The following is a 72,089-nucleotide window of genomic DNA, read 5'->3' on the forward strand; positions in this document are numbered from 1 at the left end:
TATATATAGTATAGATTTTAATATCTTTAAATAATTATATAAAGAATATGTGAAAAAAATCCAAATGTGGATAGTACTATTAAATTGATAATTTGAGTTTTAATTGAATTATATATGTTAAAATAAAGATAACAAATATATCCCATAGGAGATCAAAGACAAAATTAATGAATAGCGCAAATAAAATTAATCAAGTGAAATTTTGTGAAGAGTTTGAATATTTTATTTTGATTGGTATTGAATAATTTTCATCAAAGTAAAACTTTTCATGAAAAATATAATATTAAAAAATTCTATAAAAGCTATAATTAAAAATGCAATAGTTATACTTTAAAAAATGTAATATATATTGATTGGTATAATATTTTTACTGATTCTTTCTCATAACAATTTTAATAAGTAAAATGAATTTATTTAATGCTATGTGTATTACACTTATCATATATATATATATATATATATATATATATTCTAAATTATGATATTGATACAAATAGAAATTTGTATAAAACAACTCATTCAAATTGAACTAATTCTTAGGGTAGACATAAGTTTCTATTTTATTATTTTTGGGCTTAAATTAAAACTTGGACATCATACTCAATACAAAATCATACCATTTTATTCAATCATCATCCTACAATGCATTATCTCTATTACATCATCCTACATTATCAGATTGACCTACTTAAAAAAATACATGATATATTGTCAAGATACCATGTTATCTGTTGTGTATGAGTTTTATATTAAAAAACATAATGGCCAACATCTTGTTACAATGTGAACGTTCCAATTTCATTAGTTTTCATTGACAATAATGGATGAAGTTGTTAGACACTTGAAAAGTCACACCTTATACAATTATCTAAACCCAATATTAGGGTAACATGCAGAAAATTTATATTAACGTCCACCCTAAACAGTGTTATGAAAAGTATAACGTTTTTCTACTCTTCCATACCATTCGTGGCTTATGTAAATGAAATTGTTATAAAAGGCTAGCTCAACCTACCATTAGAAGCATGTAGACAGCCAAGCATTGCACAACTCTCTCTCTCCGTTCTAATATCTTTTCACCAAATATACTTCCATAAAAGTTTTCCCTTTACCATATGAAATGAAACTACTTTCGTTTTATCTACAAAATATGAAGCTGTGGATTGTACTACTGGCAGTAATATGTACCAGTTGGTTATCCATAGTTGAGAAACGGCCCCGCATCACTACCATACAAAATGAAAACAAGCCTATTGGTATTTTTAGGGAGGTGAGATTCACCACCCAAGGTGCCAATAGAAGATCCTATCAGATATTTATGAATGAACTGTATGATGCCTTGACAGAGCGTGCAGATAACGGCGGAGTTATACCAGTATTGCCATCTCCGTTGCCGGAGCCTGATGATCACCGACAATATGTTCTGGTGGAACTATCGAATGAGTACCAATATTCCGTTAAATTAGCTTTGAATGTCAGCGATGTGTATATCTTGGGTTATCATCCAGGTGATAGTGATACTTCCTACTTTTTTGATGGAGTTGCGGAGGATGTACGTAATGCTTTGTTCCCAGACAGCACTGTAAGAAGAGATCTTCCATATACTGGCATGTATGGGTCACTTGAAAATTTTGCAGGAGTGAATGACAGAAGAGATATTCCTTTGGGAATCGGCGAACTACATCAACATATAAATTATATGAATATTATAACCCAACCTGATAGCAGCACCCTCGCAAAAGCCCTTCTAGTTTGTATCCAAATGGTTTCAGAAGCTGTGCGATTGAGAAACCTCCAGCATAAAATACTTGAAGTTGCAGATCCTGATGCAGATGGAAATTATGGAGTGTATTATCCAGATCTACTAATGACTCAGTATGAAGGTGCCTGGGGAAAGATCTCCGAAGCCGTCCAATCTACAACAAATGGAATCTTTACAAGACCAGTTTCTTTAAAAAAAAGTGATCGTGAATTTTTCGATTTGAAAAGCGTAAAAGAAGTGATTTTCATAGTTGGAATAATATCAAAAGAATGCAATGAAAGAGGAAATGTGCAGATTTTTCCAACTTCAACATCAGCATCTGAGTCTCCTTCTTTGTTGCCTATACCTATGAGATCTACCAGCTTGGAAAGCAACGATGACACTTGTGAAATAGCGTTAGCACCTACCTCGTATATTACTGGACGAAATGGTCTGTGTGTTGATGTATACCAGGAAAGCTATCGTAATGGAAACAAAATAATCTTATCGAAATGTGGACAGAATAAGGCCAGTCAACTGTGGGAGTTAAGAATGTATGACAACACAATCCGATCCGGCGGAAAATGCTTAACCACTAGCTATGTGATGATCCATGATTGTGAGACGGCTATCTCTGATGCCACCAAATGGGAAATTCAAAGCGATGGAGCCATAAGAAATCCCAAATCTGAGCTTGTTTTGACAGCAAGCGAAGATAGTTGGGGTGTGATTAATCTGGTTGTTGATAAAAATATTTATGCTTCTAAACAAACTTGGTATGCCAGCAATATCACGAAGCCACCAGTGACCACCATTGTTGGTTACCAAGGTCTTTGCTTGCTAGCATTTCAAAGTTCGGTGTGGCTGGAGTTTTGTGTAAGTTACAATATTGAACAACAGTGGGCAATATATCCAGATGGTACCATCAGGCCCCCAAAGAACCAAGATGGGTGTCTCAAATATGCAAATGCAGAAGAGGACGTAGTCCGCGTGGGAACATGCGATGGAGGGGCTGAGGAAAGGTGGCGATTTCAGAGTGATGGCACAATTTTGCACGTAATGACCAGAAAAGTTATGGATGTGAAAGATACCACTGCCATCCTTCCTGAGATTACAGTCAATAATTACAACAGACGAAATACCCAAATTTGGTTTCAAGTGTAATCATAAAAGTGAAGCACATGGTACGAGAATCTAACATCTTTAATGTGTTAAATGAATAAATTGCTCCTACCATTTTTACTCGCATTTTAATTGTTATTATGCATATTTTCAATTTTCTATCCTTTCGATTTTTCATGTTTACTTTGTCAAGTGAAGGCTTAGGAATATTTTTAGTAGTCCCTAAAACCTCTAACTTTTATAGTGTTTCAAGTTTCACTATATAAATTATGTGTAAATTATCTCTAAATTTATTTTAATTAATTATTTAGGATTAAGTTAATTTTCGATACTAGCTAATTGAAATAATTGATATAGTTGTAATATTTAAAAAAAATCTAATTGCTTCTGATTAACTAAATTAAAGAAATATATATATTTTATAAACAATCGGATGTGGATGACCATTTAAAAATATCTTTTATTTTTATATAAATAATTCATTATTTGAAAAAAAAGAAAGAAATCATAAATTTGAGCAAGTCTTCATCACTCTCTACCACTAGTTTTCTTTTTTTTAATAAAATATTACATTGACTGAAAAAAAATACAAGTGACCTGTGGCTGTGTGACCCAACCCGTTAATTTGGAGGTAGATCATTGGGTGAGCTGATAGGTGAAGACTCGCAAAATATATAAATATATATATATATATATAATTAATTTTTTTATGTTTAAAATGTTATACAACAATAATTATTAATATTTGACTTGGTCTGAGTCAAAACTTTTTGTGAGATACACATTTTACATTATTAAAGTAAGATGGATTGACTGATATTAAGTTGTATTCGACGGTGTCAAGTGCAGAGTATTATTCAAGTGGTATAAATATTTATTTTATTTAGTTTAGTAATTTAATGGAGAAAATTATTACTTTTATTAAAGTATTGTGCTATTCAAGATATTTTGGTTCATTTATGAAAATTAATAATTGGCTTTTGAAGATTGAATAAGTTTCGAGTGAGTCACGTCAACAATTGAAACATGGAGGATCCATTGAGATTGTATTGCTATATTAGAAACCATATTTTCGATTGATTGTACTTTTATAGTTGTAATTGTAATATCTATTTTTAAGAAATTACTTTGTATTCCCTTAAATTTTAGGTTAGCAAGTGGAAATTGATATATACTTTAAGGCTTGTCTAGATTTTGCAAAAGAGCTTATTGAGTGCATTCCTTTTTCTTCATTAAGGAACTCTTTAGTGAGAGAGTGGAAACTAAATTGTAAACATTGTTGAGTACTTACTGCCCAAGTTCTCGGGGAGGGGGATTTGGAGGCTAGTTTTCTATTTTTTAGATACAAATGTGAGATCTCTATATTTGGAGAGTAATAAAGTGTGGATCATTTATCGTATTTGTGAACAAAGATAGTGAAATTATTCACTGAGCTAGGCTTCGTAGATATAAGGAAATTGAATTGTGTAAATAAGCCTTGGTGTATTTTATGTTTCTATTTACACAATTTTTGCAATGTCAAGCCGTAGTGACCATTACAATCTAGCACTTCAATTTGCATTTTTCATTTTAAGCAGACAAGAAACTTAAAGTAACAACAATTTGTACCAAAGTAGACACTTAACGTATTTAGTGATGAATCTTGGTGGTGTTGTTTGTTTAAGTGTTTTTTATATGAAATTGTTGGTCTTGTGTTCAATTGCCAAATAATATTTTTAGTTTTTTATTTGAAAATTATATAAAAGTATAAAAATATGAAAAAATCCTATAATAATATTAATTACCCCTTAAAGTAAGGGCATTTTAATCAATACACAACTAAATTTAAACCAAGTTAACTTGTGATATCAATTCTAGACACTTTATATATAGTATAGATATTTAATATCCTTATATAATTATACAAAGAATATTTGAAAAAAATCCAAACGTGAATAGTACTATTAAATTGATAATTTGAGTTTTAATTGAATTATATATATTAAAATAAAGATAACAAATATATCCCATATGAGATCAAAGACAAAATTAATGAATAGCGCAAATAAAATTAATCAAGTTAAATTTTGTGAAGAGTTTGAATATTATATTTTGATTGGTATTGAATAATTTTCATCAAAGGTAAAACTTTTCATGAAAATATAATATTAAAAATTCTATAAAAGCTATAATTAAAAATGCAATAGTTATACTTTAAAAAATGTAATATACATTGATTGGTATAATATTTTACTGATTCTTTCTCATAACAATTTTAATAGGTAAAATGAATTTATTTAATGCTATGTGTATTACACTTATCATGTATATATATATATATATATTCTAAATTATGATATTGATACAAATTTTCTATATATAAAACAACTCATTCAAATTGGAACTAATTCGTAGGGTAGAAATTAGTTCAACTTTTTTTTTTAGCTTAAATTAAAACTTTAAATCATACGATTTTAAGGGTCAATACTAAATCATACCATTTTATTCAACCGTCATCATCTTATAATGCATCATCTCTATTACATTATCTTACATTATTAGATTGACCTACTTAAAAAATGATATGTTGTTTTATACAATAATCAATATACCATGTTATCTATTGTCTATAATTTGAGTTTTATATTGAAAAAATAATGGCCAACATCTTGTTACAATGTCAACGTTCCAGTTTCCATTAGTTTTGATTGACAATATTGTATACATGAACACAAGAAGTTGTTAGACACTTGAAAAGTCACACCTTATATAACTATCTAAACCCAATATTATGGTAACAAGCAAAAAATTTATATTGACGTCCACCCTAAACAGTGTTATGAAAAATATAATGTTTTCTTTTCTTTCATACCATTCGTGGCTTATGTAATGAAAATGATTTATTCCACTTACAAAATTCTTATAAAGGGCTGGCTCAACCTACCGTTAGAAGCATGTAGAAAGCCAAGCATTGTAGAACTCTCTCTCTCTCCGTTCTAAAATTTTTTACCAAATATACTTCCATAAAAGTTTTCCCTTTACTATATACAATGAAACTACTTTCGTTTTATCTACAAAATATGAAGCTGTGGATTGTACTACTGGCAGTAATATGTACCAGTTGGTTGTCCATGGTTGAGAAACGGCCCCGCATCACTACCATCCAAAATGAAAACAAGCCTATAGGTATTTTTAGGGAGGTGAAATTCGCCACCGAAGGTGCCAATAGAGGATCGTTTCAGAGATTTATGAATGAATTGTATGATGCATTGACAGAGCGTGCAGATAAAAGCGGAGTTATACCAGTATTGCCATCTCCGTTGCTGGAGCCTGATGATCACCGACAATATGTTCTGGCGGAACTCTCGAATGAGTACCAATCCATCAAATTAGCTTTGAATGTCAGCGATGTGTATATCTTGGGTTATCATCTAGGTGATAGTGATACTTCCTACTTTTTTAAAGGTGTTGAGGAGGATGTACGTAATGTTTGTTCCCAGACAGCACTGTAAGAAGAGTCCTTCCATATAGTGGCATGTATGGGTCACTTGAAATTTATTCACGAGTGAATGACAGAAGAGGTATTCCTTTGGGAATCGACCAACTACCTCAACATATAAATTATGTGAATATTATAACCCAACTTGATAGCGGCAGCATCGCAAGAGCCCTTCTAGTTTGTATCCAAATGGTGTCAGAAGCTATGTGATTGAGAAACCTCCAGCACATGGAACTTATGTAGTGTATAATCCAGATCTATTAATGACTCAGTATGAAGGTGTCTAGGGAAAGATCTCTGAAGCCGTCCAATCTGCAACAAATGGAATCTGTACAAGACCAATTCGTTTAAAAGAAAGTGATCGTGAATTTGTCAATTTGGAAAGCATAAATTATGTGATTTTTACGGTTGGAATAATATAAAAATGCGAGAAAAGAGGTAATTTTGCAGATTTTTGCAACATCAACATCATCATCTGAGTCTCCTTCTTTGTCGCCTATAACTATGAGATCTACCATCTTGGAAAGCAACGATGACACTTGTGAAATAACGTTAGCATCTACTTGATAATTCTTGAAAAGAGTTATATTTCATGCCTTTAGATTTAGTTCATTGTCTGTACTTAGGTACATTGGTTATATTTTAGGACATTTCATTATTATTTTTCTTGTTTTAGCATTACATTAGAAGCTTGGATTGTACTTAAATGTTAGTTATTTTTAATTGCTTGTACAACTGTTGTGTGTGGTGGTGGATAGGCAGGTGCATGATGAGGAACAAGAAGCAAAGGAGTAAAGGTTTGCCGGGGCAAAGGGTTGGATAGTTTGTCAACATGAATGCTGCGACAATTTTGGGAAGATGTCCAGTCAGCACTCAAAGCGTACCGGTCTTAGGTTTAGTTGAACTTGTTCTAGATATACCTACCTAAAAAAAGAGAAGAAAATCATGGGTTGTTAGATTTACCTAGGTTAAACGATCATAAAAGCCAAAGGAGGAAACCCTAAAGGGGACAGAAAAACAAAAAGAGAAAAAAAAAAGAGATCTTTAGGCAAAAAAATAAAGGGTAGCGGTTGAGTAGGGACGGGAAGAAGAAGACGAAGTTAGTCCCTTTCAGCCACAATAGGACATTGCATTGCTGGAGTGTGGGTTGGATAAGCGAAAGCTATCTTCCAGAAGTTTTTCTGTTATTTCTTGATTACTCTTTGTGAATTGATTTAATGAAAATGATGTTGAATGATACTTTGAATTTGAATTTGAATTGCCTACCCATGAGCTAAATCTCATAGGGTTGGAATTACTTAATGAAATTCTTATTTTTTTTAATGACTGAAGTGTTGATCTGCTTTAATATATTTTTTCATTTAATCGTTTTTTTTCTACAAAATTGCATATTTGCAAACTCTAAATATAGATGGATGTACAACATGTTCATTAAATTAATCTAATTCTAGAAAGGTTAGGTTAATGAGATTGAAATTGAATGATATGAGCAAGTGTTCGACTGAATAATTGTAGCAGCCTTTAGACATAGAGAAGCGTTCATACAGATAGAAAACAAAACAGTGTAGTGTATCGTGCTAAAGGCCTATAGACATATATCGCTTAAGGTAGGGTAACTTGAGGTAAATTTATCGAAAGAAGCTGACCATTTTAGAGTTCTTATCAGCAATAAATTGAGTATGGTTTGACCAAGGCATTACTGCCAGTAAAGATAGATCTTAGTAATCCCGACCTTTCAAATCAACATCATAGACCCTCTATCCTTTGTCATAGTATCTTCGCCAGAACATTTTTAGTTGTTAACTTGCGCGTTCAAATATAAATATTAGTCACATAATTATTCTCGAATTTTCCATTGCATTCTTACTTTTGTCTTGTCATATCATTTTTCATTATTTATTAGTTACACATATTGCACACATCATTATTCCTTCAAATTACCACTTTATTCTTATCAATATTTTTTTCATAACATTAATCATACCTTACTCTAATAACTCGACCAAATTATATCGATCTAATCCCCGTGAAGACGATCTCACTCATCACTTAGTAGTTGTTCGACGTGTATACTTGCAAAATTGGCACATCATATTCACAAGCGACAAGTTTTTGGCGTCGTTGTTTTGGATTAGCAATTGGTGAAATTTAGTTTTGTTATTTTCTTTGTTTTCTTAGTTTTAGCTAACTTAGCTGTATTTAATTTCTATAAGTTTTACTATCAGTGTATGAGAAGAGGCATTCCTGCTAATGAAAAGTATCCTTTCGACCTAAAGATAAAGAGAAGTTTGCAGAGAAGGTGAAAAGAGCTACGAAATATGGCTAGGGAAGGGAATAATCTTGGTCCGAATGATCATAGTCTCTATGATGATCCAATTGGTTAGGATGTTGATCCTTCTATTCATTGTTTGATAGATGATCAAGACAATCCAATTCGGGAACAAGTTCCAAATTTAGATGATTTCAATCTAGGAATAGTCAGACCACACATAAAAGCTCAACAATTTGAGCTGAAACCGGCAATGTTTTAAATGTTGTAAACAGTAGGTCAGTTTGGTGGATTACCCACTAAAGATCCAAGATTGCATTTCTGTGACTCGTTTAGACAACAAGGTGTTCTTGAAGATGCTTTGCGGCTTAAATTATTTTCATATTCTTTGAGAGATCGTGTAAGAGCGTGGTTGAATGCTTTGCCATTGGGAATAGTGGTATCATGGAATGATCTTTGCCAAATATTTTTGATATGGTATAATCCACCAAATATGAATTCCAAGCTTAGAAATGATGTAACACCCCTAATCTGTATCCGTCGCCGGAATAGGGTTACGACACATTATTGAACAATACACATCATTCACATACATAATACTTACATTTATGCATTCATAATCAAAATCCATTGTACACATTCACATTGTCCCTTATAAGGCCCTACGAGACCTTAAATCATGCTTAAAAGAGGTTCGGGATTAAACGATAACATTTAAAAACTTAGGGGAACTTAGAAAATTTTCAAGCATTCAAGGGTCACACGCCCGTGTGAACAGGCTGTGTACCTCACACGGCCACCAGGCACGCCTATCTCATAGGCCGTGTGAAAACAGGGCATACATACTAACTTTACCACATGGCCGGAAACAAGCCTGTATGCCATGGCCGTAGGAAATCTGAAGGGTATACTGACTTGGATCATATGGCCGGCCACAGGCCCATGTGCCATCCCGTGTGTCTCACACGGCTAGTAGACACGCCCGTGTGTCTAGGCCGTGCCAAACCTGTAGGGTATACTGACTTAATTTGAAGGGCTACCTTAGAGGATACACGGCTGTGTACCAAGGCCATGTGTCACACATGGTCAAGACATACGCCCGTGTGCTTGGCCATGTGGAGTGAAAATAGGCTTGGCTAAAGCCACATTTCTCACCCTTTCTCAAGCATACCTAAACCACAACATTTGTACCAATTCAATATATTATTAGGCAACCAAAACATGCTATTGCATACACATTTCACGCCATTTATAAATCATACTCTTAACTACTCAAATCAATAGCCAAAACATACCAAATCCTTATGTTACTATACTAATATTCACATTTAGACATAACCCAAATCATCAAGCATTTACTAAACCAAAATGACATCCAAACATCATCTTAAGTTATACCAAAGCTTACATTTGTCAAACCATAACACATCATTAACAATTTACTAAATACTTATGCATCAACCCATCAAAATGACCATATCAAGCCTACCAAAACATAAAGCATCATAAATACATAACATATCATATATTAACTCATAACATAGACCAAATTCAACTTCATCAATAACATCATTTACAATCCAACTTACATAGCTAAATTCAAAGTTCAAAACATGCAAGATGACACTAGCCTATTCATGCCATTTACCACATATATAGAGAGAGCTTCAAAAGTACCAACAAGATTCTCGATAGTGTGATGACGTTTCCCAACGAACCCCGAGTTCGAGCTAGCTTTGATAATCTATAAAACAGGGAAATGACACACAAAGTAAGCTTTAAAAGCTTAGTAAGCCATATACAAATAAAGTCATCATATGAATATTTGCATATCAAATCAAATATGCTAAGCATAGCTAAACACATACAAGTTTACAAACCTTTCTCATTGTACACATATTCAATATCATAATTAATTCATCAAATACTTCCCTTTTTAATACTTGTATGGATCACGTACGTATCTAAATCACTTAACTCATTCACACATTCTTTCACGACTTGACTTTGCCTGTTGAACCATTCAGAATCGCTAATGATACCCGAAAATCACATAAAGCTCATACAATGCCATATCCTATATATGGTCTTACATGTTATCAAATATCGATGCCACTGTCCCAGACAAGGTCTTATACAAAATCATATAGCGATGCCAATGTCTCAGACATGGTCTTACACGTAATCACAATACAATGCCAATGTCCCAGACATGGTCTTACACGTAATCACAATAAAATGCCAATGTCCCAGACATGGTCTTACATGTAATCACATCTAGGTAATCCTAATGTCATGACATCCGTATCCTATACGTTTGTACGGGACTTTTAGATATCGTAACTTCATCGATTCTTGCTCGTATTTGCTCATTCAAAAATTATAGCAATTCAATGACAATGAAACATATATAATTCAATTTAAATAAATTTATTTGCACATGAACTTACCTCATACATAAAATGATCGGATCAGATCGACTACTAGACAACTTTCGATTTCCCCCGATCTAAATCCGGTTTCTTTCGTTCTTGATCTATATATATTCAAAATTAACTCATTTATTCATCAAATCATTCAATTTCATCCAAAATATCTATTTGAGCTTTTTTACACCTTAGCCCCTAAAGTTCCACATTTATTCAATTTAGTCTTCATTTCACAAAAACACAAATTACACCAAATTTGAAAAAGCCCATGCTTGGCTGAATTTACTATAGGTCCCTAGCAATCCATATTTCATATTTATTTCAAATTTCAACCACATAATTTTCACATTTTACAAATTAACCCCTTTTTGACATTTTTGTCAAAAATCACTTTATAAAACTTGTATAACTATTAACAAATATTCATTTTCCATCATCAACATTCAAAAACATCAAGCTATCATCAATGGAAACTCACAAGTTCATCAACCAATTCATAAATTAGGGTACAGGCTAGCTAAAACACGAAGCAACGATCTCAAAAACGTAAAAATTATCAAAAACCGAACAAAGAACATACCTTAATCAAGGAATATGCTAGCCGAATATCAAAGCCCTATAATGGCTTCTTTTTATTTCTCAATTTCGGTTAAGGAAGACAAAGATGGACTAAATTTGGCTTTAGTTTATTTAATTAACCTTTATTTTTAAAATTACTAAAATACCCTTAATTAAAACATTAATCAAACTCATAATGGATGACTATTTATGTCATAATCCACTAATTATGGTCTAATCATATCATAAGGACCTCACATGTAATAAATCATAGCAATTAAACACTTCTAAATAGCATGCTACTTTTGCATTTTACGCGATTTAGTCCTTTCGTCAAATTAAGCACTCAAATGCTAAAATTATTTCATGAAATTTTCACACATACATATTCACATGCTATAAACACGAAAAATAATATTAAAATAATTTTTTGACCTTCAATGTATGGTTTCAAAATCACTTTTTCAATTTAGCTAAAATCGGGCTGTTACAAATGACATCATATTTTTTTGGCAATCGGAGGATGAAATGCTATATGAAGCTTGGGAACAATTTAAAGAATTACTTCAAAATTGTCCGATGCATGGATTTCAGCACTGGACGCATATGAAGATATTTTATAATGGGTTGAATGCGCATACAAGGATGGTTGTTGATGCTTCTTCCAATGGTACCTTGTTGGATAAATCTTATAATGAAGCATATGAGATTTTGCAAAAATTGCCAACAATAATCATCAATATCCTACCACGAGAGTTGGGACGGGTAAGAAAGTCACTGGTACCATGGAGTTTGATGCAATCACTTCATTGACATCCCAAGTATCTTCTTTAGCTAATATGATCAAAACAATGAAGAGGCCCACTACAGTCCAAGAGATGAAATCAGTTGAACTATCGTGTGTATATTGCGGTGAAGACTATGTGTTTGATGAATGCCCATGAAACCCAACATTTGTATACTACATGAGTAGTTTTAGCTAAAATAATAACCCCTATTCCAACACCTACAATCCAGGGTGGAAGCAACATCTAAACTTTAGTTGGAAAAACCAAGGTGTGGGAAATTTAAACAATGTTGCGAGACAGAATGCTAATAGTGCACTGCTTGGTTATAATAATCCTATGCCGAGGCAAAATGTTCAACATTAAATCCTTGTTGAACGAATATATGGCCAAGAATGATGTTGTAATTCAAAGGCAGGCTGCATCCCTTAGAGCTCTTGAGAATCAAGTAGGTCAGATAGTGAATGCTTTAAATTCGAGACCACAAGGAGCATTTCCAAGTGATACCGAGAATAAGAGAAAACAATGGAAGGAATAGTGCAAGGCCATCACTCTCAGAAACAATGGAAGGAATAGTGCAAGGCCATCACTCTCAAAAGTGAGACACAGTTGGATGATGTTGTTTAAGACACCACTGTAGAAGAGGACAACTCCAGACTCAACCATGGAAAGAATTCAAAATCATACTACACCTGAAAGGGGAAACAAAAGAATGTTGCAGTAGAATTAGATCATGTTGCCAACAAAAATGCCATAGCAAAACAATATCAGTAACCTGAAAGACGACCACCTCTATCTTTTCTTCAACAATTCTATAAATCTAAATGGGATGTTCAGTTCAAAAGATTTTTGGATGTTTTGAAGCAACTCCATATCAACATATTGCTATTAGAAGTTTTGGAGCAGATACACAATTATGTGAAGTTTATGAAAGATATACTATCAAAGAAGTGCAGATTGGGAGAATTTGAGACTGTTGCTCTTATTGAAGGGTGCACAACAATTTTGATGAATAAATTACCTTCAAAGTTGAAGGACCTATGTATTTCAATATCCTATGTTCAATTGGAAATCATTATGTTGGTTAATCATTATGTGATTTAAGAGCGAGAATAAATCTAATGCCTATTTCTATTTCTAGGAAGCTGGGAATTAGTGAAGAATGGCTAATCGATCCTACACACATTTGGAAGGTAAAATTGAAAACGTGCTGGTAAGAGTATATAAATTTATTTTTCTTGCATATTTTCTTATTTTAGAATGTGAAGCTAACCAGTATGTGCCAATTATTCTTGAAAGACATTTTCTTGCTACTGGCAGGATTTTAATTGATGTACAGAAAGGCAAATTGACCATGAGGGTAAATGATCAGTAGATTATTTTCAATGCATTTGATGCCTTGAAATGTGCTGATGAGAATGAAGAATGCTATGCCATTGGGTTGATAGAAATAACAGTAGAGGAAGAGTTTTCAAATTTTTCCACAACAATTCTTATAGTGACGAAGACTCATTTGAACAGAGTGATACGGTAACTTTTAGGACATTGGTGAACTTATGGAAGACAAGTAGTCTGTGGATAGACTAGAGAAGAAGTTTGAATCTTTGGATTTAAAATATGCATATTTGAAACCTTTACTGTAATATTTAAAATATGCATATTTGAAACATTTGCCGCAACATTTAAAATATGCATATTTGGGAGACAACAACACTGTGGCGGCAGTAATTTCTACGAAGTTAACACTTGAGCAAGAGGTCAAGTTGTTAGAAGTCCTTCGAAGATTTAAGAAGGCATTAAGATGGACCCTTGCTGATATAAAGGGAATTAACCCTGCTCTTTGTATGCATAAAATTTTATTGGAAGATTGTCATAGCAATTCTATTGAACAACAGAAAAGACTGAATCCGGTAATGAAAGAAGTTGTCAATAAAGAAATTATCAAGTGGCTTGATATTGGTATTATTTACCTGATTTTAGACAGCTTATGGGTAAGCCCTGTACAATGTGTACCTAAGAAAGGAGGTGTCATAGTAGTGAGTAATGATAACAATGAGCTCATTTCGACTTGCACTGTCACAGGATAGAGAGTATGCATGGACTATCGCAAGATTAACAATACAACTAGGAAGGACCAATTTCCCTTACCATTTATTGATCAAATGTTAGATAGATTAGCTGGAAAAGCTTTCTACTATTTTTTGGATGGTTATTCAGGGTATAATCAAATTACCATTGCTCCTAATGACCAAGAAAAGACCACCTTCACGTGTCCATATAAAACTTTTGCATTTAGACGAATGTCATTTGGGTTATGTAATGCCCCGTCAACCTATTAACATTTATGATGGCCGTATTCTCAGACATGGAAAACTTCCTTGAAGTCTTCATGGATGATTTCTCTGTGTTTGATAATGATTTTGAGGATTGCTTAAAAAATCTGGAATAGGTTCTGTGCTATTGTGAAGAACTTGTTTTAAGCTGAGAAAAATGTCACTTCATGGTTCGAGAAGGAATTGTTCTAGGGCATAGGATATTGCAGCAATGGATTGAAGTAGACAGAGAAAAAAATGAATTAATAGAAAGATTTCCACCTCCTACCAATGTCAAGGGTATTAGAAGTTTTTTAGGTCATGCAGAATTTTATAGAAGATTCATTAAGGATTTTTCAAAAATGTTTAAACCCTTGTGCACCTTGTTGGAGAAAAATATACCTTTCAATTTTGATAAACATTGCTTGGTAGCTTTTGAGGAATTTAAGAAACAGTTGGTAACAACATCAATTGTAATAGCTCCGGAATGGACACTGTCTTTTAAACTCATGTGTGACACCAACGATTATATTGTGGGAGCAATGTTGGGGAAAAGGAAAGATAAAGTACTATGTGCAATATATTATGCAAGCAGAACCCTGACGGATGCGCAATTTAACTATGCCACCAAGGAAAAGGAGTTATTGGTTGTGGTGTTCACATTTGATAAATTCAACTCTTATCTAATTGGTACCAAGGTCACAGTTTACATGAATCACTCTACTATTAAGTATTTGGTGAGCAAGAAAGATGCCAAGCCAATATTGATTAGGTGGATACTCTTGTTGCAGGAGTTAGACTTGGAAATTAGAGATCGAAATATGCCTGAAAATCAAGTGGCTGATCACTTATCAAGTATAGAATCTAGAAATGAATATGGCAACGGAAAACTATTAAAGAAGACTTTCTAGATAAGGAACTATTTGTTGCCATGGCATTACCTTGGTATGCCGTTATAGTGAAATTTTCAGTAAATGGTGTGATGACACCTGATCTCATCAGCCAAAGAAGACAGAAATTCCTTCATGATGCCAAGCATTATTATTGGGATGAACCTTTCCTATTTAAGCATTGTACTGATAAGATAATTAGGAAGTGTGTCCTTGATGGCAAAACGTATAGCATTTTGAAACATTGTCATTCAGCTCCTTACTGTAGCACCCCACACCCGTACCCTACGCTGGGATGGAATATAAGGTGTTACTAAACTAAAACACATGTATTCAAACATTTACGAGTCACCAATACTTGATTAAATTCAAAACTTTTTCAAACTTTTCGAAAACTTCTTATCAAGGGCCTATAAGGCCCAAAACATCTCTTGGAAATCACTCGGGACCAATTCGGGTCCTTTAATCAACACTAGAAAAATGACCTTTAAAATAGGGCACACGCCCATGTGGATGGGCAACACGCTCATGTGAAACTTGAACATGGTAGTGCTGATGGCCCGTGTGCCACACACGGTCTAAGCACCTAGGGACATGCCCGTGTCCCATACCCGTGTGAATTAAATTTTAAATTCGAGCCTATAGGGGTTTTCACACGGCCTAGCACATGCCCGTGTATATGGCCCATATTCCTCACACGGCCATGACACGCCTGTATCATAGCCCGTGTCTAAAAACCTTAACATTTTGTTTCTGACGTCAGCATCCAATTAGGGGTACACAGCCAAGGCACACGCTCGTGTGCTAGACCGCGTCCTTCACACGGATGAGACACATAGTCATGTCTCTACCCTTATGTTTACTACCATTCATATTGACTTGTACAATTTATGTGCAGGGGATACATGGCCAGACAACACGCCCAGAGGGCTGGCCGTGTGACACACACGGCCTAGACACACGCCTATATGTCTACCCGTGTGGACAATATAAAGCTATTTACCAAGCCTTATGCCACCCTGAAACAAAATTTAATACTAATCAACATATCAAGGTCTAATTTAATATGAGTTCTCAACCAACAATCGTAGCTAAGGCCTATATACATTTCACAAATTTATACCATGTCAACAATTTCGTATTCGCAAAAGAATATCTTGCATTCATATAATGACTTACAATATTAGCCATTTTCATGGCCTTATACAAAATGAGTCAAATGCTAAAACAAGCCAACACCTTTGGCCCCAAAACAATGTGACACAAAAATAAAATCAAAGATTCCTATACATGCCATAATCAAAATGATATAACTAGTTATACCAAGTGCTTCAAGGATAGTGTGACTGGCTTCTCCGACTTAGGCGATGATCCTCGAACTTATATTCAAATAAGGGTAAGCATGGGAGCTTAGTAAGTACATATATTCAAATAAGTGTAATTAGAAACACATTCGTCAAATAATGGCTTATCATACTTAAATGATATATCATTTAACCTCACTATCTTGCTCTTCCTTCTTTTATGAATACTTACTATATCTCATCACATACCAAGGTTTTCATTCGAGAGTTTAGTATACATACCTGTAGTTACCCGTAAAATAACTCAAGTTCATTCTCTTTATTGACAAACCTCATTGGAAGTATCTCCAATCCATTCATCAAGTTACCCCTTTTAACACTCAAAAATACCAATAAATACACGGATAGTTTACTCCTAAGTACTATACAAGTAGCCAAAGCTACCTCATACTTTTTAATACTTGCATATTTGTGCTACTCACGGGCCTTTTCACCAAGTCAGTACCCGGACCCCATAGCTCTATCATGTAATGCCCGCTCATTAAGCTACTCAAAGGTCTGCACACAAAGTTAGTACCCGGACCCACTTTACATATTTCACTTGTCTCGTGAACTCAGACTCAACACATGAGTTCAGAGCACTCAATTTCTCATGACTTACCATTTGTATCCTATACTATTTTGGAGGTTCGATGGAATCTCGTATCTAACCTGATGCTATCGCACTTGTTCAAAATATAGGTTACTCTTATATCGCATTATTTATACTTTTATAGTATCGAGTAGATTATGATACATGGTAAAAATAAAACATTTAAAAGTAAGCTACAAAGACACATTATTTACATATGTACTTACCTCGGCACAAAATGATGGGAACGAGCCTAATCTTCGTAAATTTTGTTCTTCCCTCGATCAAGACCTGAATCACATTTCTATTGATCTAAAATGTCAAAAATTAGCTTATTTAATACACAAATCATTCAATTCAACTTAAGACTCATACTTTGATAAAATGATTGTTTTGCCCTTAAACTTTGCAAAAATTACAATTTTATCCCTAGGCCCGAAAATTGATTTTTATCGAATTTCCTTATTAGCCAAGCCTAATCGACCATTTATTTCTCTAAGGACCACCCCCAAATTCTCAATATTTCATAACATTACTATCAATGTTACAAACTTTACAAAATAGTCCTATTAGGGTTTTCATGAGAAGTCCTTTCACAAAAGTTGTTCACTCAACAACCTAGACTCATTCTTCCATAAAAACTCAGAAAACATACAAATCCTTTCATGGTAAGTCCCTAGGCTATCAATCATTTCACAAATTAGTCCCCTCAATAGCTAGATTAAGCTTTAGGGGTCTCAAAAGTACAAAAATTATCAAGAATAACCCTCAAATTGATTTACTTGCAAGAGGCTAGCTTGGCTGGAATTTCAAGGCTTCAAAACCCTTATTTTTGCTGAGAATTTTTTTGAAGAAGAAGAGGTGAAATGGGTGATATCATCTTTTTTTTTTATTTCTTTTTAGTCAAACAAGTCACCAAATTTTTACCTAACATTGACTAGCCTAATTCTTTGTCCCTATGGCTGGCCATGCTGCATTTTAAGGGTCTATTTTCCCTTTAAAGACCTTAAATTTTGGCTCTCTAGCTATTTGGAACGTCTATCAAGTGAAATTGGACTTTTACCCTTTATGCGATTTAGTCCTTTTTCGCAATTAAGCTCTCAAACGCTAAAATTTATTCACCAAATTTTTCATGCACCTTTATAATCATGTCGTCACACATAAAATAATATTAAAATAATTTCTCTGCCTTCAGAAGAGTGGTTTTGAAACCACTGTTCTGACTAGGCCCAAAATCGGGTTGTTATAATTCTCCCCTTTTAAGGATTTTCGTCCCAAAAATTTTACCGGTGAATAAGTTTGGGTATTGGTCTCTCATAGTCTCTTTGGGTTCCCACATGGCTTCCTCGACTCCATACCTATGCCACAAAACCTTCACGATTGTTACACTTTTATTCCTCAATTTCTTGACCTCTCGATCCAAAATCTTAATCGGTTCTTCACCATAGGTCATATCCGATCTATATCCACTTCAGTCAGAAAGATCACATGTGAAGGGTCAGAGCGGTATCGGCGTAACATGGACACATGGAACACATCATGGATCTTTTCCAATTCTGATGGTAAGGTTACTGGTCTTATTTTCTTTATCACCTCATAAGGTCTAATAAAACGCGGACTCAATTTACCCTTTTTACCAAATCTAAGAAAATTTTCCCTAGGAGACACTCTCAAAAATACTTTAACGCTGACCTGAAATTCGATTTCCTTTCGTTCCAAATCTGTGTAGGATTTTTGTCTACCTGAAACGGCCTTTAAACAATCATGAATCATTTTAACTTTTTCTTTAGTCTCCTTGATTAAGTCGACCCTATGAATTCGATTCTCTCTAAGCTCGATCCAATACAAGGGCATTTGGCACTTACGCCCATACAAGGCTTCATAAGGTGTCATTTTCAAACTCGACTGATAGCTATTGTTATAAGTGAATTCGACCAGCAGTAGATACTTCTCCCAACTGCCTTGGAACTCCAGGACACATCAATGCAACATATCCTCAAGGGTTTGAATTACTCTCTTCGATTGACCATCAATTTGTAGCTAGAAAGTTGTGCTAAAATTCAACTTTGTCCCCAAAGCTTCTTGCAACTTCTTCTAAAACTTCAAAGTAAACCTTGGGTACCTATCTGAAATAATCAACAAGGGCACTCTATGAAGCCTCACAATCTTGGAAATGTACAAGTCGGCTAGCTTATCAAGAGAGAAGTCCGTTCGCACCGGGATAAAGTGAGTCGACTTTGTTAGTTGATCAACCACAACCCATACGGCATATTTCTTCCTCAGAGTTACCAGCAAGCCCATCACAAAATCCATAGTAATCTGATCCCACTTCCACTCGGGGACCATGATAGGCTGAAGTAAACCCGAAGGCACTTGGTGTTCGACTTTCACTTGTTGGCACACTAAGCATTTTGATACAAACTCCGAAATGTCTCTTTTCATCCTCGGCCACCAATACATTTTCTTCAAACCATTGTACATTTTTTTTACTTCTAGGATGTACTGACAAACAACCACTATGTGCCTTAACTAAAATTTTCCGAATCAACTCGGTATCCTTAGGAACAAATCCTATCCCGAAACTTCAAGCAACCATCGGAATCAATTTGAAAATCTGATTCAGCACCCGATCCATACTGAGTTCTCTTGGCTAACAATCCACTGTCATTCATCTGAACTTCATGAATTTCTTGAAGAAACATCGGTCTAGCTTTTAACTCAGCTAGAATCGAACCATCCTCTGGCAAGGCCAATTGGGCATTCATTGCTCTCAGTGCAAATAATGATTTTCTACTCAATGTATCAGCGACCATATTCGCCTTTCCCAAATGTAGTCGATAATCAACTCATAATCTTTTAATAATTCTAACCACCTCTGTTGTCTCAGATTTAAATCCTTTTGAGTCATCAAGTACTTAAGACTTTTGTGATTAGTGTGTACATGACATATCTCTTCGAACAAATAATGTTACCAGATCTTTAAGGCAAACACTATAGCGGCCAACTCTAGGTTATGTGTCGAATAATTCTTCTCGTGTGGTTTCAATTGTCTCGAGGCATAACCTATAACCTAGCCTTCTTGCATAAGTAGCATCCCAAGCCATTTAGAGAAGCATCGCTATAAACCACGAACTTTTTTCCTGATGCAGGTTGTACTAATACTGGAGCCTCATTCAACAACTTCTTTAACTTCTCGAAACTCTGCTGACACTTATCCGACCATTCAAACTGAACTTCTTTTTGCAATAACCTCGTCATGGGAGTAGCAATCATGGAGAAGTCCTTTACAAATCATCTGTAATACCAGCCAAACCCAAAAAGCTTCTAACCTTGGTCACATTCTTTGGTGGTTTCCATTCAACAATAGTAGAAACCTTGCTGGGGTCAACCCTAATGCTATCACTCGAGACAATGTGACCCAAAAATCTAACTTCCCGAAGCCAAAACTCACTTTTACTGAACTTGGCATACAACCGATTATCTCTCAGAGTCTGTAGAACGATTCTCAAGTGTTTGGTATGCTCTACCTCATCTCTAGAATAGATCAGGATGTCATCGATAAATACAACGACAAACTTATCCAAGTACGACCGAAATATCCTATTCATAAAATCCATAAACATGACAGGAGCATTTGTTAAACCGAAAGGTATGACGAGGAACTCGTAGTGGCCATACCTCGTCCTAAAAGCAGTTTTAGGCACATCTGACTCTTTAACTCTCAGTTGATAGTAGTCAGATCTCAAGTCTATCTTAGAAAACCATGCTGCTCCTTTCAATTGATCAGACAATTGGCCAATCCATGACAATGGATATATATTTATTCTTGATTGTCATCTTATTTAACTATGGATAGTTTATGCACTGCCTCATGGACCCATCTTTCTTTTTTCACAAATAGCACCGGAGCACCCCACGGTGAAAAGATTGGTCTCACAAAGCCTTTATCAGTCAACTCTTGTAATTATGACTTTAGTTCCTTCAACTCAGATGGAGTCTTTTGATTCGAAGTAACCAAAATAGGCGTTGTCCCTGGTATTAGCTTTATACCAAATTCAACTTCTTTATTAGGGGGTAACTCGGACAATTCTTTTGAAAATACATCCGCATATTCGCATACGACTGGTACTGTCTCAACCTTCAGCTCAGACTCCTTAGCATTCATTATAACAGCAAAATAAGCTTCATAACCTTTCCTCAAACATTTATGGGCAGATGTGGAGGATATCACAATAGGCAAATTCTCTGGTTCATCGGTGATCACATTAGGAGAAGATGCATCTTCACGTGTACGTATGGCGTAAGTTCTAGCTGGAGTTCTAGCTTCGGATCTCCCTGTGGTGTCTCTCATCACATTCTTGCTGCTAGCCGTAATGCCAACATTTTTTTGTGGTCTTCCTTTAGAATTTGTGCGACTTGGCCTTGTACTTTGAAAATTTTCTTTCTTGTCCATCCCAGAGCAATCCTTGATAAAACGGTCTTGAGAACCACATCAGATATTCATTCTAAACTTGCCGAAATGACTTCTACCACAATGTTGGCACTCTGGTCGAGAAGATATGGCATTACCCATACTAGCCACCGATGTAGCCCGAGATTTAGAATTTGAATCTTGCTTCTTACAATCTCTGTACGAGTGCCCAACTGACAGATGAAAACGGGAGTAAACGTATCTGGAATTTTTAGACTGAGATGAAAATTACTTGCTTAAATGTCTCTTCTTTGCATCCCTAGTCTCCGCCTCAGTTTTCTTCTTCTCCTTAATCAATTCTTCGGCCTTACAAGCTCGATTAACGAGCACCAAAAACTCTTTCATTTCAAGGACACCCACTGACAATCTGATATTCTCATTAAGTCCATCTTCAAACCTTCAACACATCTTAGCTTTAGAGGGCACACACTCCCAAGCATACTTACTAAGTCAGATGAACTCCCTTTCATATTCAGTAACCATCATACGGCCTTGTTTCAAGTCAAGAAATTCCTTACACTTTTGATCCATTAATCTCTCACTAATGTATTTCTTTCGGAATTCTTCTTGGAAGAATTCCCATGTAACTCTCTCGTGAGGTACCACTGAAACTAATGTTTTTCGCCAGTGGTATGCCGAGTCCCTCAACAAGTATATGGCACACTTTAAGCATTCTTCAGAAGTACAAGATAATTCATCGAATACCCTGGTGGTATTCTCAAGCCAGAACTCTGCCCTTTTGGATCATCATCTTTATTTGCACAGAACTAGTTGGCTCCATGCTTTCAGATCTTGTCCGCTGGTGGTCTATTCAGCTTCACAAAATCCATACCCTGGGTTGCTACAGGGATAGGTTAAGGAATAAATGGAGGTTGAGGGGGTTGAGCATTCGGGTTCGCTCGAACAAACTCTGTGTACCATTCATTCATCATGTGGAGAAAGGCTTCCTGAACCCATTCTCCCCCTCCCTGACTAACCGTGGGAGGTCGATTATCGGATGGCACTACCCCTTCAGTAAGAGCTGGTGCATTACTTTCTACATCGTTCGCCATAGTTTGATCGGGATCCATTATTATAAGAAAGCATGATAACAAAATCAGGAGCTATCACACTTTCAAAATTTATTTAAGGCATGTATAGCTAGACTCAACACACCTAGGTTAGTCCGAGAACTGACTAAACCGTAGCTCTGATACCACTAAATATAACACCCTACACCCGTGCCTTACGCCGAGATGGAATACGAGGCGTTACCAAACTTAAACACATGCATTCAAACATTTACGAGTCACGAAGACTTAATTAAATTCAAAAAAAATTCAAACTTTTCCAAAACTTCTTATCAGGGGCCTATAAGGCCCAAAGCATCTCTTGGAAATCACTCAGGACCAATTTGGGTCCTTTAATCAACACTAGGAAAATGACATTTGAAACAGGGCATACGCCCGTATGGATGGGTAACACGCCTGTGTAGAACTTGAACATTGTCGTGCTGATGGCCTGTGTGGTACACATGGCCTAAGTACGTAGGGACACGCTAGTATCCCATACCCGTGTAAATTAAATTCTAAATTCGAACCTACAGGGGTTTTCACACGGCCTAGCACACATCCGTGTCTATGGCCCGTGTCCCTCACAAGGCCATGACACGCCCGTGTTCTAACCCGTGTCTAAAAACTTTGACATTCAGTTTCTGACGTCAGCATCCAATTAGGGGTACACGGCCAAGGCACACGCCCGTGTGCTAGACCGTGCACTTCACACGGTTGAGGCACACAGCCGTGTCTCTACCCGTGTGTTTACTATCATGAACTCAGACTCAACTCATGAGTTCAAAGCACTCAATGTCTCATAACTTACCTTTTGTATCCTATACTATTTTTGTGGTTCGATAGGATCTTGTATCTAACCTCATGCTGTCGCACTTGTTCATAATGTAGGATACTCTTCTATCGTATTATTTATACTTTCATGGTATCGAGTAGATTATGATACATGGTAAAAATAAAGCATTTAAAAGTAAGCTTGATAAACCGTAATTTATACATGTTTTTATCCCATGCTTAGCACATTTATGGATGGCTTCTCCTTAGATTTGGTGAATTTGATGCTCCTAATTCTTTAATTTCATGTTTTATACTTAGGTAAGGATAGGACAGTAAAAAAATGGGAAACGGGACGAAAACAGAGAAAATGGACCCATATGGGAAATCAACAAGGCTAGGACTTTCTCACATGGACGTGTCACACGCTCGTGCCTATTCAACAGCCTTGACCATGGGCTAGAGTAATCGCACACGAGCGTGTCCCTACCGAGCCCAAGTATAAACCTATTTGGAAAATGCCAATTTTGAGGGCTCTTAGGCATTCTAAAGCCTATCTAAACACCTGAGGAGGCACTTAGGAAGGGAGACGCAGAGTAGGAGGCAAGGAATTACTCAAGGGAAGCCGATTGGTCCATCTCAGAAGCCGGATTCATCATCAAGACTGAAGATCTCCCTTCAATTTCCATTCAAGGGTTTTGGGTTTTCTTTATGTTTTATATTCATTATTCTTTTGAGATGTTTTCTTCTATAATTATGAACTAAACCCCCTAAGCACAAGAGGGGACGCTCAGTCAGACTTTCCACGTGGCAATTAACTCTTTCCTCATTCGAAAGCAAAGCTTAACATACGTGCCATTTAATAGCACTCAAGGGATCTCGACGAACAGTGGAACCATGAAAGTAGAGCTGAAATCTCGTGCCAAAGTGGCACACATATGCTTCCAAATGCGGTTTCATGCCCGGGCTGCTTACCGGCGGAGTGCATGGTGTAGGTATAGTTAGGTGCTTTGACGCTCGAAAACATTGAACTCAAGGAGCAACCCGAATCATGAAACCATCTCTCTTCGGGGCATTTCTCTCATATCTGTTTCGATGCCTAGTGGTTTTGGAACAAGAGGGGATTTCCGTTGCTTAGGGGTTATCCCTTATTGAATTGGAATAAGGGTCGTAACGCTTTGACCTTTCTCTTCTTTATTCGCTTTCGTAAGGCACTATTGGCCTCGCATTTGTTTTTTTTTCTTTCCTCCTCGTCCATTAAGGAAGGAAGTTGCTTTTTCCAAGAGTGCTTATTCCGCAACAACAGGGGTAAGCCCGATGGATAAGGCGTAAACAGTGTCTTCATGAACAGTGGATTCGTCTTTTAGACTTGCTCTACCTAAGGGGAATGAAACCTAAGACGGATCTTGTTATTATTATCTGAATTGTATGATAAATATTTGACTTGTTCTTAATTATGTGTTCTTAATTCTTGTTTTCATATTCCAGGATACTGATTTAAGTTAATGCTCTTATTTAAAGGAGGAATAGACCCTGTCTAAGAGTAAATTTGTCATAATTAGGCGGAGTTGATTGCACGCCTAGAGATAGGGTGATAAGATTTTGCCAGATTAGGGTGAAACCTAATAAGGGGATCCATAGATCAAGTTAATGCAACACTAGGCGTTAATTAGAAAGAGATTTCAATTAATCAACCTAGGGTTAGACGTTATTAGTCTCGAGAGAGATAAAAATATAACTTAGGGATTTCTATAGATCAAGTCAAATGAATAAATCTCTGATTCAGTGTCAAATAACAAGTGAAGTCTAGGTTGATTTTTCCTTGGGTATTGTCTGAATCAATCGAATTTGCCCAAAAGTTTTTCCCCAATTTCTCTCTATGCACTCTTAGTTTAGTTAGTTATTTAGATAAACAAATCCCTTAATTTTTAGGCTAGATAATAAAAAGAAAGTAATTACTAGTACTCTTGGTTCCTTTGGGTTCAACAATTCAGTCTTGCTAAAGCTATACTATTGTGCGATAGGTACACTTGCCTTCATCATGATAATAGTTAGTTTGAAGAACGATTAATTATAAATTTTTAAAACCTGTCGCGAATATCACGTATCAAGTATAAATAATGCCATTCTACTTTATTTGCAATTTAAATTTTTATTTTCTTTTCTAATTTTTCTTTTATTCATTCCTGGTAGGTTTTCTAGTTTATGACCAGAAGAAACCCGTCAGAACCATTACTGTTTGATAGTGAGATCGATCACACAGTTCGCAGAAACCAAAGAGAAATAAAGTGAACCTTAAGATACACAGAGGAAGAGCAAGAGGACGATACTTCAACCATAACCAAGGAGATGGCCGACAACCAGGAAAATCCGTTACCTCCTGCGATTGCTGCTAATCAGAATCCTGCTCTGCGTACTATGTATGATTATGCTAAACCTTCTTTAACAGGAACTGAATCAAGCATAGTTAGACCTGCTGTAGCTGCAAATACTTTTGAACTAAAACCTAACACAATTCAAATGATACAGCAATTTGTTCAGTTTGATGGTTTGCAGGACAAAGATCCCAACGCTCACTTGGCGAACTTTTTGGAACCATGTGATCTATTTAAAATTAATGGCATTTCTGATTACGCCATTCGCCTTCAGTTATTCCCTTTTTTATTGAGAAACAAAGCTAAATAGTGGTTGAATTCATTACCACTAGGGTCAATCACTACTTGGGAACAAATGACCAAAAAGTTTTTATTAAAATATTTTCCACCGGCTAAAATGGCTAAATTACGTAATGATATCTCTTATTTTGTGCAGATGGATTTAGAAACACTCTAGATGTATGGAAGAGATACAAGGACCTCTTGAGAAGATGCCCTCACCATGGGTTACCACTTTGGCTACAGGTTCAAACGTTTCATAATGGCCTGAATCCTTCGACTCAACAGATGATCGACGCAGCCGCTGGAAAAATGATCAATAATAAGACACCTGAAGATGCTTATGAATTTATATAGGAGATGTCACTGAATAATTATTGGTGGCAAGTCATGAGGACAAAGCCAACAAAAGCAGTCGATGTTTATAACATTGATTCGGTCACTATGCTCTCTAATCAGGTAGAACTATTGAATAAGAAAATTGATGGTTTTCTTAGTTCTTCACAGGTTCACCCAGTAATGCAGTGCGAAGCAAGCGGAGGTGGATCGAGCAATCCAAAATACCCACCCTATGGCGACAACATGGAAAACGAGTAGTTAAATTACATGGGTAATAATCCTCGATCTCAAAATAATCCTTATAGCAATATTTACAATGCAGGATGGAGGAATCACCCAAATTTTTCATGGGGAGGCCAAGGGAATCAGCGGCCACCACCACCTCCAGGCTTCCAACAACCACCCTACCAATAAGAGAAAAAGCTGAACCTTGAGGAGATGCTAACAAAATTCATCTCGGTGTCAGAAACTCATTTTTAAAATACCAAGACAGCACTTAAAATCAACAAGCGTCTATCCAAGGGCTCGAAAATCAGATAGGTCAACTCACTAAATTGATATCTGAACGACCACAAGGTAGCCTTTCGAGTAACACTAAATCTAACCCAATGGAGTAAATCAATGCAATTACCATTCAATATGAGGAAGGGTTAGTTGCACCTGAACCAGAATAGAGGCAAGAAACTGTGGTAAGTAAAGGTAAGGGTGAGGTGGACCACAATAACCAGAAACTGGTAAGTAAAAAATATAAACCTCGTGTGTAATACCCAAACGCGACAAGGAAAGACTGTATAGGAGAATAATTCGGTAAATTCCTTAAATTCTTAAATATGTTACATATTAACTTACCAGTTATTGAAGCTCTTTTGCAGATACCAAACGCAGTCAAATTCCTAAAAGAGCTTTCAAAAAATAAGCGAAAGTTGGATGAGGTGTCACATATGGAGCTGAATGCGGTTTGCTCAGCCATACTACAGAATAAGCTGGCCAACAAATTAAAAGATCCAGGGAGGTTTACGATTCCCTGTTTAATTGGTAGCCTAGATGTTAATAATGCTTTGGCTGATTTAGGGGCTAGTATCAATGTCATGCCTTAAAAAATGTTTAAACAACTAGGTCTTGGGAAACCCAAACAAACTAGGATGAGTATTTAATTAGCCGATAAAACAATCAGATTTCCTAGGTGGATTATTAAAGATGTACTCGTTAAAATTGACAATTTATATTCCTAGTTGATTTCTTGTTCTAGACATAGAAGATGATAGTAGCGTTCCTTTAATTTTAGGGACGCTCTTTTTATCAACCACTACAACAATAATTGATGTTGGCACAGGTGAACTCACACTTCGTGTGGGAGACAAAACAATCACCCTTCAAGCTTGTAATTCGAGTAACACATCGAAAATTGAAGGTGGCTGTATAAATCATTATACTAAAACTGACAATGAGGTGCAACCTACTTTGCAAGAAATAAGTTCGAAGAACCTACACGAGCCATGTTCAAGCAACAACAAAGGACTATCTATGAAGAACGAAGGCTACAAATTGAGGAACTAGATGAATGGCGGATACAGAAATCGAGAACACCCGATAAACCAAAATCGAGCCAGGACGAGCTAAATACATCACCAAATCAACTTAAGGTTGGAGACAAAGTACTACTATATACAGCAAATCCTCGCATTACCACTTCTGAACCTAAAGAAGAAATTCCTCTCACAGTACTCAGTATTTTTTCATTTGGTACAGTCGAGGTAATTCACCCCAAATTCAAAACTTTTAAGGTAAACAATACTCGTTTTAAACCTTATATTGATAAAGTTGACAGCAGGGATAAGGAGTGTGTACTCCTCGAGCCATTATGATCACACACCAGAGAGGTAAGTCAAGCTTAGAATATAAATAAGCGCTTCTCGGGAGGCAACCCGAGCACTAACAGTAATGATTTATTTAAATTCTACTTTTTCACATCTAACCTACTAACTCAGTCTTGAAACACAGGTTTTTCCCATCCACAAGGCCAGGCACACAGGCGTGCCTTAGGCCGTGCACACAACATAGGAGGAGATACGACCATGCAGTAAGGTCGTGTGAAAACAGGGCAAAATTTTTTCCCCAACACGGGATGCGATAAATTGCCACTGCCTTGTAATAGGGCCGTGGGCGAAATTGCCAAACCAATACGGGCGTGCAACACGCCCGTGTTCTGAAACCGTGGGCAAACCTATCAATTTAGTACGGGTGTGTCTTACGCCCGTGTTTTAAAATTGTAGGCTAACCTGTCAATTTAGCACGGGTGTTTGACACGTCCGTGCCTAGCCCCCGTGGTTAACACTGTCAAACTAACACGGGCGTGGGAGAAGTGAACGAAACAAGACACGGCCGTGTGCACCCACACGTCCAAGGAATATGGGCGTGGGGCAAATGTCAAACGTACCTAAATTTAAAAATCGTGAAACACACGGGCAAAAATTAGGGCACACGGGCGTGCCCCATGGCCATGTGCCCCAAAATCTATATAAACCCCTCACTATTCATCATCCCCCTCCCCAAAAATCCCTGACCCTAGCCGCTGGAACTCCACACGCCCTACCTGCCACACCCATGCACCACCTATAAGACTGTTTCTGATGACCCAAACTTCTCCCTTTTGCGTTTGTTTACTCTTTTTTCTCTATTTTCTTTAAATATGTTGCCTATTTCATGTTTTCTCTGATCCATTTGACTATTTTAAGTGAACATTCATAGTAGAATAATAGAAATACTCATGCTTATTATTAAAGAATTTTTCCATTTTTCATATTACATTCATCCATCTTTCTTGTTTCCATGGATTTTATGCTTACCCACATGCATTCATACATTAGATATTTCGGTCATATTATTCTCATAGTCCTATTTTAATAACCTAATATATTTGCTTTAGTTGTTTTAGTTTTGTTTACTTCATCTAGTACGTGAGTCTCATAAAATATTCCTATTTAGTTTTGTTTTTCCATGATATTCTTGGGACATATTGGTTGAAATTCGACTTTTCAATGCAAATATACAATGTCATCCTCACGTGGTAAGAAGACCACTGTCCCCGCCTCGAAGAAGAGGAAATGAGCAGCATCATCCTCGGGTCCTACAGCTGAGATCCGTCACCCTTTCCTCGAGTTCCCCTTGGGACCCTAGGAGGAGCTATTTCAGATATTATGGGCCCAACCCCTAGGTGTGGGCCGCTGCATTGACTGGGCTGCACTTGAACAAATTCATATTGTTGACGCGGTTCGAGCCCTCCTGACGACTGAACTGTGGGGGCTCTTCTTTGAGATCATCGAGCTGACATACCTCGAGCTCACGATAGAACTATGCTCGACCTTCCATCTCTAAGTCGTCATGACAAACTTCGACGATCCTGGAATGGTCTAGTTCCGCCTTGGTGGTCTAGTGCGCCAGTTGTGCTTACCCGAGTTTAGGATTGTACTAGGGCTGTACACGGAGGAGTTTATGGACGACAATGAACTTGACACCCTCCACCGCCATATCCACTACTCTCCCTCAAAGTGTTGGCAGGACCTCGTCCCTGCCTCGGCCTCCTATAATCCTAGCCGCTCTAAGGCATCAGCCCTCGCCCCATCCCTACAATACCTACACGCCATCTTGGCCAACACTCTGATGGGACAACGAGAGAGCACCAGCGTCTTCACCACCCACGACACCTATTTCTTATGGAGCATGGTGAACGGGCATTGTTCTCGACCTTGCCTACTTTATCGCCCTCACCATCCACCATCATAAGGAGCGACATAGGAGAGAGGTCATCTCTATCGGGCCCTATGTAACTTGATTGGCACGACACTTTGGGCTGCTCAACACAACGACACAATCATCCTCCCTCACTTTCATTGGTCAGATATCCCCACAAGGTATCTCGAGCATGCTAAACATAAGGATGATCAAGAAATGACGTGGCACCTACCCTCCTTAGTACCGCCTCGTCCATTCCACCAAGGAGGAGGGCCTAGAGGACATTACTGATGATGTCCCTCCATGTCATGAGGAACCACCGTCTCAGCCACCACCCATCCATCATCTAGTTTATGTGGTGGTTTCATACTTTGACATCTTTGAGTGCCTTACTCAATTTGAGCAGCAGTGTTTTTAGCGTTTTGATCACATTGATGCTACACTTCATCAGATTTGTCAGCACCTTCACATCTCATCACCACCACTACCTCGCGAACCATCCGGCGATGACGATGTTCAAAAACTTTTTATTTATTATTTTTATTTTCACTTTTATCTTTATTTATCTTATTTAAGTACTTTTTATTTCATTTTCCTTTATTATTATTTTAATTTTAATTTTTATAATTTTTACTGAATAATTTATAGTTTCGGCTATTTTATTACAAGTAATTATGCTTCCTTATATTTCCTAAAAAGTTCCTGATTCTATCACAGTTATAAAGAGCTCCAAAGCTCATCATCGTATAGGAACTAAAAACTCTACTGGCAAAGGTTCTCCATGACTGCCATATCCTGCTCTGTAATATCCTGAATTAGGGCTTAATCGGAATAGTGGTTTTGTGACCACAAATCTGAGATATAAATAATAATTTTATAATTATTTTTATGATTATGATATGATTTCATGATTGTGTGAAAATTTCGTGATGAAATTCTATGTCTAAAGTGCTTAAATTGAAAGTAGGGACTAAATCGAATAAGTTGCAAAACTTGCATTCTAGAAGTTTTTAGTATGAAATTGTTTTGGAATATTAATGAGGAGGTCTTAAATAGCAATTTGACCAATTTTAAGTTCATGGACAAAATTAGGACATGGAAGGAAATTTTGGAAAGTTTAGTAGTAAGGGTATTTTGGTCATTTAGTTATTAAAATGAATTAAAAACAAAATTAAAAGCCAATTTTTGTCCATCTTCTTCATTAAGCCGAAATTTCAAGGGTTCTCCATAGCTAGGGTTTATTTCTGGCTTCCAAGCTCCATAGTAAGTGATTCCAAACCCCGTTTTTAATGTTCTTTACGTTTTTGGAATCCCGGTAGCTCGATTAAGCTTATGTTAGCAATAATTCAACCTAGGGTTTATATTTGGAAAAATACCCATAGGTGAAATTTGTGTATTTTGATGTTTTATGATAGAATATGAGGTTTTAAATTATGTTAGACAACTTTTGCTACTCGGTTTTGAGTGAAAACGAGTAAAAAGGGCTTAATCGACAAAAATACCTAATAGTCACAAGTATATGTTAGAGAGAGAATTTGATGTTGCCGTAGAAGGGAAAAATGATCAGCATGTTATAAAACATAAGAATAAGGAATAAAGTTTAATTCCCGAGCCTAGGGGCAAAAGTGTAATTATGCAAAAGTTTAAGGGCAAAAGTGTAATTTTTCAAAAGTTCGTATTAAATGCTGTTTTGATGAATGTATGTATTAAATAAGATTAATTTGGTATTATAGATCAAGAAAAACGAGATTCAAGTCGCGATCGAGGAAAAGAAAAGATTGTGGACTAAATTGCAAAATCTTTATATTTTGGTACCAAGGTAAGTTCATGTGTAAATGTAGTAACATAATTGTCATTTTAAGAAATTTAATGTTGTTTATATGATATGATGCTGATTATTATCATGAAATATTATGCTTTGTGGTTATTGTTGAATAATATGTAATTATGTGAATTACTTGATGAGTATGAACTATCACCGAAGTACCGATTTCGATATTCCGTGGAAGACGGAAAAGATGTGTGATCGAGGAAAACGCCCTTTTGAACCTTAGGAATAGATTAGGATACAAGTGACATGTCACTAGGATGGTTGAGCATCCGAACTCGTTGAGTTGAGTCCGAGTTCACTTATGGATGCGAATGTCCGAACTCGTTAAGTTGAGTCCGAGTTCGTGAAATGTAACTAGGCATCCGAACTCATTGAGTTGAGTCCGAGTTCACTTATGGATGCGAACGCCCGAGCTCGTTGAGTTGAGTCCGAGTTCACTTATGGGCGGGTTACATGGTAGCTTGATTACATATGAGGCACTTATGTGCAAATTATCCGTGTATCCGAGTTGTATTCCGATGTGTTCAACGGGTGAAATTTCTAGTGAAATGGAAGAAAACTTAAGATGCAAGCGACGTTTTGGTAAGTGTTGTGAAATGGACACTTTGGACAGGTATGTTCTTAACCCTCGGGTTGAAAATAGATACAACAATGATAAGGTGGTAAGATGAGGAATGATGTTTAGAAATGTGATATATGTTTTGGTGATACCATGCTAAAGTTGTTTGGTATATTTGTATTGTTATGTTACTTGTTATTTACATATGAACTTACTAAGCATTTATGCTTACTCCTTCCTTTTCATTCACTGTAGTTTTGAACAAGCCGCTCTGGGAATCGGGACGGTCGAAAGTTCGATCACACTATCCAAAGGACTTTTATCTTGGTAAATGGCTTGTACAACTACTTAAGTATGGCATGTATAGCAATATACTTATTTTGTGTAAATAGTTTTATGATATGGCCATGTTTGGTTCAGAAAATGTTTAATATTGAGAAGTCATGGTGATGGCTAATTTAGATCATGTTTGATATCATGGAAGTTTAATAGGTTATCTAGTTCATAAAAATTCATGGGAAGATGAAACTTGCCTTAAAACAGAATATTGCTGCAGCAATGACATGAATTTGAAAAATCACTAAAAATAGTATAAATGGAAATAAATGATGAGTAAGTTATTAAATTTAAGCTTAATGAGTCTATTTTCATATGGATTGAACAAAATAGGAATATAAATTATATTTTATGAGATATTTAAACTTTTACAAAATAGGGCCAGAGTGATTTCTGGATCCCCTGTTCTGACTTTAAAAATTCATAATAAATTTTAAAAAAATAATTAGAAGTTTTTCTTTATATTTACAGATTCCTTATTGAGTCTAGTTTTAAGAAAAACAAACCTCGTAGTCATTGAAATTCTGTATAGAGAGATATCTGATTCGTAATACACAGATGTCAGAGTAGTCAAACCCTGAAATAGGGGAGACTTTAACTAATAAACTGTACTAATTGGCCTAACCAAAAATTCTAGAAAAAAAATTAGTAAATAGATATATGAGTCTAGATTTTGGATAAAATTACGGATCTTGATTTCAAGTTTCGTAACTCGAGATATGATTTTTCTTGTAACTGTGACGCGGGTAGTTAGAAAGCTGTGAATGTAGAAACAAATTATTTGAAGTTCTTAATTTGATAAATTATGTTCGGTAACCCCTCAAGCTCGACTCCAGCGATGGTTTCGGGTGTGGGGGCATTACATTTAGTGGTATTAGAGCCAAGTTTAGTCAGTTCTCGGACTACGTGTTGTATGTACAGATTTTGCTATACATGCCATATGTATGAATTGTGATAGTGTGACGACTTCTGACCTTTTTGAATGAATTTTTATATAGTAAATGGATCCCGATCCAGCTGTGGCAGATGAAGTAGAGAGTAATGCGCCAGCTCCGGCTGAAGGGGCAGCGTCGACTGAAAACCCACCTCCTACTGTTGGTCAGGGAGGAAGAGAAAGGGATCGGGAAGCCTTTCTCCAAAAGATGAGTGCATTGTACACTGAGTTCGTTCGTACGAACCCAAATGTACGACCTCCCCCACCTCCCCCAATTCCTCAACCTATGCCTCCAATGCCTCGTGGAGTGGATATGATAAAATTTCACAGAACCCCATTGATAGAATTAAGTAAACAAGGGGCTGAAGAATTTAGAGCAAATATTGATGATGATGCAAAGAAAGCAGAGTTCTGGCTTGAAAGTTCTGTCCGGGTATTTGATGAATTATCTTGTACACGAAGAATGTTTGAAATGTGCTACATCTTTGTTGAGAGATTCAGCCTATAATTGGTGGAAGACTTTGATTTTGGTGGTACCGAACGAGAGGGTAACACGGGAATTCTTTCAAGAAGAGTTTTGGAAGAAATATATTAGTGAAAGATTTATTGATCGAAATGTAAAGAGTTTCTTGAGTGAAGCAAGGTAATATGACAGTCTCGAATATGAAAGAGAGTTTGTTCGATTGAGTAAGTATGCGTGGAATATGTTCCTCTGAAGCCAAGATGTGCCGACGATTTGAAGACGGGCTCAACGAAGACATTAAGGTATTTGTCGGGATCCTTGAACTGAAAGAAATGGTAGTCTTGGTTGATCGAGCTTGTAAGGTGAAGAACTCATGAAGGAAAAGAAAAAGGTAGAATCTGAAACACGAAATTGGAAGAAAAGACCAATGAGTAATGCACCTTCACAGCAACCCGGAAAGTCAAGAATTATGAATCCTCATTCCCAAGTTTCAGCTGGGCAATCAAATGGAAATTTTAAGAAGCAGAATGTGGGTCCTAAATCTCAGACTACTTCTACGGCTAGTGTGGGAAATACGAGATTTGTTAAACCCGAGTGCCAGTGGTGTGGTAGAAATCATTTTGGTCCATGCAGAGCAAATGAATGTTTTCGATGTGGTTCTCCGGATCATTTTATTAGAGACTGCCCAGTGAGAGCTGAGAAAGAAAAATTTCAGAGTGTAAAAGCTAGTGGTGCAAACTCGAGGGGAAGGTATCCGAGAAAAGCTGGAAGTGAAACAAGCAGTAAGAATGTAGCCAGAGATGCAGCAGTTAGATCTGAGGGAAGAGCTCCGGTACATTTTCTCTTTATGATATTAATGTTATTGCTTTGATTGATCCCGGTTCTACTCATTCATACGTATGCATTAAACTGGTGTCTAGTATGAATATACCTGTTGAGAACACAGAATTTATGATTAGAGTGTCGAACCCGTTAGGCAAATGCGTGATAGTTGATAAAGTAAGTAAGAAATGCCCTTTAATGATTCGGGGTCATTACTTTCCGACCGACTTGATGTTATTATCGTTTGATGAATTTGATGTTATTTTGGGTATGGATTGGTTGACATTGCATGATGCTATAATAAATTGCAAAGAAAAGGTTATAGAATTAAAGTGTGAAAGTGGTGAAATTCTGCAGGTTGAACCAGACAAATTAGAGGCATTATCTAGTATGATTTCTTCGATGTCGGCTCAGAGATATTTGAGAAAGGGTTATGAAGCTTATTTGGCGTATGTAATTAATACAAAAGAAGTTGAAAAGAAAGTTGAATCAGTGCCGGTTGTGTGTGAATTTGCGGACGTATTTCTAGAAGAATTACTGGGTTTGCCTCCAGTCAGGGAAGTAGAATTTGGTATAGATTTGATACCGGGAAAAGCTTCGATCTCGATTGCTCCATATAGAATGGCACCAACAGAGTTGAAAGAATTAAAGTCGCAATTGCAAGAGTTGACTGATAAAGGCTTTGTGAGATCGAGTTTTTCACCTTGGGGTGCTCCCATGTTATTTGTGAAAAAGAAGGATGGTTCTATGAGATTATGTGTTGATTATCGGCAGTTAAACAAGGTGACAATCAAAAACAAGTATCCGTTGCCGAGAATTGATGATTTGTTTGATCAGCTAAAAGGAGCGACATGGGTTTCAAAGATTGACTTGAGATCTAGGTATTATCAGCTGCGAGTAAAAGAGTCAGATGTGACTAAAACTACTTTTAGAACAAGGTACAGTCATTATGAATTTTTAGTTATGCCATTCAGGTTGACAAATGCTCCTGCTGTGTTTATGGACTTAATGAATCGCATATTTCGGCCATACCTGGATAGATTTGTTGTGGTGTTTATAGATGATATTTTAATTTATTCAAAAGATGAGACAGAGCATGCTGAGCATTTGAGGATAGTTTTGCAAACTTTGAGAGATAAGCAGCTATATGCTAAGTTTAGTAAAGGTGAATTTTGGCTCTGGGAAGTTGGATTTTGGGTCATATTGTTTGGTGATGGTATCTGAGTTGATCCTAGTAAAATTTCAGCCATTGTTGATTGGAAACCACCGAAAAACGTGAATCGAAGTTAGAAGTTTCTTGGGGCTAGCTGGGTATTATCGGCGGTTCGTAAATGGATTTTCTATAATTGTTGCTCCTATGACTAGACTACTCCGAAAGGATGTTAAATTTGAATGGACGGAAGAATGTCAACAGAGTTTCGAAGAATTGAAAAAGTTATTAACTGAAGCACCAGTGTTGATACAACCCGAATCAGGTAAAGAATTTGTGGTGTATAGTGATGCTTCTCTAAATGGTTTGGGGTGTGTACTCATGCAAGAAGGAAAAGTGGTGGCTTATGCTTCGAGGCAGTTAAAACCTCATGAGAGGAATTATCCTACTCACGATTTGGAATTGGCTGCAGTGGTGTTTGCTTTGAAGATTTGGCGACATTATTTGTATGGTGAAAAGTGCCGAGTATATATCGATCACAAAAGTCTTAAATACTTGATGTCACAAAAAGACTTGAATTTGAGACAGCGAAGATGGTTAGAGTTATTGAAATATTACGAGCTTGTTATCGATTATCATCCGGGAAAAGTGAATGTGGTTGCCAATGCTTTAAGCAGAAAGTTGTTGTTTGCTTTGAGAGTTATGAACACTCAGTTGAAAATTTCAGATGACGGTTCGATTCTAGCAGAGTTAAGAGCAAGACTGATGTTTTTACAAGAGATTTCTGAAGCTAAAAAAAAATGATCAAGATTTGCTAGCCAAAAGAAAGCAAAGGTGAAGTCGACACGGGATCGATTTCGAATCGGTTCGATGGTTGTTTGATATTTAAAATCGGATTTGTGTACGAAAAATGATGAGTTGATTCAAAAGATTTTGCATGAAGCACATAATAGTTGTTTGGCGGTTCATCCGGCGATCTGAAGATGTATAATGACTTAAAGAAAATGTCTTGGTGGAGTGGAATGAAAAGAGATATTTCGAGTTTGTATCAAAGTGCTTAGTTTGTCAACAAGTGAAAGTTGAACACCGGTACCTTCGGGATTACTTCACCTATTATGGTTCTTGAATGGAAATGGGATAGGATTACTATGGATTTTATATCGTGGTTGCCGTTAACTCGGGGAAGAAAAATGCCATCCGAGCAATAGTTGATGATCGACTAAATCGACTCATTTTATTCTCGCACGCATGATTATTCTCTTATTAAGTTAGCTGAATTGTATATCCAGAGATTGTTAGACTTCATGGGATACCTTTGTCAATCATTTTGGATAGAGATCCGAGGTTTACCTCACGGTTTTGGCAAAAGTTGCAAGAGGCATTAGGTACAAAGTTAAATTTCAGACCGCCTTTCATCCACAAACCGATGGACAATCGAGAGAGTAATTCAGATTCTTGAAGACATGCTCAGATGTTGCGTATTGGAATTTCAAGATAGTTGGGAAAGGTACTTACCATTGGTAGGATTTGCTGATAATAATAGTTATCAGACAAGTTTGAAGATGGCACCTTATGAAGCATTATATGGTCGTAAATGTCGGACGCCATTGTATTGGGTGAACTTAAGGAAAGTCGATTTATGGAGTTGATTTAATAAAAGAAACCGAAGAAAAGGTGAAAGTGATTCGAGATTGTTTGAAAGTCGCTCGGATATACAAAATCTTATGCGGATTTGAAACGAAAAGAAATGGAGTTTCAAGTTGGTGATAAGGTATTTTGAAAGTGTCTCCATGGAAGAAAGTCCTTAGATTTGGACGAAAGGGCAAGTTAAGTCCGCGTTTTATTGGACCGTATGAAATAATTGAAAAAGTTGGACCGGTAGCATATCGGCTAGCGTTACCACCTGAATTAGAGAAGATTCATGATGTGTTTCATGTATCTATGTTACGTCGGTTTCATTCGGATCCTTCACATATAATTTCACCGACAGAAGTTAAACTACGACCGGATATGACTTATTAAGAAGAACCGATTAAGATTTTAGCTCGAGAAGTCAAACAACTAAGAAATAAAAGTGTTGCACTCGTGAAAGTGTTGTGGCAAAAGCATGGGGTAGAAGAGACTACATAGGAACCTGAAGAAACTATGAGAAACCAATATCCACACCTGTTTACCGGTAAGATTTTCGAGGACGAAAATCCTTAAAAGGGGGGGGAGAGTTGTAATATCCTGAATTAGGGCTTAATCGGAATAATGGTTTCGCAACCACAAATCTGAGATATAAATAATAATTTTATAATTATTTTGATGATTATGATATGATTGCATGATTGTGTGAAAATTTCGTGATGAAATTCTATGCCTAAAGTGCTTAAATTGAAAGTAGGGACTAAATCGAATAAGTTGCAAAACTTGCATTCTAGAAGTTTTTAGTATGAAATTGTTTTGGAATATTAATGAGGAGGTCTTAAATAGCAATTTGACCAATTTTAAGTTCATGGACAAAATTAGGACATGGAAGGAAATTTTGGAAAGTTTAGTAGTAAGGGTATTTTGGTCATTTAGTTATTAAAATGAATTAAAAACAAAATTAAAAGCCAATTTTTGTCCATCTTCTTCATTAGGCCGAAATTTCAAGGGTTCTCCATAGCTAGGGTTTATTTCAGGCTTCCAAGCTCCATAGTAAGTGATTCCAAACCCCGTTTTTAATGTTCTTTACGTTTTTGGAATCCCGGTAGCTCGATTAAGCTTATGTTAGCAATAATTCAACCTAGGGTTTATATTTGGAAAAATACCCATAGGTGAAATTTGTGTATTTTGATGTTTTATGATAGAATATGAGGTTTTAAATTATGTTAGACAACTTTTGCTACTCGGTTTTGAGTGAAAATGAGTAAAAAGGGCTTAATCGACAAAAATACCTAATAGTCACAAGTATATGTTAGAGAGAGAATTTGATGTTGTCGTAGAAGGGAAAAATGATCAGCATGTTATAAAACATAAGAATAAGGAATAAAGTTTAATTCCCGAGCCTAGGGGCAAAAGTGTAATTATGCAAAAGTTTAAGGGCAAAAGTGTAATTTTTCAAAAGTTCGTATTAAATGCTGTTTTGATGAATGTATGTATTAAATAAGATTAATTTGGTATTATAGATCAAGAAAAACGAGATTCAAGTCGCGATCGAGGAAAAGAAAAGATTGTGGACTAAATTGCAAAATCTTTATATTTTGGTACCAAGGTAAGTTCATGTGTAAATGTAGTAACATAATTGTCATTTTAAGAAATTTAATGTTGTTTATATGATATGATGCTGATTATTATCATGAAATATTATGCTTTGTGGTTATTGTTGAATAATATGTAATTATGTGAATTACTTGATGAGTATGAACTATCACCGAAGTACCGATTTCGATATTCCGTGGAAGACGGCAAAGATGTGTGATCGAGGAAAATGCCCGTTTGAACCTTAGGAATAGATTAGGATACAAGTGACATGTCACTAGGATGGTTGAGCATCTGAACTCGTTGAGTTGAGTCCGAGTTCACTTATGGATGCGAATGTCCGAACTCGTTGAGTTGAGTCCGAGTTCGTGAAATGTAACTAGGCATCCGAACTCGTTGAGTTGAGTCTGAGTTCACTTATGGATGCGAACACCCGAGCTCGTTGAGTTGAGTCCGAGTTCACTTATGGGCGGGTTACATGGTAGCTTGGTTACATATGAGGCACTTATGTGCAAATTATCCGTGTATCCGAGTTGTATTCCGATGTGTTCAACGGGTGAAATTTCTTGTGAAATGGAAGAACACTTAAGATGCAAGCGACGTTTTGGTAAGTGTTGTGAAATGGAAACTTTGGACAGGTATGTTCTTAACCCTCGGGTTGAAAATAGATACAACAATGATAAGGTGGTAAGATGAGGAATGATGTTTAGAAATGTGATATATGTTTTGGTGATACCATGCTAAAGTTGTTTGGTATATTTGTATTGTTATGTTACTTGTTATTTACATATGAACTTACTAAGCATTTATGCTTACTCCTTCCTTTTCATTCACTGTAGTTTTGAACAAGCCGGCTCAGAATCGGACAGTCGAAAGTTCGATCACACTATCCAAAGGACTTTTATCTTGGTAAATGGCTTGTACAACTACTTAAGTATGGCATGTATAGCAATATACTTATTTTGTGTAAATAGTTTTATGATATGGCCATGTTTGGTTGAGAAAATGTTTGATATTGATAAGTCATGGTGATGGCTAATTTAGATCATGTTTGATATCATGGAAGTTTAATAGGTTATCTAGTTCATAAAAATTCATGGAAAGATGAAACTTGCCTTAAAATGTAATATTGCTGCAGCAATGACATGAATTTGAAAAATCACTAAAATAGTATAAATGGAAATAAATGATGAGTAAGTTATGAAATTGAAGCTTAATGAATCTATTTTCATATGGATTGAACAAAACAGAATATAAATTATATTTTATGAGATATTTAAACTTTTACTAAACAGGGCGAGTGATTTCGGATCCCTGTTCGACTTTAAAATTCATAATAAATTTTAAAAAATAATTAGAAGTTGTTCTTTATATTTACAGATTCCTTATTGAGTCTAGTTTTAAGAAAAACAAACCTCGTAGTCATTTAAATTCTGTATAGAGAGATATCTGATTAGTAATAGATGTCGAGCGGTCAAACCTCAAACAGGGGAGACTTTAACTAATAAACTGTACTAATTGGCCCAACCAAAAATTCTAGAAAAAAATTAGTAAATAGATATATGAGTCTAAATTTATGGAAAATTTACGGATCTTGATTTCAAGTTTCGTAACTCGAGATATGATTTTTCTTGTAACTGTGACGCTGGTAGTTAGAAAGCTGTGAATGTAGAAACAAATGATTTGAAGTTCTTAATTTGATAAATTATGTTCGGTAACCCCTCAAGCTCGACTCAGGCGACGGTTTCGGGCGTGGGGGCGTTACATGCTTGACCACGACCGTAGCTACCACCAGATATAATATTCTTTTGGCGTAGGATTTATGGACTAATGAACCTCTACCACCACCGAAGTATCCTCCTCCACTCTCATCATTACCTTGGCCTATTATTCTCCATAACTCCAAATCAATGAGTTCATTCATCATCCATGAAGTTTCAATTCTCTCCTTATCTTATGATTATTTATCTTTATTTTTCAATATATCTATCTTTGTACATTGAGGGCAATGTACATCTTAAGTGTGGGGGGTCTTTCATATCATCATTAGAAATCCCTGAATTTTGCCTTATTCTCACGTGAATCACTCATATCACTATTAGAATGAATTTTAATTAATTTATGATTTTTATTGATATGTCTTGAATTAAAACATAGGCATTTATGCATTGATTGTTTAAACTTTAAGACATTAGGGAATCAAGCATGATAAGTTGATTTTTGATTATAAACTTTTAGGTTGTTTCCCTAAGTTTAGGTATTATCGTGAGTTGAAATTCACAAGTTTAAACATCAAAAAGCCATAATTTTTGTGAGATCTTGAGCCTTTAGAGCATATTTTATTTCTTTCATGCTCACTTTTATTATGAGTGCGTCAGTATTGATTTGTTATTCTGGAACTTGCTTGATTATGCATGTCAAGACCACACCATTTGATTTGATATGTGAAGATGATAAAGGCACTTAGGTTTAACCCACTCACTCCACAAAAGCCTACCTTCATAATTGACCCTTAGTGAACCCCTTTGAGCCTAACAGGTCATTAATTGATTTACCCTCAATATTAACCCATAACCCATTATTGTTGAAATCTCCTAATTTGATCCCTATTTTTTTGAGATTTGATTTGAACTAATTGCTTAGCTATGTTTTTCTCTTCTATGTATTTGACTTGTTCTTAAAAAAAAAATACTTCAACATATATTAGTAGTAATTCGTCATTTTTTTTCAGCTTGAGTGTTAATTCCATATTCTGAGAAGAATCTCACTTGTATTCAACTGATGACTGGTTATTTTTCTAGCAAGGTAATTTTTCAATTCAATCTCGATTCCAACCTTTTCTTTCAGCTTGTGACCACACCCCCTAATCAAAGCCACATTACAACCCTCTAAAAGACCTTTTTGATTGATGTATTAGCTCAATTTATAATGGTGGAGATTTGATTTTCAAGCAAGCCTATGGCAATAGCTTTTCATATTGACTAATGAGTACTTTAATTGACGTCCTTAAACACCTTGAGTGATTTGAGTGAATCTTTAGTGAGGATGTTAAACTCTATGATATTTTGATCAAAGGTAATCATTTAGATGAGGGGAGACACTTACGTTTTCGTGATAAAATGCTCAACTTAGAATGTTTGAAGCTTTGATGTACTTTTAGTTGAATTTTCAATGTGTAACACCCCGTACCCGAGTCCGTTACCGGAATCGGACACAAGGTGCACACAGGCTTAACTATTTTCACAGTCCATTTAGAAATTTCTAGACTAGTTGGTCACTGCATCACTGTCGCCTTAAAAATCATATCTTGAGTTTCAAAGCTCAAAAATTTTTTTCGTAATTTTTCCCTGAAACTACACTCATATTTCCATCTACAAATTTTTTTCTAGTATTTTTGGTCGAGCCAATTAGTACAGTTTATTAGTTAAAGTCTCCCCTATCCCAGGGTTCGACTACACTGACCTTCGTGCGTTACAAATTGAATATCTCCTTGTACAGGACTTTAATACTGATGCTGTTTATTTCTATAGAAACTAGACTCAGAGAGGAATCTATACATATATGTAATGACTCAGAGAGAAACCGTTCTGGCCCTGTTTCACAAGAACTTTAATATCTCTTAACATATAACTCATATGACCGTTTCGTTTCTTCCACATGAAAGTAGATTCATCAAAGTTCATTTACATAATTTATTAACTATTTAATACCATTCCTACTATTTTTAGTGATTTTTCACATCCACATCACTCGCTTCGCTATCAAGATCTCGCCTTTAAGGTAGGCTTTACCTATTTCATGATTTCCATGATTCAATTGGCCCTTTGCATACATAGCACAAAGTGTGATCATGATTAACCATCCCAATGGCTAATCGTTTCAAAACAATTCCATACCTCATAATGATCAACAAAAAATGATTATGGTACTAGGCTAAAATGTATATAAGCCATTTTCGCATGGCCATCCAAGTTTACACAAAACCGAAAGGTACATGACCTTCAACAAAAGGGTAGTCCTATACATGCCATTTCAAAGTTCAACCAAAATTGTACCAAAATGGGGCTTTGATAGTGTGGATGACTTCGACTTGATGATCCCGAATTCGATAGCTAACGAGCAAAATCTATAAAACAGAGAAAGCAGAGAAGACGGAGTAAGCAATTTATGCTTAGTAAGTTTGAGCAATGATTCCACACAACAAAAGCATAGCATTCATAAAGCTAACGGATAATTTCATATGCACAAATTCTCAATATCATACTCATTTCACATTCCAACCCCTATGTTCATACATAAGGGATCATCTTAGCCAAATACTGGAAACCCATTACTCGATCGAGCGAATATTATTCAAGGAATCAACTAATTCAAGCACATACGAACATACCTCATTGCTGGAATTTTTCAAGCGTATTAACTGAAAATTTTATAGCAAGATCGCTCATTCTCGAATCACGCACCTTGAATTTAACCGGATATAACGACTCGCTCAAATGCCTTCGGACGAAGCTTGGTTATAGTGACTCGTTGAATGCCTTTGGGACTTAACCGGGTTTAGTAACTTGCACAAATGCCTTCGGCTTAGCCTGATTTATTAACTCGTCGAATGCCTTCAGATCCTAGTCCGAGATATAGTCACTTAGCACAAAGCCTTGGGACTTAGCCGGACATCATTCGAATAACCGAGCACAATTATCAATAAATTATGACACATTCGTATTTCATTTTCATTAGCAAAACTCAAACACAAGGCACTATTCACACTTGAAATTTCGCTCAATAGCCACACACAAAGAGCATGATTTTAATTTGCTTTAAACATGATCTAATCAATTCGAATTTAAGCTCTATTACTCAAGTACTTACCTTGGATGTTGTCGAGCGATTTCGATGACTACTCGACTACTTTTTCCTTCCCTTTATCGGATTTAGCTCCCTTTGCTCTTGAGCTTAATTTGACAAATAAATTGATTTAATCATTTGAGCATCGAAGAGGAATTCAAGGTACTTAGCCAATATATATACTCATTAGGCATCAAAGTCGCATATGTACGAATCATGAATCGAACTCAACACATTAGTTAATATTCCTCTTAGTCAATTTTCTAAGCCAAGAATAGGCATCAATATGCTTGCCTCTAACCGAATGCATGCACACCAATTTCCCTCATGTGGCCGAATATGCATGTCCATGTTGAGGCCAATTATACACTTATTACCACACAAAAACAGCATACATTTTACTAACTAATGCATTCCATATTGTAACTCAATACACATCTATCATTTCCTTCATAACCGAAACATCATCATAAGTAAGTATATACCTTGAGATAGTATATATTGTCATACCAATACATCATGCTCAAACATATATACATATATATATGCTAGAGCCGAATCTCAAGTTGATTGTAACTAAACATGAACATGATTTCGAAACACAAATCTTACTTTCCATGCAATGAGCATAAATCACACTTATGGATGTACCATGGCCGAATACATCACGACACCATAATTTTGGTCATGATTACACAAAGAACTTAGTATCTCATTCAAAAATGCTTAAAGAAAATCTAAGAGTCCTCAATCCACCATCACATGTATCATCATCAAGCTTCATATTTAACATGCAATGGCATTAACTCAAAATCCACCTTGGCCAAATACCATCCCCATGATATAACAAAGATTTGAACCATGGGCTAATAAGAACATCAAGTTAGCAACCAAAACATGCATGAATCTCATGGCACAACATCAAACATACCTTAATCTTGATGCAAGTATAGCCAAACCCTTCCTAATCCTTTTCCAAACCAAGCATGAAGCAAAACTCCTTCCTTATCCTTAGTATTTTCGGCCAAAAGAGAGTGAAATGGATGAACAAAATTTTTGTTTTCTTTCCTACCTACTACAGCAATGGGGAGGAGAGAAGCCTTCACACACACATTTTTTTATTCCATACTCCTTATTTTATTCATTCCAACATAACCCACTTACCAAACATGTTTCATGACATGATTTTGCCCATAATTCCTTGTCATGGCTGGCCACTAGCTATTGGGGGGGGAATTTGACATGCAAGTCCATTGTTTTGCATGCATGCTTTAATTAGTCATCACACATTTCCCCATCATACTTTCAAAGTTTACTACTAGGTCCTTTCTAGTGAAATTCACATTTATAGCTCTAAATCAAAACATCAAAAATGTCACACATGAGTTAACACACATTATAGGAAATAAAATAAATATTAAATTATTTTTATGCCTCGGTTTTGTGGTCCCGAAACCACATTCTGACTAGGGTCGTTTTAAGGCTGTCACACAATGTATGAATACTTATGGATTATTTTGAGATATCATTGATAGGGATTATAAATTGAGAAGAATTTATTTTGATTGTGACTTGAGGATTTTGCTTGAGGACAAGCAAACGCTTAAGTTTGGGGGTATTTGATAAACTGTAATTCATACATGTTTTTATACCATGCTTAGCACATTTATGGATGGTTTCTCCTTCGATTTGGTGAATTCGATGCTCCTAATTCTTTAATTTCATGTTTTATACTTAGGTGAGTATAGGAGAGTAAAAAGAGCGAGAATCAGGCCAAAAATGGAGAAAATGGACCCATACGGGAAATCAACACGGCCTGGACTTCCTCACACTGGCGTGTCACACGCCCGTGCCTATTCAACAACCTTAACCACGGGCTGGAGTAATCGTGCACGGGCGTGTCCCTACCGAGCCCAAGTATAACCCTATCTAGAAAAGGCCAATTTTGAGGGCTCTTAGGCATTCTAAAGCCTATTTAAACACCTGAGGAGGCACTTAGGAAGAGAGATGAAGAGTAGGAGGCAAGAAATTACTCAAGGGAAGCCGTTTGGTCCATCTCAGAAGCCGGATTCATCATCAAGACTGAAGATCTCCCTTCAATTTCCATTTAGGGGTTTTGGGTTTTCTTTATATTTCATATTCATTATTCTTTTGAGATGTTTTCTTCTATAATTATGAACTAAACCCCCTAAATACCTAAGGGAAATGAAACCTAAGACAAATCTTGTTATTATTATCTGAATTGTATGATAAATATTTGACTTGTTCATAATTATGTGTTCTTAATTATTGTTTTAATATTCCAGGATATTGATTCAAGTTAATGCTCTTATTCAGAGGAGGAATAGACCCTGTCTAAGAGTAAATTTGTCATAATTAAGCGGAGTTGATTGCACGCCTAGAGATAGGGTGATAAGATTTTGCCGGATTAAGGTGAAACCTAATAAGGGGATCTATAGATCGAGTTAATGCAACACTAGGTGTTAATTAGAAAGAGATTTCAATTAATCAACCTAGGGTTAGACGTTATTAGTCTCGAGAGAGATAAAAATATAACTTAGGGATTTCTACGAATCAAGTCAAATGAATAAATCGTCTAATTCAGAGTCAAATAACAAGTGAAGTCTAGGTGGATTTTTCCTTGGGTATTGTCTTAATGAATCGAATTTTCCCAAAAGTTTTTCCCCAATTTCTCTCTGTGCACTCTTAGTTCAGCTAATTAATTTAGATAAAAAAATCCTTTAATTTTTAGGCTAGATAATAAAAGAAAGTAATTACTAGTACTCTTGGTTCCTTTGGGTTTGACAATCCGATCTTGCTAAAGCTATACTACTGTTCGATAGGTACACTTGCCTTCATCGTGATAATAGTTAGTTTGAAGAACGATTAATTATAAATTTTTAAAACCTGTCGCGAATATCACGTATCAAAGCTACAATGACACCTTATTTACATGTGTACTTACCTCGGCAGAAAATGATGGGAACGAGCCTAATCCTCTTAAATTTTGTTCTGCCCTCGATCAAGAATCGAATCACGTTTCTATTAACCTAAAATGTCAAAAATTAGCTTATTTAATACACAAATCATTCAATTCAACTTAAGACTCATACTTTGGTAAAATGACTGTTTTTCCCTTAAACTTTGTAAAAATTATGATGTTACCCCTAGGTCCGAAAATCGATTTTTATCAAATTTATTTATTATCCAAGCCTAATCGACCATTTATTTCTCTAATTACCATCCCAAATTCTCAATATTTCACAACATTACTATCTATTTTACAAACTTTACAAAGTGGTCCTATTAGGGTTTTCATGAGAAGTCCTTTCACAAAAGTTGTTCACTCAACAACCAAGACTCATTTTCTTCCATAAAAACTCAACAAACATAAAAATACTTTCATGGTAAGTCCCTAGACTATCAATTATTTCACAAAATAGTCCCCTTAATGTCTAGATTAAACTTTAAGGGTTTCAAAAGTACAAAAATTATCAGGAATAACCCTCAATTTGATTTACTTGCAAGAGGCTAGCTTCGATGAAATTTCAAGGCTTCAAAACCCTTATTTTTGCTAAGAATTTTGGTGAAGAAGAAGAGGTGAAATGGGTGATATCATCTTTTGTTTATTTTATTTCTTTTTAGTCAAACAAGGCACCAAATTTTTACCTAACATTGACTAGCCTAATTCTTTATCCCTGTGGCCGGCCATGCTGCATTTTAAGGGTCTATTTGCCCTTTAAAGACCTTAAATTTTGGATCTGTAGCTATTTTATTTGCCTATCAAGTGAAATTAGACTTTTAAACTTTATGCAATTTAGTCTTTTTTCGCAATTAAGCTCTTAAACGCTAAAATTTATTCACCAAATTTTTCATGCACCTTTATAATCATTTAGTTACACATAAAATAATATTAAAATAATTTCTCCGACTTCAGAATAGTGGTTCCAAAATCACTGTTCTAACTAGGCCTAAAATCGGGCTATTACACTTACTGAGGACACTTTGGAGGAATGAGAACTACTGTTAAAGTACTTCAGTCAGGATGTTATTGGCCGAGTCTATTCAAAGATGCAAATGAAATTTATCTATTGTGTAACCATTGTTAGCGGAGAGGAAATCTATCTAAGAGACACGAAATGCCGCTACAAAATATTCTGGAGATTGAGTTGTTTGATTTATGGGGAATAGACTTTATTGGTCTATTTCCATTGTTAGTGGGAATCCTGTACATACTATTGGCAGTGGACTATATCTCTAAGTGGGTTGAAGTTGTTGTGCTTTCTACTAATGATGCAAAGTCAGTAATAAAGTTCTTGTACAAGAACATTTTCACAAGACTCGGTACGCTTTTAACATCCTAAAATAGGGCCTAGTCAGAATAGTGATTTTGGGACCATAAATCTGACATCAAAATATTTATTTTATGATTATTATGAGGTCTAGAATATGATAATATGAATATGTTAAAGTTTCATGAAGAAATTCCTTGAGTAAAATGTCCAATTGGAAATTAGGGACTAAATTGAATAAATTGCAAAACTTAGATTCTAGAAGAAATTTGTGTGAATTGCTTTAGATTATAAATTAGAATGTCTTGGAGAGCAAATTTCCCAATTTCTAAGTTTTTGGACAAAAATGGGCTTGTATGGATGAAATTTTAAAGAGAGGGCTTAAGGGCATTTTGGTCATTTAGCATTTTAATGAAATAAAATGGGAAAAATAAGCCAAAAATCAGCTCATTTCTTTCATGTTGCCGCCAAAAATTTTGGGTTCTCCATACCTAGGGTTTTCAAGCTTTTCAAGCTCAATGGTAACTGCTCCCAAGCGCCGTTTTTAATGTTCTTCGTATTTTTGAAATCCTGGTAGCTTACTCTCTCTATTTCTACCCATATTTCATGCTAGGGTTCATGTTTAAAAATTTACCCATGCATGAGTTACTTGTATTTTGATGTTTTATGAAGGAATATGAAAGTTGGATGTGTGTTAAATATCTTTTCCTAGACGATTTTCATGAAAAAACCCCTAAAAGGACCTTTTTGCAAAAGAAGTAAGGTATGAGGTACAAATGTGAAATAATGGAAAAATGTGGGCTGTCATAAGAGGTAAAAATGTTTGGCTAGGCTTGTGTAAGGTAGAAATAGCATGCATTTCATTATACGAGCCTAGGCACTAAATCGTAAAAATGTGAAAAGTTAGGGGGAAATGGTCATTTGGACCGGGGATGAAATTTTGACTCATAAAGTATAATGTGAGTTGTTAATGATCTAATTTTATTGTTATAGACCCCGAGGAACAAATTCTGGAGGTCGATCAAGGAAAACGAAAAGTTTCGGAATAATCGAAACACGATTCCGAGAAGAATACCAGGTAAGTTCGAATAACTTAAAGTAAACTCATTGTATGCTTAATTTCATGATTTATGAATGTATGATAATTGTATTTGATGACGGCATGACAATCTATGAAATGCATTCTTATAATAACATGTTGGTAATTGTCCCGGTTGAGGTTGAAAAGGAAGTTTGATGGATGAACCATGTTTACATATGACTTGTGATCCTACATGTGTTGCAGAAAGAATTTAGCTTAGACGAGTAATTTGTAGATCTCAAATATAGAAAGGATCTAGCCCGGACGGGTGTTCCTTGAGTAATCGAGCCTCCTAAAGAATATGTGTGCATTTTGGATTTAGCCCGGATGGGTAATCCGATTAGGGCTCATTCTGGGTGTTTGTGGTTATAAGGTATTTAGCCTGGATTGGTAATCCTGACTTTACCTTATAAGTTTACAATGCTGGGATTTTTAGCCTAGACTAGTAATCCCGCCGTAAGATGTGAGGTTCGCGGGAGTGCATATATGATATGATCGCTCTTTAGACTTGACGGTAAATGGATAATCCATCGAGATTTCCAAGAAACTCAACGGGATTAACATGAGATATAAAAATGAAAATGTTGGATGATGAGCTCATCTAAGACAAATTGCATGGTACATTATTATTGTGACTAACTTGTTGATTGAGTGCATGTGATAGGGAAACCATTTTATTCTTGTTGGTTTTATTGCTTAATATGGTTGTATGCTAATTAATCAGTAAGTTTACTTTCTAGTTATTCAGACTTAGTAAGCATGTAAATGCTTAGCCCTCTCTTTCCCTGTCTTACAGAGCTCGAGGACTCCTAAATATTGGAAGACGGTTGGAGAGTCAACACACTATCAACTAGTCCAGCTTTGGTATATAGGCACTTTTATTTTTTTCAATGGCATGTATAGGGCTTTGGTTTATTTTGTGATATGTGTCATTTGAATTGTCCATATGAAGGCTTGTAAAAGTTTACATATCTCCTTGTATTTGGCCATGGGAATAGATTTATTTTGAAGTAGGCTACGACCTACAAATTTATGTATGCTTATGTTTGCATGGGATGATTTGGCTATAATTGGCAATGAGTTACAAGAATGAGCCATCTTAAAAGTGTAAATGAGGCATGAGAACCCTTAATACAAAAAAGGAATTAACCTAGCATGTATAAAACCGATGATATGAGGTTTACATGCAATGAGGTTTATTAAGGATGTACATAAGTATATAATCTAGCCTTATTGCGTATTAAGATAACCTATAAGTGTGATTGGTTGTTAGAGTGTGACTAAAGGCTTAGAAAATAGCCAAACAAGGTTTACATGGGTAGACACACGGGCGTGTGTCTAGGCCGTGTGTGACACACGGAGCGCCCCCATGGGCATGTGGTATGGTCGTACGTCCCTGCACCTAAAATTTTAAGTTAGTGTCGAGCACGGTCTAGACACACGGGCTTGTGTCTTGGCCATGTGCCCCTAAATGCATGCTGACATCATAAACAGAGAGTTACACGGGCTAAGGGAAATGGCGTGTCCCAAGCCACATGGGCATCTGACTCACTAAAGCAAGAGAATTTACTAAGTTGTCCAAAATTTATTGAATGTTCTCGGTTTTGTCCCGAATTGCCCTGATGCATGTTTTAGGCCTCGAAGGCTAATATAAAGGACGGTATGCATGTGTTTGAAAAGTTTTAATTTTGGGTGAAATTTAATAACCCAGGTTGGTAAGTTTAAGTCCGATAATGCCTCGAACCCTATCCCGACGTTGGATACGGGTGAGGGGTATTACATTTAGTGGTATCAGAGCTACAGTTTAGTCGGTTTTAGGACTACCGTAGAAAGTATTGAGTATCGCTATAGATGTTATTATTATAACATTGATAGTGTGACATCTCTTAATTGTTTAAATTGTTTTTGAATATAGTAAATGTCTTCCAATCAAGCTCAAGATGAGTCTGAGGGAGCCGAGAGCCATGCTCCAGCTTCCGTACAGTGAGCTAATTCTAGTAGTAGTAGAAGGCTTATGTCTGAAGGCCGAGAAGAGGCCTGAGCCGTCTTCTTTGACATGATGGATGAATGGTTTAGGGATTATTTGAGGAATCGCCCTTGACCTCCCCTGCCCCCTAACCAATCTGATGAGGATTTGCCACGAGGTATGGTACCTGTAAGAACTGGTAAAGCCCCTATGGACAAACTTAGGGAATATGGGGCTGAGGAATTTAGAGCAAAGATAGACGATGAAAAGCTGAGTTCTGGCTCGAGAATACTACACGGGTATTAGATGCATTGTCCTGCACACCTGAGGAGTGCTTAAAGTATGTTGTATCTCTTTTGAAGGATACTGCATACCACTGGTGGAAGACTGTATCTTCCGTGGTGCCAAAGGAAAACATCACTTGGGAATTTTCCAAGCAGACTTTAAGAAGAAATACATCAGTCAAAGGTTCTTAGACTCGAAGCGAAAGGAGTTCCTGGAACTCAAGTAAGGGAGTAAGACTGTAGTGGAATATGAAAGGGAATTTGTAAGGCTAAGTTAGTATGCCACTGAATGGGTTCAAACTGAGTCAGAAATGTACAAATGTTTTGCGGAAGGTCTGAATGAGGAAATCAAGCTGTTGATTGGGATTCTTGAGATACGGGAGTTTGTTGCATTAGCTGATCGGGCCAAGAAGGCCGAGGAACTCAATAATGAAAGAAAGAAAGAAAAGAGAAAAGCTCGAGTTTCGGGTAAGAGGTCCAGCTGTAAAAGGCTCTCATTTTCCACAAAGAAATCAATGAGCCAACATGAACGCTCTACTTCATCGGTTGGGTATTCGGGTAGAACGAGAGGCTCCAAACGGCACAACCAAAAGTATTCCTCCCCGATGGTGACTAGTGTAGGGAGTTTAGATGGCCAAAAGCTGAAGTGTAAAAGCTGTAACAAATTTCACTTCGGAGAGTACCGAATGAAGAGCGGTTCATGTTTTAGATGCGGTTCTCTTGAACACTTCCTCAGAGACTGCCTAGAGTGGAATGAAAAAGAAGTGGAAGTGACTCCAAAGTTGAGTGCTCTCATTGTACGAGGTAGACCTCCTAGATATCCTGGAAGTGCTAATGGCAGTCAACCTGCGGCTAAAGTTGCTGCAAAACCAGAAGCTCGAGCCCTGGCAAGAATGTATGCAATACGCGCTCGAGAGGAAACCTTTGCTCTTTACGTTATTACGGGTACTTTTTCTCTTTTTAATACATGTGTTTTTGCCTTAATTGATCCGGGGTCAACGCATTCATACATTTGCATGATATTGGTATCTAGTATGAACATACCCATTGAACTTACGGAATTTATTACCAGAGTGTCGAACCCATTAGGTAAATTAGTCCTGGTTGATAAAGTCTGTAAGAATTGTCCTTTGATGATTCACGGTCAATGCTTTCCGGCTAACCTTATGTTGTTACCATTTGATGAATTTGATGTAATACTTGGTATGGATTGGTTAGCCCTACACGATGCAATTGTAAATTGTGGTAGTAAGTATATTGAACTGAAATGCCTAGATGGTGAGATTCTACGGGTTGATGCAAGAGAATTGGGTACGCCGCTAGTTGTAATTATGACAATGGTTGCTCAGAAATATATGAGAAAAAGGTACGAAGCCTACCTTGCTTTTGTATTGAACACTAAGGAAACAGAGTTGAAGATTTTGTCTGTGCCAATAGTATGTGAATATCCCAATGTGTTTCCGAAAGAAATACCTGAATTACCTCCTAAAAGAGAGATAGAGTTTGGTATCAAATTGGTGCCAGGAACAGCTACCATTTCTATTGCTCCGTACAGGATGGCGCCAACCGAGCTGAAAAAGTTAAAAGTACAGTTGCAAGAGCTGGCATATAAAGGTTTCGCAAGGCCAAGCTTTTCACCTTGGGGTGCCCCCGTATTGTTTGTAAAAAAGAAAGATGGTTCGATGAGGCTATGTATATATTATCGCCAATGAACAAGGTAACTATCAAGAATAAGTATCCTTTGCCAAGGATTGATGATTTGTTCGACCAGTTGCGAGGAGCCACCGTGTTCTCTAAGATAGACTTAAGGTCTGGCTACTATCAATTGAGAGTTAAGGAATTTGGCGTACCTATGACAGCTTTCAGAACGAGGTATGGCCACTATGAATTTCTTGTTATGCCATTTGGATTAACGAATGCACTGACCGTGTTCATGGACCTAATAAATAGGATCTTTCGGCCATACTTGGATAATTTTGTCGTTATGTTCATTGACGACATTTTGATTTATTCCAAAGATGGGACAGAGCATGCGAAGCATCTGAGAACTGTGTTGCAGACCTTACGAGAAAGACAATTGTATGCCAAGTTTAGCAAAAGTGAGTTTTGGCTCCAAGAAGTTGGGTTTTTGGGTCATATTCTTTCGGGTGAAGGTATCCGAGTTGATCCAAGTAAGATCTCTACTATTGTTGAATGGAAACCACCTAAAAATGTAACTAAGGTTAGAAGCTTTTTGGGCTTAGCTGGTTACTACCGAAGATTTGTAAAAGGATTCTCCATGATAGCGACTCCAATGACGAGGTTGGTATAGAAAGACGTTAAGTTTGAATGGACGGAAAAATGTCAGTAAAGTTTTGAAAAATTAAAGACATTGCTGACTGAAGCTGCTATTTTAGTATTGCCTGAACCGGGAAAAGAGTTTGTGGTCTACAGTGATGCATCCTTAAACAGAATAGGTTGCGTGCTTATGTAGAATGGCAAGGTGATAGCTTATGCTTCACGACAATTGAAGCTACACAATAAGAACTATCCGGCACACGATCTAGAGCTTGCCGCCATTGCTTTTGCCTTGAAAATTTGGAGGCATTATTTATATAGTGAGACTTGTCGTATATTTACCAACCACAAGAGTTTGAAGTAATTGATGACTCAAAGAGAATTGAATCTGAGACAGAAGAGATGGTTAGAATTAATTAAAGATTATGAGCTGATCATTGACTATCACCTAGGAAAGGAGAATGCGGTCGCCGATGCGTTAAGTAGAAAATCCTTATTTGCACTGAGAGCCATGGACGCTCGATTGGCATTGCTTGATGATGGTTCAGTTTTGGCAGAGCTAGAGGTTAGGCTGACATTTCTGCAGGAAATTTATGATGCTCAGACTAATGATAGTGACCTGCAAGCTAAAAGAATTCAATGTGAATCGGGCATTAAATCAGATTTTCGGATCGGTCCTAATGGATGTTTGATGTTCAAAGATAGGGTTTGTGTACCCAAAGATGATGAGCTTATTCAGAAAATTTTTCAAGAGGCACATGATAGCCGTTTGTCTATTCATCCGGGAAGTACCAACATGTACAATGATTTGAAGAAAATGTACTAGTGGAACGGCATGAAAAAAGACATCTCTGAATTTGTATCGAAATGCTTGATATGTCAGTAAGTCAAAGCTGAACATCAAGTACCTTCAGGTTTGTTACAGCCTGTGATGGTACCCGAATGGAAATGGGACAGAGCTAATATGGATTTTGTGATAGGATTTCCATTGACTTCGAAAAAGAAAGATGCTATATGGGTTGTGGTGGATAGGTTGACGAAGTCGACTCATTTTATTCCGGTAAGGACAAATTTCTCTCTTGATAAGTTGGCCAACTTGTATATCTATGAGATTATAATGTTACACGGGGTACCACTGTCGATTATTTCAGACAGAGATCCGAGGTTCACTTCGAGGATCTGGAAGAAGTTACAAGAAGCCTTGGGTACAAAGTTGAGCTTTAGTACAGCTTTTCACCCTCAAACCGATGGTCAGTCTGAGCGAATGATTCAGATTCTTGAGGATATGTTACGATGCTGCATTCTCGAATTTTAGGGTAGCTGGGAAAAATACTTGCCATTGGTAGAATTTGCCTACAACAATAGTTTTAAAACGAGTTTGAAGATGACACCTTATGAAGCCTTGTATGGCAGAAAGTGCCGAACTCCGTTGTACTAGACAAAATTCAAGGAAAGTCAGATTTATGGAGTTGATCTAATCAAGGAAACTGAAGAAAAAGTTAAAGTGATACGAGGTTGTTTAAAAGCGGCATCAGATAGGAAAAAGTCATATCCTGATCTAAAAAGAAAAGAAATCAAGTTCCAAGTTAGAGATAGAGTGTTCTTGAAAGTATCTTCATGGAAAAAAGTATTGAGGTTTGGTCGGAAAGGCAAACTGAGTCTGTAATTTATTGGACCATATGAGATCACCGAAAGAGTTGGACCATTAGCCTATCGTTTGGTATTGCCACCCAAATTGGAAAAGATTCACGACGTCTTCCATGTATCTATGTTAAGACGATATCGATTAGACCCCTCTCATGTGATTTCACCGACTGAGATTGAAATTCGACCGAACATGACTTATAGTGAGGAACCGGTCAAGATTTTAGCTCGTGAGATTAAACAATTGAGAAATAAAAACGTGGCTTTGGTAAAGGTTTTATGGCATCGAAATGGTGCGGAAGAGGCTACATAGGAGCTGAAAGAAACCATGAGAAGCAAATATCCGAACCTATTTACTGGTAAGACTTTCGAGGACGAAAGTCCCTAAGGGGGAGAAATGTGACATCTCGAAATAGGGCCTAGTCGAAACAATGGTTTCGGGACCACAAATCTGACATCAAAATATTTATTTTATGATTAGTATGAGGTCTAGAATATGAAAATATGCATGTGTTAAAGTTTCATGAAGAAGTTCCTTGAGTAAAATGTCCAATTGGAAATTAGGGACTAGCTTGAATAAATTGCAAAACTTAGATTCTAGAAGAAATTTTTGTGAAATTGCTTTAGATTATAAATTAGAAGGTCTTGGAGAGGAATTTTCCCAATTTCTAAGTTTTTGGACAAAAAGGGGCTTGTATGGATGAAATTTTAAAGAAAGGGCTTAAGGGCATTCTGGTCATTTGGCATTTTAATGAAATAAAATGGGAAAAATAAGCCAAAAATCAGCTCATTTCTTTCATGTTGCTGTCGAAAATTTGGGGTTCTCCATAGCGAGGGTTTTCAAGCTTTTCAAGTTCAATGGTAAGTGCTCTCAAGCCCCGTTTTTAATGTTCTTCGTATTTTTGAAATCCCTGTAGCTTACTCTCTCTATTTCTACCCATATTTCATGCTAGGGTTCATGTTTAAAAATTTACCCATGCATGATTTACTTGTATTTTGATGTTTTATTGAGGAATATGAAAGTTGGATGTGTGTTAAATATCTTTTCCTAGGTGATTTTCATGAAAAACCCCTAAAAGGACCTTTTTGCAAAAGATGTAAAGTATGAGGTAGAAATGTGAAATAATGGAAATTTTGGGCTGCCATAAGAGGGAAAAATGTTTGGCTAGGCTTGGGTAAGGTAGAAATAGCATGCATTTCATTATACGAGCCTAGGGACTAAATCCTAAAAATGTCAAAGGTTAGAGGCAAAATGAACATTTGGATTGGGGGTGAAATTTAGACTCATAAAGTATAATGTGAGTTGTTAATGATCTAATTTTATTGTTATAGACCCCGAGGAACAAATTCCAGAGGTCGATCGAGGAAAACAAAAAGTTTTGGGATAATTGAAACACGATTCCGAGACGAATACCACATAAGCTTGAATAACTCAAAGTAAAATCATTGTATGCTTAATTGCATGATTTTTGAATGTATGATAATTGTATTTGATGATGGCATGACAATCTATGAAATGCATTCTTACAATAACATGTTGGTAATTGTCCCTGTTGAGGTTTAAAAGGAAGTTCAATGGATGAACCATGTTTACATATGACTTGTGATCCTGCATGTGTTGCAGAAAGGATTTAGTCCGGACGGGTAATCCGTAGATCTTAAATATAGAAAGGATCTAGCCCGGACAGGTGTTCCTTGAGTGATCGAGCCTCTCGAAGAATATGTGTGTATTTTGGATTTAGCCCAGACGGGTAATCTGATTAGGGCCTGAATTTAGCCTGGACTGGTAATTCAAATCCGAGTTCATTTAGGGTGTTTGTAGCTATAAGGGATTTAGCCTGGACTGGTAATCCCAACTTCACCTTATGGATTTACGATGCGGAGGATTTTAGCCTAGACTAGTAATCCCGTCGTAAGATGTGAGGTTCGCGGGAGTGCGTATATGAGACGATCACTCTTATGACTTGACGGTAAATGGATAATCCATCGAGATTTCCAAGAAACTCAACGGGATTAACATGAGATATAAAAATGAAAATGTTGGATGATGAGCTCATCTAAGACAAATTGCATGGTATATTATTGTTGTAACTAACTTGTCGATTGAGTGCATGTGATAGGGAAACCATTTTATTCTTGTTGGTTTTATTGCTTAATATGGCTGTATGCTTATTAATCAGTAAGTTTACTTTCTAGTTATTTGGACTTACTAAGCATGTAAATGCTAACCCCTCTCTTTTTCCTCTTTTACAGAGCTCGAGGACTCGTAAATATTGGAAGACGATTGGAGAGTCAACACACTATCAACTAGTCCAGCTTTGGTATATAGGCACTTTTATTTTTTTCAATGGCATGTATAGGGCTTTGGTTCATTTTGTGATATGTGTCATTTGAATTGCCCATATGAAGGCTTGTAAAAGTTTGCATAACTCCTTGTATTTGGCCATGGGAATAGGTTTATTTTGAAGTAGGCTAGGACCTACAAATTTATTTATGCTTATGTTTTCATGGGATGGTTTCGCTATAATTGGCAATGAGTTACAAGAATGAGCCAATCTTAAATGTGTAAATGAGGCATTAGAACCCTTAATACAAAAAGGGAATTAACCTAGCATGTATAAAACTGGTGATATGAGGTTTACATGCAATAAGGTTTATCAAGGATGTACGTAAGTATATAATCTAGCCTTATTGTGTATTAAGGTAACCTATAAGTGTGATTGGTTGTTAGAGGGTGACCAAAGGCTTAGAAAATAGCCTAATAAAGTCTACACGGGTAGACACACGGGCGTGTGTCTAGGCCGTGTGTGACACATAGAGCGCCCCCGTTGGCGTATGGTATGGCCATGCGTCCCCTGCACCTAAAATTTTAAGTCAGCGTCGAGCACGGGCTAGACACACGGGGGTGTGTTTTGGCCGTGTGCTCCTAAACGCATGCTGATGTCATAAACAGAGAGTTACACGGGCTGAGGGAACGGGTGTGTCCCAAGCCACACGGGCGTGTGTGACCACACGGCCCCACCCATACGGGCGTGTGACTCACTAAAGTAAGAGAATTTATTAAGTTGTCCAAAATTTATTGAATGTTCTCAGTTTTGTCCCAAACCACCTGATGCATGTTTTCAGCCTCGAAGGCCAGTATAAAAGACGGTATGCATGTGTTTGAAAAGTTTTAATTTTGGGCAAAATTTAATAGCCCGATTTGGTAAGTTTAAGTCCGGTAACGCCTCGAACCTTGTCCCGACGTTGGATACTGGTGAAGGGTGTTACAACGCTTATAGCCATTATTAGTGATGAAGGATCTCATTTTGATTGCAAGCTAGTGGCTAATGCCTTGCATAAGTATTAGGTGAAACATAAGATTGCCACGTCATATCATCCCCCCAAAAAATGGACAAGTTGAGATTTCTAATAGATAAATTAAAAAGATTCTAGAAAAAGTGGTGAACCTAACTTGTAAGGATTGGTCCTCTAGACTAGATGAGGCTTTGTGGGCCTATTGTACTGATTTAAAACACCATTAGGGATGTCACCTTTTAAGCTTGTTTATGGGAAGCCATGTCACCTACCCGTTGAGCTCGAGCAAAAAGCATTTGAGGCTATTAAAAAGTTGACCATGGATTGGGTCGCTGCTAGCCATAAAAGGTTATTAGAACTGAATGAAATGGAAGAATTTAGGGAACAAGCATATGAGAATGATAAATTGTACAAGGAGAAGACTAAGTGTTGGCATGATAACAAAAGTATGCCAAGGCAATTTGAACCAGGGCAATAGGTGTTCCTGGTAAATTAAAATCTTGCTGGTCAGGTGTCTTTAAAGTAGCTTTAGTATATCTGCATGGAGAGTATCAAAACTTGAAAATTGGGGTCACATTTAAAGTATATGGACAGCGCTTAAAGCACTACTGAGCAGCTCATGTGGATAGTGACAAACAATCCATTGACCTCCAAGATGTTTGAGTTAGCAGTTTTGCTTTGATTTTTCCTTTCTTTAATTTTTTTTTACTTTCAGTTAATTTTTGTTATCAGTTATCATTAATTATTTAATGTTGTTTCATTTATGTTTTTATCTTTGATTAATGGGCAGTTTTTCTAGATTTCTAGAGACAGAATAAAAGTGTGGAATTATCAGTTGTGATACTAAGAGAACTTTGCCACAGTAACTCAGAAAGAAATTATGTCGCGACAAACTGGGTGAATAAATGCCGAGGTATGAGGTAACATGGGTTGACCAGACGGAAAAGTCTAAGGGAGAGATTTTTGGATAGCTAGCCTTTTCTGTTAATTAGGTAGCCTAATGAGTAAAAGCCAAAACATTTTTTAGGGCTAGGTCACCTCATATTTCCCCCCCAAAAAATCCTTTTATTTTTCCCTCCTCCATGCCACGCCACAAAGATTACTTTGCACGTTTCGTTTTTTTGAACTATCAACATTATCTCATCTACTCAACTCTTTTCAACTGCTTACGTCTCTTACGTTTCCCACAAATTTTTCCATCTTTACCGTTTCTTTCTCTTCAACTTCTTCTTCATTTCCTCTTATTACATTTTTCGAGATTTCTTTCTATCCTCCTTCAATGGCACGAGTAAAGATTGCTTTGAAGGCTGCTGAATCATTACGGGCCAACAACACCCGACCTAAAACCTTTTTTAATAGTGCCACGGAGACAAAATACAAAAATAACATCTTAAAGCGCCCTTTTTTTGTTTCGAACAAGGGTTCTTATTCAAGGAAGAACCATACATGGGCTATGACGAGTTCGTGCCCTCCATCGTAGAGAAGCATGGGTGGAGTATTTTCTGTTTGCACCCTGAAGACATTTTCGGAAAGGTTGTTCATGAATTTTATGCACATGTTAATTCACCTCATTCTCCTTTTATCTATGTTCATGGTACTTTAGTTCCGTTTGATGAAGATCATATTAATGCCAAATTTTGGATTGCTCATGTGTAAGATGAACACACACCCTTCGCTGACAATGTCACTGCTGATGGATTGATTTAAGTCTTGAATGATTTCTATGTCGAAGGTATGTATTGGACTATTTCCAATCAAGATTTCTATACCGTTGAGAGGGCTTTTGTAAAGCCTATTGCGAAAGTGTGGTACCATTTTTAGAAGAGCCGCCTCATGCCATCAACTCACAATACAACTATTTCAAAAAAGGGGATGCTCTTATTGCACTCTATCATTATAGGGAGAAGAATTAATATTGGCCAGATCATTTTTCAAGAGGTGCAACGGTGTGCTGAAAAAAAACTGGCAGCCTAAACTTCCCCTCTTTTATTACTACTTTATGTCGCATGCTAGAGTCCCTTTCAATGCTGATGAGGATGACACCCACAACAAAGGTGGACTGTCCCAAGCTATTTTTTTTCCAAATTCCAAGCCATTGATGCTACAAAATCAACTCAGCATAGTTAGACTACCACTTTTATTGCTGCACATTTTCCCACGACAGCACCCTCGGCATCTCGTAGCTCCTTTGGACTCAAGTGTTGCACTTCTTAAAGAAACTAAAGTAAAAGATTTCCCTCTTTGAGATTCAACAGTTTCAACTAGTTGAAGAAATGGTCAGGGCCAAGGAGCAGCAGGCTCAATTTTGGACTTATGTGGAAAGTAGAGATTTGGCTTTTAAAAGATCCTTGCAGAAGAACTTTACAAAGCTGATGCAAGAATTCCTTACTTTTCCCACCTCTTTAAGCCCAATTCCTGAAGCTATAGAGGAGCCAGCTTAAACTCCTATTGCCAGAGTCAAATCTGTGAATTTTGGAATCACTGCTAATGAAGGGGAAACTATTGCTAAGGAGCCTGAGAAGACGACATCATTAAATATTGAGAATAAAGAGGAAGAAGAGAAAGGGGAAACTACCACTGCCACTACTGACACCACGAAAGGTAAGGACCCTGTTCCATCCACCCCACTAGCTTCCACGACTGCACAAGACCGTGACGTCAATCATCTTGTTCATGAGCTCATGGAAACTAATGAGGGGGACAAATTGAACCCCATGAAAAGGAAACTGGGTATAAAACCAGTGCCCATAAATCCACTCACAAGGCCAAATAAAGTAACTACACTCCAGTCCAAGCTAGGGAAGTTTTTTTTCTTTTCCCTACCTCATGCATTTTATTTATTTTTCCATGACATTTTCTGTACATATCTATATTTTTGTTTTTCTATTACATATCTGTACATGCATTAAGGACAATGCATCCCTCAAGTTTGGGGGTGTATGTGCATTTAGATTGCATTATATATCTAGTATGTCTGCTCATTCTAGTCACATTAAACTTGTTTTGCCACTACCACATAACTACTAAGTACTATTTTGCCTATGTGGAATACAATATTTACTTATGATGTTCGATGATGAGCTTAAATTATTCAATACACTTAGAACATGTGAAAGGGGATTATGTGATTTTAGCTTAGGTTAGTGATAGCTCTTGAAAAGAGTTATATTTTAGGCCTCTAGATTGAATTAATTATTTATGTAAATATGTTTGCATTTTTAGCATATTTTTAGAACATTTCATAACAAAGCTTGGATTATGATATAAATGTCATTATTTGTTACTGAGAAAGAAAGGTGTTGGTTATTGTCGGCAACAGGTGCAGGATGAATAAAAGAAGCGAGAAAAGAAAAAGAAACTGAATGAAGTGAAATATTGCCATGGAAAAATGTTGGTTAGATTGCCAATAAGAATGCCATGGAAATTCTAGGAAGATGACGCAGTTCTCAATCCATGTTACTCTTAGCAAGCTATACTTATACCAGATAAACCATCCTGAAAAGAGGAAGCAAAAGGTGTGTGCTGAGAGGGGGGCCACCCTATAAAAGAGGAAAGAGAAAAGAAAAGAAGGGACGAGGATTTTTGAGAAAGAGGAATTTGAGAGCAGTTAGTTTCTGCATCGAATTCTCATGGAAAATTTTAGAGAAAAGAGAGGAGAGGGTAGCAACTTACAGAGCAAAAATCACAGACGCAATGAAGGGGAAGAGGAATCTGCCCTAGGTTTTGCATCAAAATTCAGTATTAAAGTGAAAGTTGGAATAACGAGCCTTTATTTTCTAATTTGAACTTTGTGATTCATAAACTTGAATGATAATGTTGAATGGTTTTATTTTGGATTTGAATGCCTAATCCATGAGCTAAATCTCATTAGGTTGGAATTATTTGGGTGAATTTTTACTATCATTAAAGTCCATGGTCTGATTATGAGTAGATTACTGTTTCATTCGATTTGTGATTATTTTAAATGTATGCATGCAAGCTCTAAACATAGAAAATTGTATGGCATATTGTTAGATCTGATTTAATTTTGAAAAGATTAAATAAATTAGATTATTATCAGTTCATACAGGTAAGTATTCAAAAGAATATTCACAACACTCTAGATGTAGAAGTTGCGATCTGTACAGGGAAAGGAAGAACAGTCTGGATATCATTCTTGAGTTCTGTAGACATAAAAAAACTCAGAATGATAGCTTAAAGTCTGGCTCCTGAAAGAAGCAAACTACAGTAGTGAATCCCTGAGTAGTAGAATGGTCAAGATTTTGGCATGACATTATTATGATATAAAAATAACACTTGAGTAATTCTAACCTTTATCAATCAACAGTACAAATCCTCCCCACTTATTCTTTGAGAATTACCACAGCATTTCAATTGCTTTAGCATTTTTTCATTCATAATTGATTTTATTAATCCATTCATTAGTTCTCTTCAATAATTTATCATCTGCTTCTTTTACACTGTTTAATTAGTCAAATTCATAATAATAGTATAACCAATTTTTTTAATCAATTTTGATCCCTGTGGAGACGATACTCACTCATCACATGATTACTTGATTCGACGTGTATACTTGTGCATTCGCATTACACATTCACACGTGACAGTTAGGTTGCTTGAAGATTACCTCCTAAAAATGAAATGTCCTAACCTCAATTATTTTTGGACTATAGCAAGTATCTTTTAATGAACTTAGAGACTTTTGAAGCCAAACTCAGTCACATCAACATTACTTAAATAACGAACAGTAGATAGTCCAATGCTTAGAATTGCCAAGTCAGCACCACTTTGTTTGCTCCATCATGTTGTGGACTAGAAAGGTGAGCCCAAGTAAGAGTGTGTAATAAAGAAAAGAAAATTAAGGGCACTTCACTGTAGTAACAAACTGAGTAGCTAAGGAGGTAGTTGTATGCTCTATTATGATTATTCTTTAAATTGTGACATGATTGAGTACTAGGTAATTCAGTGTATGCTCCATTATGATTATCAAGTCAAAAAAATTTGTGACATGCTAAATCCCCTAATATACTTTAATAAAAAAAAAGAAAAATTATACTAATAAATATTTTGAATAAGCTTAGAGAAAGGGTTACAAAGTAACCTGAATTTAGGTAAGAAATGAACTAAGTAAATTAGGAGATTTTTGCTATGCCCAGGAAGCACACATGAGTTAGGAAATTTTATTTTTAGGGAGATATTTTCTGCATTACCTTTGTTGAGCAAACCTTTGAAACCCGAATAAGTTTTGAGAGATAAAAGATTGCTGAGAACTAAAGTATATATTGTTCTTTGAATGGGCTGGTAGTACAAGGTGGTTACATGCATTCATGCATTCATGTATATTTTGCTTAAGGACAAGCAATAACTTAGGTTTGGGGCTGTGATAACTCTTAAAAAGAGTTATATTTCATGCCTTTAGATCTAGCTAATTACTTGTACTTAAGTACATTTAGTTGCATTTTAGAACATTCCATTAGAATTTTTCTTATTTTAGCATTACATTAGGAGCTTGGATTTTACTTAAATGTTAGTTATTTTTAATTGCTTGTGGAAGGATTATGTGTGGTGGTGGATTTGTAGGTGCAGGATGAGGAACAAGAAGTAAAGTAGTGAAGGTTTGATAGGGCAAAGGATTGGACAATTTATCAACACGAATGTCATGGCAATTCTTGGAAGATGTCCAGTCAACACTCAAAGCATACCAGTCTTAGGTCAATTTGAACTTGTATCAGATATACTTGTTTAAAAAAAGGGAAGAAAATGATGGGTTGTTGGATTTAATCTATGGAAAACAATTAAAAAAGCCAAAAGAGGAAACCCTAAAGCGGGAGAAAAAACAACAAGAGAAAAAAAAAAGAGATCCTTAGGCAAAAAATTGAAAGTAGCGGCTGAGTAGAGACGGGAAGAGGAAAACGAATGCAGCCCTCCTCAGGCACTGTAGGACACTACATCACTGAAGTGTGGGCTAGATAAATGAAAGCTATATTCCTAAATTTCTTTCGTTATTTCTTGATTACTCTTTGTGAATTGATTTAATAAAAATGATGTTGAATGATACTTTGAATTTGAATTTTAATTGCCAACCATGAGTTAAATCACATAGTGTTGGGATTACTTGATGAAGCTCTTATTTTCTTTAATGATTGAAACATAGATCTGCTTTAATACACTGTTTCATTCAATGGTTTTTTACAAAATTGCATGTTCGTAAACTCTAAACATAGACGGATGTTCAACATGTTCATTAAATTAATCTAATTCTGACAAGGTTAGGTTAATGAGATTGAAATTGAATGATACGAGCAAGTGTTCGACTGAATAACTGTAGCAGCCTTTAGACATAGAGAAGCATTTATACAAATAGAAAACAAAATAGTCTAGGGTACTGTGCTAAAGACCTATAGACATATATCGCTTAAGGCAAGGTAACTTGAGGTAAATTTATCAAAAGAAGCTGACCATTTTAAAACTCTACTGAGCAGTAGATTGAGTATGGTTTTGCCTAGGCATTACTGTTAGTAAGAGTAGATTCTTAGTAATCTTGACCTTCCAAATCAATATCGTAGACCCTCTATTCTTTGTTGCAGTATCTTCGCCATAGCATTTGTAGTTGTTTACTTATGCATTTGCATATTAGTCACGTAATTATTCTCAAATTTACCATTGCATTCTTACTCTTGTCTTGTCATAGCATTTCCATTATTTATCAATTTCACATAGTGTAAACAACATTATTCCTTCAAATTACCATAGCATTCTTATAAATATTTTTATCATAACATTAATCATATATCGTTCTAATACCTATGGAGACGATCTCACTCTTCACTTTATTGGTTGTTTGACGTGTATACTTGCACAATTCACACATTATATTCTCAAGCAATACTACCTCATATATTACTGGATGAAATGGTATGTGTGTTGATGTATACTAGGAATACTATCGCAATGGAAACAAAATAGTCCTATCGAAATGTGGATAGAATAAGGCGAGTCTATTGTGGGAGTTAAGAATGTATGATAACACAATCCGATCTGGTGGAAAATGCTTAACCACTACTAGATACAACTCTGAAAGCTATGTGATGATCCATGATTGTGAGACGGCTATCTTTGATGCCACCAAATGGGAAATTCAAAGTGATGAAGCCATAAGAAATCCAAAATCTGAGCTTGTTGTGACAGCAAGAGAAGATAGTTGGGGTGTGATTAATCTGGTTGTTAGTAAAAATATTTATGGTTTTAAACAAGCTTGGTAGCATTTCAAAGTTTGGTATGGTTGGAGTTGTGTGTAAGTTACAATATTGAAAAATAGTGGGCAATACATCTAGATGGTACCATCAGGCCCCAGGAGAACCAAGATGGTTGTCTCAAATATGAAAATGTAGGAAAGGACGTAGTTAGTGTTGGAACATGGGATGGAGGGACTACAAAATGATGGTGATTTCAGAGTGATGACACCATTTTTCATGTAGTGACCAAACATGTTATGGATGTGAAAGATACCATTGCCATCCTTCTTGAGATTATAGTCAATAATTACAACAAACAATATAACCAAATTTGGTTTCAAGTGTAGTCAAAAAAGTGAAGCACATGATACGAGAATCTAACATCTTTAATGTGTTGAATGAATAAATTTTGGATCTTGTTAATCTGCCACTAGCCTTATGGTTGTTAATTAAAGACGTTTTATCTTATTTAAAACATCCCAGTAGTTCCTCCTTTTTTTTAAAATCCTAGATCCAAATATTGTGATGCTTTAGTTATGTACAATGATAACCACATTCACTGTTAGTTTTCCTATGTCATAATCTCTTTTCCTTTCTTTTTGGGCCAAAAAGAAATATTTTTATTTTGATTAAGGCAGGTGAAAGTGTTGACTATAAAAATTCGTTAAAATGATATTATGCATATTTTGCTTTAAAATTTAATTGTTTGCAAACTTCCATGTGCTCATTTAAGAGAAGTGTAAATGTTTACCTTATTTAAATTAATTCACTTACTAAGTTACAACTTCACATCTTTATATCAACTAATACCACTCTTTCTCAACAACATTTTCATTGAAAGCTTAGTTACGAACTAAGTTCACTATAATTTTTTTTTTTTCAAAATATGTTTACTAGAAACAAGATCTTGATTTAAGCTAAATTTGTGCTTTTTTCAACTCATAAATATCACGAGAAACTAGTCTTCTTTAAATGAGTATTATAAGCTTGTAATCTTCTATTGGTGTGAACAAGATATGCCTAGAAATGTGCTTCAATTATACTAATATATGTCATCAAATAAGATAATATCATGAATTGAAGTTATAAAGAAATTGGATCTCCTAAAATATGGTAACTCAATCTCACATAAACTCTTCAAATATAGTTTTTTTCTTGACTAATATTCAATGAGATTAAATCCATAAAATCTTATTCAAAATTCTCAAAAAGATGTAAGAATTGAAATTGACATTTAGTCAAAAGTGTGCCAATATATATGAAAAATTGTAAAACTGTCCAATTGCAGAATGAGTTACAATTAATGGTACAATTAACATCCTCCACTTTGGCATTTTTTGACCAAACACAATGGCAATCTCAAGCAAGAAAATGTTAATCTTCAAAATTATACTCTTTCTTAATCTTAAGAAAGTAGCCAACCAATAACAATGAAATCAATCATTAATGCAGTAATATCATAGCATTATTAAAAGAAAGATTAATATTTGATGAACTACCGGTGCATAAGTCTCATGTGCCATCAATTGATAATAAGATGATATATCATCACTAGTGTAAAATAAAAATATTGAAAGACTTGAAAATAAATATAATTAATATTGAAAAACTTGAAAATATCGAAGAATTTATTTAAAATAATTAAATACTAATTATAATTATTTTGTTTCTCATTTGGGTTTGGGGTTTCAATTGTAGGTTTTAGATTTTGAGTTCTTGTTTTTTGGGTTTCGAATTACAGATTTTGGATTTTGAGCTTCAAATTTTAAATTTGATGTTTTTGTATATATTTATGTTTAATAATTATAATTAATATTTTCTAAAAATAAATTTATTTATATTTATTTTAAACCCTTCAAAAATTTATTTTACATTAGTGGCGAGGTGTCATAATCTTATCAAATGATGGTACATGAGATTTATACACAAATGGTACATCACATATTCTCCCATATATTACATTATGTTTTATAAACAACTATGTATAATTGAGTTTATTTCAAGATTTGTTTCTCATGATTTTTCTTGATAATAATTTCAAATCAGTTCTTCAAGAATTGTTGGTGGAATTCTTTATAACTTCAACTTGTCTAATTATCTAGATTAAAGATGTTGGTAATGCAAAGTGAGTAATCTCACATTAGTTGAGAAAATGTTACTAATAAGGTTTAAATATAGCCTTGCCACTTATTCTCATTGAGTAATTGAGACAAAAGGCCCAACACACTAGCCTCGCTGCTTCCCGACCCGGTCTGTGTTACCACGCGTGTTTCTTTTTGGATAAAATTTTTGTTTTTATAAATTATTTTCAGAATATTTTCAGTTGCAGAAAATACTATAGCTATTGCAAAAATTTCTGATCAGTTTTTGGCCGTTGCAATTTTTGTAGAAACTAACATTACGTGTTTTACCATTTTTGCCCCTTCAGAAAATAATATAGATAGCAGACCATTCTCTTCTTTAGTATAGCAGACAATTTCTCAACTCACCAATTTTCTTTTTCGGTCAAATTTTCCGATCAAATGCTCAGTTTTATTTTTCAACCTATTTTTCCAATTCTTTTTGAGAAGAGCAATACCAATTGTGTTCCACATTCTTTATTCGAGTGTATGAATATTGAAGTACTGTGTTAACCTTGGGGGTGCCGTCCACCATAGTATTACACCAATCGGGATGGATTTGCTTCTAAAGCATTGGTTCTTCCATGGCATAATGATTAATTTATTGATTTACACTCAGATTATTTTTCCTATCAGTACTAACGATTTCATTTTGCAATAGTATATTTCCAAAAATTTAGAAGCAAAATTTATACTACTATTTAAACATGTTTTTCATGATGAAAAAGTACATTTCTGATCTTTCTAAAGTCGAGTCTCTCGACAGAACCAATTATTGAGGTTGGTCTCAAAGGATGGTTATATTTTTCAAGCAACTTGAAGTCGACTATGTCCTATTCAATCCACCTATTACCAAGGAAGTTGAAGATTCTATGACTGTTCTTAGAGACGCGAAAATCAATGCCAAAAAAAAAGTCAAGTATGATAAGGACAACAAAATGGTAAGAGGTCACATGTTAAGCCACATGGCTAATAACCTCTTTGACCTATTCACCAAGAACAAGTCACCAAGTCTATCTGAAATACTTTGGAGAAGAAGTATGAAGCTCATGATGCTGGGGTCAAGAAGTATGTCATTGGAAAGTGGCACAAATTCTAGATGACTGATGATAAGCCAATAATGGATCAAGTACATGCCTACGAGAAGTTAGTTTCCAACATCCTAGCTGAAGGGATGAAAATGTGCGAAATTCTCCAAACAAATGTCCTAATTGAAAAGTTGTCGAAGTCCTGGTCCGACTACCACAATCTCTTGAAGCATATGAAGCGGGATATTTCTTTGAAGAAATTGATTTTCCATATGAAGATTTGTTTCTCATTGTTTTTCTTGATCATAATTTCAATTTAGTTCATCAGGAATTGTTGATGGAATTCTTCATAACTTCAACTTATCTAATTATCTTGATTAAAGGTTGCTTGAAATATTTTTTTCGTGTTAAAATCTAAACCTCATAGGGAGATTAGATCACCAATCTTCTCATTATCCATCCTCTTCAACAATTTGGTTCTTTCATTCCATAATTCATCTTTATTTTGTTTCTTGTTTATTTCTTTAAAATTCTAAAAATTTATTCATCCTAACCCATCTACATTGATTAATTTTAAAATTTTATTCATAATTGAAGTTGATATTATCGCAAACTTACTTGTGTTCTAAGAAATATAAATTTTATTCTTAAGATTTAAGGATATGTCTTCCATCTTAATTTTTGTCTTCTTTATTATTTTTCCATCTTATAATCATAGCTAACTCAAATTCTTTACTAGGATTTTAAGAATTTATTTAAATCTTGCACATCAAGTCATTAGAGAGCCATTCATCCAGATTGCTTTAAGGTCAATCTTTCACATCTCGATATCGTCAGTTGTTCAAAGTAAGTGTATGAACTAGATATTTTCTTTAAGGGAATGTCTTCGGAATCATTGTCTCATCATCAATACTAACGTGTTCCCACCCCATCACTCAATAATATTATGAAAACTAAGAGGAAACCATGCATGTATATAAATACCATAACAAGATATCCAAACCCTTGGAGATTCTCACAAACCACCTCTTTTGCTTTCAACCTGGTCAAGTAGGACCCAAAATTCTCGTTTCATTGCCTTCTTTACTTTATGATTCTCAAAAGCCAATAGGAACGTGTTCTGAGATATTCTAAGAATTGAAATACCTTCCATGTCCACATTACTTAGTTGATTAGCTAAGAACTCTATTTTGTAGTATTTACACCATCAGACAAGAGACCTTTGTAGGATATTGAGTTTTTCAGCATCAATGACCCCCTCAGAAACCTTTTCAATACCATCACTTTCAACCTGTACCATTCCCAACACCATTGCTTGACTCACCCAAGTGAGATTTTCCAACACCAAAATTTATTGATCCCTTGTATACTTGAAGGCCAACCACCATAGGGGCCTTCACTGAACCCTTCACATGTCTACCATAATGCATTGCAGTTTTTTCATTCTTCATTGTATTAACCCTTCTCAAGTAAAAACTTCTTATGTTGAATCTTACTAAATTTACCTTGGCATGATAGGCAAACAATCAAAATCCATTCCAACGATGAATTTCCCTTTTTTCATTATAACATCCCAAAATATGGTCTAGGAGATTTAGGGGTATTTTAGGAATTTTAGCCTTAGAGTGTTTGGAATTTTGTGACGTGATTTATCGGTAATATTTTTTATTATGGTTTTTAGAAAATTAAATCAATTTCTGAAAATAAATTTTAAATACCTTTAGTTTTGAAAAAAGGACTGATTTGTAAAAGAGTCAAAACTTAAAGTTTTTAAAAGGTGATTAGACCAGATTTTAAAATCAACTAAAAAACCCCATTTGTCATTTATTTTCACATTAATCTTCTTCTCTTCTCATACTTGTGTCGTCCATAGTTCTCCCAACTCTCCCAATTGATTTTGAATTCCAAATGCTAATTTTTTTTTTTATTTTTGTCATTTCTTAAATTATAAATCTCCATAAAAGTTAAGAAAAACACCCAAAAACACCATTGATTTATCTATTGTCAAGCTTGTCAGTTTTTTGGGTTTTCAATCAAACGCTTAGTTTTTCATGATCTAAGGTAACAATTCAACTCCTAAATAGTTTTAAATGTTATTTAGTCTTTAAAGCTAAGTTTTTAGCCATTAAATCACATGTTTTGAATAAAAGCTGAAAATCGAG

The 72,089-nt window shown here is 35.9% G+C and overlaps 2 protein-coding genes and 2 non-coding genes across 4 annotated transcripts; 2 read left to right on the forward strand and 2 right to left on the reverse strand.

Moving 5' to 3' along the window:
• The first annotated feature begins 1,150 nt into the window (after window positions 1–1,150).
• LOC108462749 (abrin-b-like) lies at window positions 1,151–2,905 on the forward strand. The gene has a single exon (XM_017762662.1). It carries the CDS (start codon window positions 1,151–1,153, stop codon window positions 2,903–2,905), a length of 1,755 nt encoding a protein of 584 aa, XP_017618151.1.
• Window positions 2,906–5,922: 3,017 nt separating this feature from the next.
• LOC108462750 (ricin-like) lies at window positions 5,923–6,354 on the forward strand. The gene has a single exon (XM_017762663.1). The coding sequence runs from the start codon at window positions 5,923–5,925 to the stop codon at window positions 6,352–6,354; it is 432 nt and encodes a 143-aa protein (XP_017618152.1).
• A 5,726-nt stretch (window positions 6,355–12,080) lies between these two features.
• Window positions 12,081–12,187, reverse strand: LOC128287241 (small nucleolar RNA R71). Its single transcript, XR_008277936.1, has one exon. It is a non-coding gene; the product is annotated as a small nucleolar RNA R71 (small nucleolar RNA).
• Window positions 12,188–26,591: 14,404 nt separating this feature from the next.
• On the reverse strand, window positions 26,592–26,697 carry LOC128287750 (small nucleolar RNA R71). The gene has a single exon (XR_008278451.1). It is a non-coding gene; the product is annotated as a small nucleolar RNA R71 (small nucleolar RNA).
• Window positions 26,698–72,089: the final 45,392 nt, after the last annotated feature.

The sequence above is a fragment of the Gossypium arboreum genome, chromosome 13 (assembly GCF_025698485.1).
Source record: "Gossypium arboreum isolate Shixiya-1 chromosome 13, ASM2569848v2, whole genome shotgun sequence".
NCBI classification, from domain to species: domain Eukaryota; kingdom Viridiplantae; phylum Streptophyta; class Magnoliopsida; order Malvales; family Malvaceae; genus Gossypium; species Gossypium arboreum.

Bases quoted from the DNA above. Each gene is read 5' to 3' on its own strand.
- LOC108462749 (XM_017762662.1), top strand. From the start codon at position 1,151: ATGAAGCTGTGGATTGTACTACTGGCAGTAATATGTACCAGTTGGTTA.
- LOC108462750 (XM_017762663.1), top strand. From the start codon at position 5,923: ATGAAGCTGTGGATTGTACTACTGGCAGTAATATGTACCAGTTGGTTG.